Source organism: Oncorhynchus clarkii, chromosome 27 (assembly GCF_045791955.1).
Source record: "Oncorhynchus clarkii lewisi isolate Uvic-CL-2024 chromosome 27, UVic_Ocla_1.0, whole genome shotgun sequence".
Taxonomy (NCBI): domain Eukaryota; kingdom Metazoa; phylum Chordata; class Actinopteri; order Salmoniformes; family Salmonidae; genus Oncorhynchus; species Oncorhynchus clarkii.
The window spans coordinates 8,449,139-8,503,417 of record NC_092173.1 but is presented as its reverse complement, the minus strand read 5'-3'; the positions used below and the strand labels follow the sequence as shown (position 1 = coordinate 8,503,417).

Below are 54,279 nucleotides of genomic sequence, written 5' to 3'. Positions count from 1 at the left end.
CGCTACAATCTAGAAGGAGGAGACAGTACAGATGCATCAAAGCGTGCACAGAGAGCCTGAAAAACAGCTTCTATCTCTAGGCCATCAGACTGTTAAATAGTCACCACAAGCTGGCCTCCACCCAGTACTCTGCCCTGTACTTAGTCACTGTTACTAGCCAGTCTCCGCCCAGTACCCTGCCCTGAACTTAGTCACTGTTACTAGCCAGCCTCCGCCCAGTCCCCTGCCCTGAACTTAGTCAATGTTACGAGTCGGCTACCACCCGACACTTTACTCTGCACCTTAGAGACTGCTGCCCTATATACAGTTGAAGTCGGAAGTTTACATTCACTTAGGTTGGAATCATTAAAACTAATTTTTCATCCACTCCACACATTTCTTGTTAACAAACTATAGCCGGTTAGGACATCTACTTTGTGCATGACACAAGTAATTTTTTTCAACAATTGTTTACAGATTATTTCACCTATAATTCACTGTATCACAATTCCAGTGGGTCAGAAGTTTACATACACTGAGGTGACTGTACCTTTAAACAGCTTGGAAAATTCCAGAAAAGGATGTCATGGCTTTAGAAGCTTCTGATTGACTAATTTACATAATTTGAGTCAATTGGAGGTGTACCTGTGGATGTATTTCAAGGCCTACCTTCAAACTCAGTGCCTCTTTGCTTGACATCATGGGAAAATCAAAAGAAATCAGCCAAGACCTCAGAAAAAGTTGGTAGACCTCCACAAGTCTGGTTCATCCCTGGGAGCAATTTCCAAACGCCTGAAGGTACCACGTTCATCTGTACAAACAATAGTACGCAAGTATAAACACCATGGGACCACGCAGCTGTCATACTGCTCAGGAAGGAGAGGCGTTCTGTCTCCTAGAAATGAACGTACTTTGATGCGAAAAGTGCAAATCAATCCCAAAACAACAGCAAAGGACCTTGTGAAGATGCTGGAGGAAACAGGTACAAAAGTATCTATATCCACAGTAAATCTAGTCTTATATCGACATAACCTGAAAGGCCGTTCAGCAAGGAAGAAGCCACTGCTCCAAAAACGCCATAAAAAAGTCAGACTACGGTTTGCAACTGCACATGGGGACAAAGATTGTACTTTGTGGAGAAATGTCCTCTGGTCTGATGAACAAAAATAGAACTGTTTGGCCATAATGACCATCTTTATGTTTGAAGGGAAAAGGGTGAGGCTTGCAAGCCGAAGAACACCATCCCAACTGTGAAGCACGGGGTTGGCAGCATCATGTTGTGGGGGTGTTTTGCTGCACGAGGGACTGGTGCACTTCACAAAATAGATGGCATCATGAGGCAGGAACATTATGTGGATATATTGAAGCAACATCTCAAGACATCAGTCAGGAAGTTAAAGCTTGGTCGCAAATGGGTCTTCCAAATAAACAATGACCCCAAGCTTCCTTCAAAAGTTGTGGCAAAATGGCTTAAGGACAACAAAGTCAAAGTATTGGAGTGGCCATCACAAAGCCCCGACCTCAATCCTATAGACAATTTGTGGGCAGAACTGAAAAAGCGTGTGCGGGCAAGGAGGCCAACAAACCTGACTCAGTTACACCAGCTCTGTCAGGAGGAATGGGCCAAGATTCACTTATTGTGGGAAGCTTGTGGAAGGCTACCCGAAATGTTTGACCAAGTTAAACAATTTAAAGGCAATGCTACCAAATACTAATTGAGTGTACGTAAACTTCTGACCCACTGGGAATGTGATGAAAGAAATAAAAGCTGAAATAGATCATTCTCTCTGCTATTATTCTGACATTTCACATTCTTAAAAGAAAGTGGGGATCCTAACTGACCTAAGACAGGGAATTTTTACTAGGATTACATTTCAGGAATTGTGAAAAACTGAGTTTAAATGTATTTGGCTAAGCTGTATGTAAATTGCCGACTTCAACTGTACAATAGTCATTTAACACTGGTGACTTTAATAATGTTTACATACTGTTTTACCCACTTCATATGTATATACTGTTGTCTAGGCAAGGCTCATCCTTATAGAACAGGTGCTGTTCACACCTTTTCACACCTTTTCTATTCATATACTGTCCATAATGTCTATACACACCATCATAAACATATATATTTATATTCTGGAGTCTGACGTTGCTCGTTCTGAAATTTCTTAATTGAATTTTTTGGCTTTGTGTGTATTGTCTTGTATTGTTAGGTATTACTGCACTGGTGGAGCTAGAAACAGAAGCATTTCGTTGCACCTGCAATAACATCTGCAACATATGTGTACACAACCAATACATTTTGATTTGAACCAGTCTATTGTGCGGTTTATTTTCTGAACTGATTTTGTCTGCTTAGTGTTTTTACAAATCAGCTATACACGTTGTCGGTTAAAATAGGCTACATACAGTGCAGGAGAGCGTACTCTACATTCCCCAAGGGTGTTGTGAGGAGCCCTTAAAAGAGTCACTATTTTTTTATGACAGTCGTCAGACACATCTTTCTTGTTTATTAGTCATTCACTAAATGATAGTTCCTGTCTACCCTCCAACCACAGCTTACCTGTAACATCTTGCACACAACGTTCCACTTTCTCTCTTTGCCTACAGTACATAGCTAAGAGTTGCCACACTGCTCGGACACATCTTAGTCCTTAAGTGACTTGAACATGGATTTACTACATGTACTGCAGACTAACATTTTGTCCATAATAATGGCTATAGTGGTTATTATTCTACTTTGGAAGTACATGGGGAAACAGAGCAGCTATGGACGTTTGCCTCCGGGTCCTTCACCAATTCCTCTGCTTGGTAACTTGTTACAAGTGGATCTGAAACGACCGGACAAGTCCTACATGAAGGTCAGTTAAAAGCTACAATCTGTTTGACTCTCTTAAAGTCATAGATGTAGCTACGGATGCAAGTACTGCAGTCATAGATCAATATTATAGTTGTAATAATTTGACGCTACAGTATACATTGTTTGCAGTGTTGAGGATTAACTAATTACATGTACTGTGATCAGTTACGTGTAATCTGATTACAAAACTAATCAGTTACGTACCACCAAAAATATTGTAATCAGATTACAGATACTTTTGAAAAATGAGATGATTACTTATTGGATTATTCAGAAAGGATGTTTGCAATAAAAATATATACTTTTTTGTCAATGACATTTAATTCTGCATTTAAAAAAGGCACATGTTGAAGTTTGTTCCACCTGAGCGAGTCTGATCACGAGTCAGAGACCACTATGAAGACACGCCAAATTAGTTTGATGGATCATTTGTGTTTTTTTCTATTGCCTCTTGAGGGGAAACTAATGTTACTGAGTTTGGATATTTCAAAAGTTAACATTACTGATTCTTATTTTGGACAGGTACCTAGCAACTGTAACAGATTATATTTCCAAAGTAATCTACTCAGCCCTGATCGTTTGCTTAAAGACAATGGGATACAATGAAGGGATAAGACAGTTGTACTAAGTTCATGAAGGAGTTATAAGTTATATTCTTCAAGAATCAATGGGTTCCTCTCATCTCTCATCAGCTCAGTAAGACATATGGCTCAGTGTTTACTGTATGGCTGGGCTCCAAACCTGTAGTGGTGATCTCTGGCTATCAGGCTATCAAGGATGCTTTTGTCAACCAAGGAGAAGAGTTCAATGGAAGAGCCAACTCTGCCATTACCCTGAAACTCGTTAACGAACACGGTGAGTAAAATGACTGGAAGAGGGATGTAGTAAGATACACGTGTCATAGTGTCGTAATCTGTGTGGAAATGGACTTTGCTTAGAAAAGGGAAGTACTGTGCATAGTTCATCCTATCTCTCTGTCCTGTTGTACACATCGATCTAGGGGTGGGATTGAGTAATGGGCAGAGGTGGAAAACTCTTCGCAGTTTCTCCTTGATGTCCCTGAAAAACCTTGGAAAAGGATGCAGGAGCCTCGAGGAGAGGGTCCAAGAGGAAGCTAAGAGTCTAGTGAAAGCCTTCAGTGAATATGGAGGTATGTTGTTTTTGTCTGTGACATCTGTCGGTACATAATAATGTCTGGAAAAGAGTGAATGGAATGGCATCAAACACATAGAAACCGGCTGGGATATCCTTGTCCCATCGCGCTCTAGTGACTCCTTGTGGCGGGTCGGGCGCATGCACGCTGACTTCGGTCAAGAAGCAGTAAGGCTGGGCAGGGTCGTGTTTCGGGAGGACGCATGGCTCTCGAACTTCGCCTCCCGATTCCGTACGGGAGTTGCAGCGATGGGACAAGTCTGTAACTACCAATTGGATATCATGAAATTGGAGAGAAAAAGGGGTAAAAAAAAATATATATATATATAGATATATGTATATATATCTATATATATATATAATTTGCCACCAACCTCCTGTGGTGTGCAAGCATGTGTGTTTATGCTTGTCTGCTGTCTCTATTCCAGATTCCACTGTCAACCCCAAAGAACTCCTGTTCCATTCTATTATCAACCTATTCTGGTCCATCGTCTTTGGGCGCAAGTTTGAATACAACGACCCAGAGTTTCAGATCCTCTACAAGCCTGTCTATACATACTTCGACATGCTAAAAAGCAAAATGGCAATGGTATGGTAGCACATACAGTGCATTCAATCACCTGTAAGGTCCCTCAGTCAACCAGTGAATTTCAAATGCAGATTCAAACACAAAGACCAGGGAGGTTTTCCAATGTCTTGAAAAGATGGGCCCCTATTGATAGATGGGAGGGGGGGGGGGAGGGTGTCCTTCCTAACTCAGTTGCCAGAAAGGAAACCGCTCAGTGATTTAACTTTTTTTTAGGATTGGTTGTATTGATACACAATCTAAAGCCTAATTAATAACTTTACCATGCTCAAGGAGTTATTCAGTGTCTGTAAAAAAATAAATAATTTGTATATACCAATTGGTGCCTTTCTTTGCGAGGCATTGGAAAAGCCAATGTGGTTGAATCTGTGCTCAAAAAAACATTACTCAAGGGGACTCCTGAACCTAATAAGGCTTGCCACAACAAAGGCATTTGTTGTAGAAATGTATAGAATGTTATTTTCACTGACATTATTTGGTATTTTGTGTAGATCAGTGACAAAGAAATCATAAACATATACATTTCAAACCCAGTTTGTAATGCAACAAAATGTGAAAAAAAACCAAGGTGGATAAATAATTATGATATGCACTGTATGTCTGTTATTTATCTATACCAGCTCTTCCAAAGCATGACTTGATTGTGTCTTATGAGCTTGCCTGCCGAAATGGATAATGATAACAAAAGTATGTGGGTCACCATTTGAATATAACAACCACCCCTTCCTTCCTTCCCATGTTTCCAATGTTGCGTCTCTTCTAGCTGTACAACATTTCCCCGAGAATTGTTGAGTGCTTTCCAGGAAAACACCATGAGCTGTTTAAGGCCATAGACAAGGCCAAAGCTTACATACGAGAGGAGGCAGATCGTCGCCTTAAAAACCTGGATACCTCTAATCCCCAGGACTACTTCGACGTCTTCCTTGTTAAAATGCTGGAGGTAAAACAGTGATTCCTGGAATTTGATGTTGAACCTCTTACACGGTATCAAAATATTGTAATAGCACCAACAATATATGATCAATGTTTACGTGGGTCTGAATCTTTGTCTGAATCTTTGTGCAAAAATCTTACTTTTTCACAAATCTATCAGTATAGGATTTAGAGGTGTCTTCCAACTTTCCTTAGGAGAAGGGACAGCCCGAGACCGAGTTCAACTATGACAACTTGTTTCCGTGTGTGTGGGATCTGTTTGCCGCCGGCACGGAGACCCAGTCCTCCACCCTATCACACGCCTGTCTGATGATGATCAAGTACCCTGATATCCAAGGTATTCTTTCTTCTGTATCACTGTTATTGAAATTATACAAATTTATTGCTAAATAGAAAATAGTACTGGTAAACCAGCCAAATAGCTGCAACAGAGAGTTTACATTACACACCATGTAAGCAGCACACACATGCGGGCATTTCTTAATTCCCAACAGACTATAAACACTGTATATTAACCCAAATGCTATGAAGGCCTATGACTGTCTCTCTCCCTCAGAGAAAGTTCAGAAGGAGATAGACGAGGTGATTGGCTCAAACAGAGTCCCCACAGTTGACGACAGACATAAGATGCCCTACACGGACGCTGTCATCCACGAAATACAGAGAAGTATGAGTCTTGCTCCCATTGCTTTCCCTCACCAAATGACCCGAGACACAACGTTCCACAGCTACCGCATCCCAAAGGTGACCACCATTTCCGCAAACCTATCCTACACGTCTATTATTTTTTACTTGTTAAACTGTCAATTGTTTTATGTAAGTACTCTTTTGTAATTCTTCCAGGGAACCACAGTGTTTCCACTGTTGTCATCTGTGCTGTTTGACCCCAAACTGTTCAAGAACCCGGATCAGTTTGACCCAGAGAACTTCCTGGATGACAATGGAGTCTTTAAGGAAAACAACGGATTTCTTGTTTTTGGACTGGGTAAAATTATGTTACAATTGTCTAATAGAATAATATGAGAATGTGAAAAACAATAACCACTCTGTAGTAGCTCTCAGAAAAAAAAGACTCAACATCATCACACAATGTACATACACATGGCTAGCATCTTGTTTGATAGGTTTTGCATATATCAATCCAGGCCAATGTGTAGGTTTCAGTCTTAGGATTGTAGGTTGACCGCTGAAGGTAACTTCTCTCCTCTCTCACTGTCCATCAGGGAAGCGGTGCTGCCTGGGAGATGAGATGGGGATTCCCAGGACGGTGCTCTTCCTATTCTTTACTTCTCTTCTTCAGCGCTTCACCTTCAGGGGCACCAAACCTCCAGAGGAAATTGACGCCAGTGTAGTGTCCTACTTTCATGGTCGCCTGGCGCGCCCCTACACCTGCTATGTCAAACTCAGGACACCAAATATTTAATTGCTCAAACAGCTTTTAATCTGGATGAAATTCAATGTGATTTACTTTTTGAATAAAGGAAGCTCAACAGCAAAGTTGTCATGTCATTATTAATGTCCCATTTTTTGTTAGATACAAAAAAACAATAGACAAACACTGTCAGATTAAGAATAATTTAATTTAAATAACAAACATGTAAATAAAAAGTGAGTAAAAATAGTGTCCATTCATGTCACATAGTCTTATATGTGAGATTTAGTGCTGCTCTTTGTACAGTAATCTCCCTGTGATGATAACCTACTCACACAGAGTTAAATATCATTTGAGTGTCAGTGCGCCAAGTTTACCTGTTGACAGGTATACAGAACATGTGGAGTCACGTCAGAAGGTCATGTCCGTTTATGTAACACGTTCCACCTCTGCCACAATGGACCCAATGTATTGTGGGTCCAGGGTGACAGTACAGTCCTAACCCACTGCACGGTTCTAACATAAGCATCCACTGAATCTACCTCCCTTTGACCTCGGTTTACTGGGTCCACTCTCTAGATCCAGGTCACGGCACCACTGTGACACATACTAGCAATGCTAACTAACTATATGCTACATCTGGTCATTTTTTAATTGAAAGGTCAATGTCTGACATAAGCTGTTTGACAAACATTTGTAATGTTTGCCAAAGAAATTCCAAAGGCTACGCGTGCATGTTGCCAAAGGTATATTATACTAGAAGATATTTGTGAAGTGCAATGCTCAGTTTGTGAATGCTATTTCAGTTGTGAGGATCAGCCAAGCCACTTTGGAAATTAAGATAATAGCGCGCGCGCACACACACACACACACACACACACACACACACACACACACACACACACACACACACACACACACACACACACACACACACACACACACACACACACACACACACACACACACACACACACACACACTAGGGTAATGATCTATGCCACCAGAGGCGTTAAGTCCCCTCTGTCAAGCACCAGTAATGACCCTAGTAGGAATACTCCTGGTGATAAAATGAATGTTCATTAGTATGACATGCTACATTTTGATGACACTGAGAGATGGTGGACATGTTTGGGTAACGGGTTAGCCCCATTTGCTGTGAATGGGAAGACAGAAAAACAAGGCTACCTCATTACTCCATTGGCATGTGTGAAGATGGGGCCTCTGTGTATGCGGGTTAGAGGAGCTATTTCAAAAGGGAAGTTGGAAATTGTCTGGTTTAATTGCCTACATTTATACAGAACCCCTGTTCAACCGGTGGGGAGCCTTTAGGTGCAATGTGACCCTCAAGAAGAGACTAATTACAAACAGTAAAATGAGTTGAGGGCTCTGGAAGCTCAGACAGATCCATACACACCGAGTAGTCAAGCTATATATGGAGAAGTTAGCATTGTGCTGTACTAGTTTTAGATTGAAACCAGTCTTTAAATAGGAGTGGGGGATTATTAGCTGGGTTCTGGGTTAAAATAAAGCACCTTTAGCTAAACTCATATTGGGTAATTGGTATTTCAAAACTTCACTGAGGGTGAGATCAGTGCAAAATATTTTGTTTCTCACAGATTCCGGCATGGAGAACCGAGTTTTTGGCAACCTTACATAGATGTATGTAACGTACCAGACATCTTCACAGAGGACATGTAGACCTACAGCATACCATCGACACGCACGCAGCAGAATACTACATGTGTATTTTGTGGCTGTGGTCTATCGTGTAGAGAGCCATTTCCTATTGCCCCATTTTGATTTAAGCTACATGGCAGCAAGGGTGCTGGGACCTTAATCCCCAGACGCAGAGGAGAGATGCCATCTTGGCATGTTACGACCTGTGCTCAGCGGGATGTAAAGCCTTCAGCTGGGTGGTAAGTGGTTGTGGTTAGTCTGGAAAAGCTACAAGAAAAAAACTATTTGTGGTGAGTAACAGGCTACCATAACTATGACTATAAGGTTGCCATAAATGTATGACTAGAGAGCAAGGGGAATGACAGGTTTTCAACGGTTGGGTGAGAGGAATTCAAAACACAGAGTTGCCTAGGGAAACCATAGTGTGTGTGTGTGTGTGTGTGTGTGTGTGTGTGTGTGTGTGTGTGTGTGTGTGTGTGTGTCTAACTTACTGGGGAAGACAATATTGGTTTGCTCACCTCTTGCCTTCTCTAAGTCCCTCACAGAGACATTTTCCAATACCAACATATAAAACAAACTATTGTTATAATATCCATTGCACATGAAAAGACGGTCCACGGTTGGTACGTAACCTTTTCATTTTGTCCACAAGTAGAGCGAGAGGTAGAGAACAAAGAGGCAAACCCCCCAAAACAGTCAAAGCTGAGCAGATAAAGGTTGGACGGTGATCATTTCCTAATTTAAGTAGTAGCTTTCCTCAACATCTGGGTCGATTGCGGCGATATTGCACTTGGGATGGGTCATCTTATCTCCCACTGGAAGCCTATGGGAGTCACAACACATAGCCTGATTGGCCAGGGCAGAAAAGGCATTCTGGCAATCATCCAAAGAGTCCCGGATCATGTTCACACAATTATTAAGACATGGGTTCCACGAAACACCAAGTAGGCCACATAGATCTGGAAGTACACAACTGAATTGGAAGCAGGTGATTGTCTGGTTCGGATTCTTTCCACTAGAAATGACAAAGGTAGTCAGCTACTCGTTAGCCCTCATTAGACCCCAACAGGGCCACTCAGCAGTAGCTCTCAGAGTATTTGATGACTCCTTCTCCTCCCCCGTTGCCCAGCGGAGTTCCATCAAGGCCGTTCAGCACCTGCTTGCGGGCGGAAATGTAGCAGTAGGCCTTGCCCTTCTTGGCCCCTGGGTGGTGGTGTGGGCGCGGGTGGGCATGCGGCCCTGAAGCGGAGGCGTCTGAGGAGAGGTTGTGGGTATCCTCCTGTGGACAGTCAGGCTGGCAGGGCGGGTCGTGGTGGCACTGCCCTCCGCTGGTGCCCCCCTGTAGCGTGTTGCTGCCGGTGTTGCGAAGGTCGTCCAGGACGTTCATGCCCAGCTTCCATCGCTGCCACTTCTTCTTTATCTCTGACTGCACCTGGAACAGATGGACAAAGGGAGAGATGGAGAGAGGGAGAGAGAGGGATGAACGAGGGAAAGTAATGAGTTTTCCCTGACCTTTTGATCTGGTCAGACCAAAAGACAAATTATATCAAATTGTATCATTATTCTCTTTACTCACTACTCTGTAGGCTACCTCAACCAAACTAGCCCATATCTCCACAGGAGATACATTGGACCCTTCATGTCACAGTGGCCTATACACTTCTTGACTCTACACATGGCTGGGCCCCTCACTGACATCCCGTTTCCCCATTGACGTAGGTAGTGAGCTTCTCTGTGTGACAGCTAACCCACAGTGACAAGGTGACATACCCAGCAGGTCACAGTAAGCGCTGGCTTCTCATAGGAACAAACAGAGATGAATGTGCCATCACCTCAGGTGTTTAGTACTGATGTTCAAGTGCACTTGTTTTGACCTGGGCTTGGTTGAGAGCACACTTCACTTTGTTACTACTCACCTCTTTATTGACGAAGCAGTACAGGATGGCAACCAGGAAACCCTGCGGGAAGAGAGAGAGACAGGTATCAGAAGAAGAGTGCTCTCCATTTTCTAACACACACATCTAACACACACCTAACAGAAGCACCACTGAGAGAAATAACATGCAGTAACAAGAAAGAATGCCTGCACGCACGCACACACGCACACACACACAGACATAACCTTTGTACCTTATCATATTACCTGGAAAGAATTGAAGAAAAGTTCAAAGAAGAGGTTGATATTTCGGAGGATGCCCTCTGTCTGTTCCTCTGACATCACGGCAAAGACAACCTCATGGATGCCCAGGAGAGGGATGAGGGTCAAAGTGGACTTTGCCAACCTGCACACACAGAGCATCCTTTACAGAGCCAAGCAAGGGCAACTATTAGATAGGTCTGTTTGGTCCTATATGGTGAATCTCTTTCATCAATGACATCAATGGATGGTTCACGTTTCACACAAACACAAACACATAAAACGCCAAACAAGGAAAGCCACAACTTCCACACCTGGACTCAGAGTCAGGGATGGTAAGTAACGGCTTCAAACAAAGCATCTTGGGAAATCAAAAAAAGCCTCCTCTTCCCGTGACTCTTTTGGTGGATCAGAATCTTGTGTATCAGCTGCATTTGTGCTTAGATTCCAATCAGACTCATGTTGTCCAGCGTGCCTCGAGGCCAGGCTTAGTTCAGAGGATTAGGTATGCGACTAGTTTCCTGGATGTGGCTGGTTCCATAAAAAAAAAAAAGTACATGCCGTCTCAAAGGACCACGGCTCACAATCAAAGGACGGGAAGGCCCCTTCGGATACCACAGAAACATCAAAGGGATTCCGCAGCTCCCTTTACTCTGCATGCAACAAAGGGTTGGTAGAAGTGCAAGTCAACTTAGTGATGGATTATTGAGGTAATGGATGTCAACGGAGTTTGAAGCAAATGTCTTTAGTGTGGATATTGTTAGGTCATCACAATGTCTTCTGGCTCGCACAAGAGCAGAGTCCTTGCGTGTTCACGCCAGACGATAGTTGACAGCATCGTACAGCAATGTTCCGTGAATGGAAGGGCGTTTAACAAGGCATACGACAGAGACAAAAGTTACGTGGCAAGAAACACATAGACATGTGTAAGCAATGAGTTGACCAAATCAGTTTCAGAAGCTACAATACGGTGTTTGTTTTGTGTTTTTATTCTGGTTTGCTGTTACGTAATTTATGGATTAGAAGGTGCTGTATCTTTCTTACCTGAATTTATAATCTGTGTACCTCATTTGGCGTGCCTTTAATTTGGAGACAAGGATCTGTATGATCCGAATAAATATGAAAAAGTTGACCTGGAATAAAAAAAAAAAATAACATCAAACCACCCAATATTAGCTATATTGACGCCAACAAGAAAATGTAACAATCTGACATCTAAAAAGGATATATATCCTAATAGGTCTGTTCTGCGGCATTTCAGTATTATATGAGAAAGTGAAACAAGGATAACTGCTACTGTTGAAGTAGGGTGAGTATGTGAGAATTATGTAATAATGTGAAAAGCTAAAGTTTGAGTTCCAAAGTCAGACTGCAGCATGTTAGGGGTATTAACTGCAAAGTCCAGGTGACAGAGTGCAGCTGCACGCCATATTACGTATGAATTACTCCTTTTATTTATTTAACCTTTATCTTGACAGGGAGTCATGCTGAGACCAAGGCCTCTTTTACAGATGAGCCGTGTAATTACAAAAATATACACATTAGTACAATACGGAAGGTGAAACAGAAATGCAAAACACAGTAATTGTCTAACATTAGTGATTATGTCAAACCATGTTAGTCATTTTGTCCTGAGGGGAAATGCGAGAGTTGTGGGACAAATGGCAAGTCATATGTGAATCCTCATCTCTTCTGGCATGTTGCTTCTGATGCAAAATACCACAGAAAAAAAGTATATTCTCTTCCTCGCGGAGTTTCACTGAGAGATGCTAATTAAACACTCTTAAGATAAGGTGGATTCAAGCTTCAAGAACGTGTTAAGCATAAATACTAAAAGTCTAGGTCCTTATTCCTAAGTGTTACTAAGAAACGAAAAGAAACCAGGTGACATTCATTTTTATCTCTTCTGGGTTTATGAGTCATCCATTCATTTTAAGGCACAGTGCATTCCGGAAACCAAAACATGCACCAGTCAGCTTTCACGTTCGCACAATTTCCCCAGGTTTGTCACGGTCTGCTAACTTCAAAGAGACAAAACTGCAGGGGGGGGGGGGGGGGGGAGCGGGGCGTTGACGAATGACTCACCCATAGGCCCCCTTTGCTTTAGGGTCGCACAACACAGTCGACACGCACATCAACACACACTCACCAGAATGGCCAGGAGGATGGGTGTGCGGATGATCCACCAGTGTGCCATGTTCTCGTTGATCTCCCAGCACCTGGGAGGAGGTGAGTCACAATCTCTTAGTTGTAATTTTGTTTTTAGTAACAGATGAGTAGGAAATAAAACGGAATGGAAATGAGAGTGACTCACCGTGTGTTTTCGTACAGGTACCGAACTATAATCCAGGGGACCACAAATAACACTGGGGTTCCTACACACAGTGTCATAAACCCATACATTACTGTCAGGAAACAGCATTTATTTCATTTATCATATGTGTGTGTGTGTGTGTGTCTCCATCTGTATGTGTGAGTGTGTGTATGTATCTACCCCAGCCGATGAAGAGGTATCCACAGAAGTAGCTGTTCTCAGAGAAGACCATGAGCACCAGCAGGTTGTGAAGGTACAGTCCTTCCACCAGCAGCCAGTAGTAGTTAGCCCCCACACAGTACTGCATCAGCACCTGGGCCACACGGCAGCCAGAGAGAGCCTGGGGGCAAAGGTCAGGGGCGGAGGTCAAGGATGGCTGTCCAAAGTACGAGTGATGAATTGAGTCTGTAAACTGTTTGTTTGTGTGAGTGTGTGTTTCTATAACCTGCATTAGTGTGTATAGCCTTTAGTTCCCGACCTGATCACTGAGGACATTGGACACATCTCTGTTGTCTCTGAACTCGGGGGTGTCCCTGGTGAGAACAGCATCTCTGGTGAGGATGGATATGGCTCGCAGGATGAAGGACGCAAACAGATTGGTGTGGATATAGTTCCTGGTGCACCTTAGTTTCCTAGGGTACAACACTTGACATTGAGATTACTGTATCACAAAATTCTTTCCAGCATCATGTATATGTCATATACAGATGTAGGATCTTAATTTGATCACTCTTGTGTTACTGAGAATTTTCCTGTACAGCAGGAAATGCAAACTTGTAGTGTATCCAAGGTTCTAAAGTTTGTAATTTACACTTTAAAATGTCAGAATTTGTAGTAACAAAAAATATCAATTTTTCATCCAATATCCATAATCCACATAATAATTCAAATTTCCTGTTGCTGCAGGGTTATTTCCCTACTACTGTATGATTTACATTTTCCTAATTCACATCAGAATACTAGAAGTGAAGCCATTGCCTTGTCCAAACAGTCCCATAGAGTCAAATCCTGACATATAAAGATGTACTGTATGCTGTTTACAACTGTGGTCAGAGCCAGTATTTACCTGAAGATGAGCAGTATGACAAGAGCCAGGGAAAGGCTGGCCAGGGACAGAGAGTAGCCCACAGTGTACATCACCCGGAAGTAGGCCAAGATCACCATCTGGTTCTCCTGTGGACACACAAAGACCTGCACTCAAATCCCAAGTAGACGAGGGAACAACATGACCCTGTTTTCACCTATAACTCTCTGACTCTCTTATGGATGTGCTGTACTGAATGAATGTCCTGTCCTTTTAGTAGAGTGCAAACAGGGACACAGATACAGACGAAGCAGATGCACTGACTGCAAGAAGTCCTCTTGTCTTGATGCCTATTATGCCTCGGAAAATGCTCATGAACGCTTTAATGACGCTCAGTACACTAATAAGCTCCTGTTGAAAATATGTGACACTACATTATTGTATACTCTAGGTTTATGAATCTCACAGATTAGAACATGTGAGTGTAACTGGTGTCAAACAATGGTGAAGTGGAGCGTAAAACGCACATTTACCCACCTATCATGGAAAAATGCATTGGAAACATAGAGAGCGTTGTTTTATTCACTACGAATGGCCGTGAACGGTGATAAACGTTTGCCCACCTATTTTTCTTATCATCAGAAAGTCTGGCAGCAGACTGGAGTACATTTCAGTTGTGGGGCCAATGAGGCAAAGCAGCGTTGCATCATCGGTTGCCAGCAACAACATAACCCCTAGGTGACGGCTGTCTCCCTCTTCATAAAGAAAGGACTGCGTGTCTTTCAGAGCTCACCCCCGTAGCCCTGGCAGATCTATAACCCTGTATGTAATACCGACTAAGTAATGAGATCTTTTATATTTACGTAGTAAACGGGCCATTCATTACTGAGCTCGTAATGGAGTGCGGCACTAGATGTGAAATTAAGAGAGGGTAAGGAGGACGCGAGTTGAGCATGCTGATAGGGATGAGTGGACGTCAACATTAGGGCACAGCGACGGCTGCTGCTGCTGCTAGCCCACCTCAACATTCATAAGCAATCAGAGCACTCTGGCATTATCGTAAAAGAATGGCCATTCTGGTAATTGCGTTTCTATGTCCCCTACAGGTGGAATCCCAATGGAGTACCTACTCTATTAATCCTTGCTTTTTGAATGGCTATTAATTAGTTTACCTCTCAAAACATCTGTCAGTACTTGGTGGGTCTCCTAAGACTACTGGTGTAGTTTTCTAAAAGTCACATTCAGTCATTAAAAGCATGAATCATTTGAAAGTCTACTGTCCTACTCTTAGCCATGCATGTTATTATGTGCTCTGAGAGGAGGGTCTACTTCAGGAATGGTGCATGATGGGTATTACCTGTGCCACCTGCTGGTTATTGTCTGCGTTGCACTGGGAGTGGTCCCTCCAGGTGCTACTGGTGTTGTTAACGGCCCACTGGCCATCAGGCCCACACTCCCGCAACACATATCCATTACGAACTGCACAGACACGGGGAGGGAGAGATAAAGAAAGAAGGCAAACAGATGAGACAAATTCAATTCTGCACATAGACATTAAAACCAGCAGATAGTGATAGCGCTGACGTCATACACGTATTCCCAATGGCGCATGAAGCCGGAACTATTTGAATTTTAAGCACGCCATATCGCTGAATGGGTCTGAATGGCACCACAAAATTGTTAAGGATCATGTTGAAAGTGGCAATAACTAGCAAAGGATCATGGTTAATGTAGTCGCTTTCATCCTAGCCTCCCGGCCCGTGATAGGTCTGTGTCAGCACACGGTCCTGTGTGACGACAAATGTAGTAGTCAGAATGGATCACAATTTAATTTAATATCTCGATTTGTAGTGGACTTTAAAATGATTCACAGTGGGGATCGAACATAATCATAATAAACCAATTTTAGAGGCCAAAATAGTTTTTTGCTGGGTCCGTTCTGTCGATCGTAATTTACATAGGCTTTTTAGGGCAGACCAGGGGCCTCATTTATAAACCGTGTGTATGTACAAAATATAGCCCAAAATGTGTGTGCGCCAGTTTTCACGCAAAAGTAGGTATTTACTTCAAAAAAATACTTGATATGAGAATGTGTTCACTTTCCCGCAAACTTTAGACCATGCACAAGCACATCTGCTAGTGGTTGAGATATTGTATGGCAAGCTGGTAAGTAAGTGTTTTGTGCAAATGGGGGATATGATGAAAAGCTTACTCATAAAAAACTAAAAACAGGAAAACGTATTAATAAGAATGCAACATTTTCCATTAGTTAGAAGGGCGAAAATCTATGTTAGATTCGTTTGGTCAAAAACAATTTGACATGGGAATCTTATCATTAGACGTAGAAACGTCTTTCCTATTTCCATAACTATTGCAGAATATATTCCTCACTTTTCCGTCCGTGACGGGTTCATATTCCCGAAGGAGCCATACAACAATTGCCATGTGCATCTCTCGTTTAATGGGACCTAGTAGCCATGTAAAGAGGCTATATGTATTTCAGGATTAGCAATAGCATAGGCAGCGCAGTTTATAATACAAAATGTAGGCTACAGTCGAATGTAACAGCCGATCGTTTGCATTGAAGTAGGTCTACAGTATGAATCAAGTTTCACATTTTAATTGTCACTTTCACAAATACAGTGAAATGTCTTTCTTGCACGCTCTTTCCCAACAAGACAGTCATGAAAATCAGTAGTACTATAATAAATTAAAAAAAAGCCAAATAGAACAAAAGTACACGAGAAATAGAACTGTAATGACTGTCATTTAAAAAATGTAGCAGCCCTACAATGTTTCAGAATGCGCGGGCAGTCCATCGTATTTAGGTTGGGGGAAAAGTCGATATAAAATTGAATTCAAACGTTCTGCTGGCAGGCCCATGACAATTTGCCATTGTTTTTTACGTTCAGAAACGAACACTGTCCTGTTCCAGACACATCATAAATCACTGCTAAAGATGAAAACATTTTGCCAACACAGTAAATAGGCTGGTAGCTTATGTAAAATATTTGACAGGGTAAGGTTACAGTATTGCTGTGCGATAGGAGCGCGACATCATTGCTTATTTAATCCCAGAGTCTATACCAAGGCAGGACAACCAAAAACCCAATAATCTTTTGATAAACTATTAAACAACAACGTGTCTCTTGTATGCCATGGCGTAATTCCAATAGTTCCAAATTATACAGCAAATAAAGGGCGTTATTGTCACCATAAAAGGTGAAGCGTTTTCCAGGCTTTAATGCTCGTTCACGTATCCAGAGTTTTACGACAGGGCTGATTTATAATGGGAAATATGCATACACATATGGCGTGCGTCAAGTTTATAAATCTCAATATTTTTGTAAGTGCGCAGACTTCCAGAAATGGAGCACGGTTATAAATAAGGCCCCAGGGCTTTTCCCCCCCTCTAGGTTTCTACGCAGTAGCCGACGAGCAGAGCTTGTGATTTCACGCACCAGACCAGACACCGGGGGCCTGATTCTGCACGGCTTTAGATAGAAACGGTGTTAGCATTAACCTCCTAGCTAGAAGTTGGATGAAACAGAATCTCATTTCTTCTACCAAACCATAAAGCACTAACCAATGCCACACCAGTACCTTGGTTGTACCAGGGAAGGTACCACGGGCAGGGCACTTTAACGGTGGTGTTGGGGATGCCCTCCGGCCAGCAGGCGTACATGTCAAACATGCGGCTGCAGAATAAGCCTGGGGGTAGAAGTAAGTATATAAGCAGTAAGCAGACCCTGAATCCCTAAGATTTTGTCTTAAACTAAGCAGGATAGAGACTGTTTAGTGTTTGGAGGAAGACCTCCTGGGAAAACAGTAGTAATGATGAGGATACTGCCCTGCAATGGATCCAGTCCTTTGGGTAAGACATTAAGTTGAAGCCTGACTCATGGTACTTATCCTAAGAATTGGGTAGATTCTGTGGATGAAGCTCCTGGTGTTTTTTTATAACTGTGAAGCCAAAGGCATATTTCCACTGTCTACCCAATAACGTTTTATATGTTATTCTATTCTATTAGTTAACCCACAAGGGTGTGCCTGATTAGGACATAGGACAGGTCTTTGAGTCTTACCTGGGGGTGTGGGGTCCGTGCTCATTCTCAGCAGGCACTCGCTCCTGTATTTGTTCCATTCCTCCACTGTGTGCTTCACCGACTTCGTTGACACAAGCTGCCAGACACAAATCACAGGATGGAGGGTCAGGGGTCAACCCCAGCGGGCTCACCTGGGTAAGCCCCACAATATCTAACTGTAGTGGGCCTGACTGGGTGTAAAATCTGACTGGATATAAAACACAAATTCCTTGGCTTACTCTAGTGGTGTAACTTAAGTTCTCCATAAAAGCTGACACATCCACTAAACCAGCTGCATCGATTGAGGATGCAAAGCACATTACACTGGCACTGCTGTTCGGATCAGCTTCCCAGCACTCTGATTGTGTTCTATAAAGCACACAGACCATTATTATTTGCAGTGATTCAGAACGGTGAATCATCTTCACATGACTTACATTTCATAACGGCTCCTAAGGATAATCCAACAAACTAACGACGACAGCGTCTAATGACCTGACACACTTCTATGGATGGATTGAAGTTGAAAAGTGATGTTAAGTACAATCACTACTGCCGTAATGAGCAGAAACAAAGTTAAAAGTGCCTACCACAGTTCTGCACAGGACAGACAGGATGAGGAGGAGGATGGCAGGGGTCTTCATCACTTAGAAGAGTGCCAGGGCGGAGGGCCACTCATCATCTCAGGGCTACTGGGTGTTGTTCACCCAGGGGGCCCAGAACCAGGCCATGCCTCAGACCTCCACCCCATAGCCCGCACCCTGCAAAACAACACACACAATCAGTTAGACCTACGGCATACAGTACAGAGCAATCACATAATATGGGTTTGGGTTACAATCCTTATCACCGATTACGCTAAAACAAGCTTGTGGTCCACAATGGGCATAGGATTTGGCATTTGATTTGTGGAAAGGAAGTCAAAACGTTGGCCAATTAGACCATGTAGCTGATTAGAGCACTAGAGGTTTCAGCCCACTATTTCCCAATGGCACTGGGTGTGTCAGCACTTCGTTACTTGGTACTGGATTGGAGACAATGGCATGCGTTACTAGACACATGGCAGCACAATTTGAGCATCGACGTCGTGTCCACACCCACGTCTCCCAAAAACTTCTCAATGAAATCTAACCAGAGTGCTATCTGACAATCTGATGGGAGAGCCAATCGTTGTAATGTTGTGGACATCTACATAAAGAAGCCCAGAGACATGTACTGTATTTAGAGAGGACATTGAGGTTTCTGCATTGTGATTCATTTGCATGACACAACAACATTCTATGGCAGCCATGTTTGCCAACCATTGACAATACATGGGGAATATTTAAACAAGTAATGGATAATTTACACGGGGCTACTGAAGTAGCTAACAAGTTTAATAGATACTGTATCTACAGTAAGTGCCTTGGTAACCATACATAAAGACTTGCTAGTTTCGCTAACCAAACCATCAGTCCTAGCTTGCTATTATACACCGTATACTGTGCGTTATAGGAAGATAATCCACACTCTGGAATGCCCTTCAAGCTAATCAGAAACGAGTATTCAACAATGCCATGGTATAATGCTATATAACTGAATATCTCAAATGAAAACAATATTCAAAATTCAAAAAGTTGGCCTAACTCTCTAAATATAGCTCTGAAGAAGCCTGAATCCAGAGACAAAGTGTTCTGTTAAATCATGTATGACCGGGTTGCAGTCATTTATTAATAGTTTTGTGTGTGTGTGGGAGGGGGGGGGGGGGGGGGGGGTTGTGCTAAACAGTGTAGACAACTGCGTGATTTCTCTTTAAAAAAAAATACAAACGCTGAACATAACATATTGTTCCCATTGCCCCTGCTATGTTACTTATAGAGCTGGAACACATTGGTCTATACAGCAACTCCCTCAATGTACATACTGTACTGTGATAGCATCATTGTTTGTGCTTTTGGGGCCTTGCTTCATGCACGCAGAGGATCCAATTAAAGTGCTGTAATCTAATCAACTAATCTAATCAATTTATTTTCCTTTATGACGGGTCATTTTTTTCTGCACAAGTCATTTGGAAATTTGTATGCATTAACATCAGTCACATTGACAAGATGTATTTTTCTCTGAATTCTATTTTTTCTTGTGCTAATGCTCTCATGATTTGAAAAACGTTCTAAGCCTACAAAAATAACCCCAAATGTGTACATTTATCGAACATGACATGTTAAGTTTTAGGCCAGAAAAGAGTTGAGGGGGGAGTTGCACTGTATCCTGCTTTCAATCTCAATAGCTTATTTTTCTTTTCAGGGGCCAATTTCCAGCAGGTGTCTCTATTTTTTTCCTCTATACAAAATAATCCAGTAGGTCTGCAGTCAAACACTGTAGCATACACACAACATCAAGAGTAGCTACTCAAAAGACAGATTGTGATCCAAAGTACACTGCCTGGACTTTATTCCTTCGCAAACTATGAGCAGCCATTTCAAAACACCCTGAAAAGCTTTGACTTCACTCCAGAAAAACGCTCTGAAAATAACAATTAAGGTCCAAAGCTGGAGATGCCATTGGATTAACTTGTTTAGTAACTCCTGAACAAGCACACTAACTGTGGGGGTTTCCTTGACCCATGAAGGTATTAGACTAAAACCAAGAAGCCACATATAACAACAACCTGATAGGCCATAATTACCATGTCATCTCATCATGATAAACACCTCTTCGTTTAAGTCAACATGTCAGCCAAGCTACTGAACCCTAATCCAACCCTTACAGGTACTATGGCCGCACAAAACAGAAAAGGAAGTTCCACATTATCCAACAGACAATATTTTACATCGTAACATACAGTGGCGACCCGGCAGAGCCCCACATTTTTTGCTAAATAAATAAATAATATATTTTTGGGGGGGCAGCTCCAAAATGCAGGTGTTTCAGCCTAGCTCAGTGCTTTCTGTGATGGTGGGGCAGGCCAGCAGAAAATAGGAGCATTGCACCGTGATTGGCTCAGTGTTCTGTCACTCATGGGGACACTACATCACCCTCCTTTAGTACAGGTACACATCAAGAATGTGAGCCATTTGGTTCCTGTCATAGACAGATTAGAAGTTCCCTTCCAAGAAGGCTCAAGGTCATTGGCCACAGATAAAATGATGAAATGAAATCAAGTTATATCTACAGCAGCTTTGATTGGACTGATCATGTCAACATATTACTTTCAAAATCTTAGCTAGCAGTCATCACCATGAATCAAGTAGACAATCTACTGGCAAATCCTTTCTAATCATTCTCATATGAAGAGAAATAATGAAGATAAATTATAGATAAAACATATCGGTGCTTATCGGCCATTGGATATAAACATTACACAACAAGTTGTATAGCGCAAATTCAACAATGAGTTGTTTGGAAGGAATCGGTGACAATGGCTAACCGCAAGCATTGCAACTGGGAAGTCGGGAATAAACCCGCTCAAACTGGGAAAATACGTTTTGAACGGTCATCCAACTCGGAATTGTAAATCTTTCTCTTTCTTTGATGACAATATTTACCCATGAAGGACCGCCGTGCCACCTTCCTGTTCAAGTGAGCACATCACAACAAGGGGAGTCCAAAAATGTATTATACTGTATGTTGCTGCATAAATGATGTAATTTGCCAGGGAGATATGTATATTGTACCTAAGAAAGTAATATTAAGTGTATGTTGTGTAGTAAGCTGTTAGTAGCCCATGTGCCTCACCCTAATAATTTGGTCTATTTTCACCTCTTAATTTCGCCTAATGTTCGCCTAATGTTACTCTTCTGACTCGGCGGTGCACATGTAACCTGTTTTTGAGAAATGTCATCATCTAATATTGTAAGAGCTTTCATTGTCTGCTTAAATGCCCCCTTTATTTATCCTACGGTTCTCACTTGGTGTACAGGGAAAATACTGTAAAAGCAGGCCATGTTCTGCATTCTGTTGCTGTACATTTCAAAAGTGCTGAACACACAGTTATATTGACTATGTCCGTCTTAGCTCGCTCATTAATATCTTAATCGAAATTACGGAATGTCTCTTATCCGCTCATCGTTCCCTTATGCCATAGTTTGCACATCTCAAATGTCAGTATAAACCACATTTGTTTAAGCAAGTCAGCCATATCAGCTATGTTTTAAAAAAAGGCAGTAAACAAGGCTGAAAGAATTGTTTCGCTGCCAGACAAGGCTCCGCTGATTACCAGGTGAAGCGATGGGAAGGATTCACTCCATGGTGCTGAAAAGAAAGCTCTACTGTTGGGATAGCTTTATGTAGGAGGTAACAGTTTGTGGGCACCACTTGTCGCCGTTATAGTGCAATTAATGTATTGTTTAGTGTTGTGTTGTGGCTTTGCTGGCAAGCATTTAAAACATTTATTTTGAGTTTGCCCCACCAAGATTTACATGATAAAATTTCCACTAACATATGAGGAAATTATCGCACATCTGCTTGGTGACAGCCTGCTCGTTATGTGGTGGGGGATATTTGCACGTTAATGAATCCTAATTAAAAACCCAACTTGCTAGTGAGGCCTCAGGCAATTCCAGTGTACCACGGTAACCAAAACATGACTTTTTATGAGAGTTTACATTCTGCCAGAATATTCCGGATTGAATTATCTCATTATTGGAATTGGTCTCACAAAACATCCAGAGGATTCTACCGTTGAAGCTGCTGAGGTTTTAGGCAAACAATTACAGCATTATCATCTCAAAAATACATATTTTCTGTAGGGTCTCAGTGGAGTGTACAGCTACCGTATGCACCTAGACAGTAGCTATACAAAGAGCTAGCCTACACATGTACACTCTGCAAAGAAAGTGAAAAGATAATTGAAATCCAGGCATGAGATGGGAGTGATGATAACCTGCCTCAATGCCAGTCATACCTGGCAGGAAACCACTCAAACTCGAACCCATCTGACGCCAGAGTGTAGACGGGTAAGAGGCAGCATCATGAGACAACCTGGGCTGCCATAACAGGTTTGGACAACGTTTGTGAGACGTGAGCAATAGGGAGAAAGCCAACATAGCAAGGATGACTTACTCTATGTCAAGAAAGGAATTACTTCTCAAAAACCAAGCTACGGTACAGACACTCATGGTAACATGTGCTTTTCAAAAAGTGATAGAATCTAGAGAATTTTATATCATTAGTGGCATGATTATCATGTGTCTTTTCATGAGGTGTTATACGCTTGCAATGTTTTGACATATCTGGGTAGTTTTAATCCATCCCTGTACTGTGTCGGAAGTGACAAGACTGGCCTATTGAAGGAACACATATACGCTTCCATCCACCAGATGAAGTGATGAGTGAAATGTCCTCCGTTTAAGGTTCCTTCAAACATTGGCTCAGGTTTTCCCTGACGACACGCTTTGAAGGAGACAACGGATCCTATTCCTGTGTCTTTGGCAAACCTCTGTCAACCCTGCTTTAGCCAGGTGTAATGCTAAAAGGCTTAGACTACAACGCAACAAAAATAATCTGCAAAGGCTGTTTTGAAGAATCTGACTTACCTTTAAATAGATCCAAAGCTCTGACTGACAGTTCACTGCAAAGAGTGAATCATGCACTCAGTGATTTGGAATCTGGTGAGAAATATTACATCAGAATTGAGCAATTTTCAGGGATAGTTGTTACAAATGTTATTTTTAATCCCAACTGACATCTTCATGACATATTTGAGGGAAAACACACAGGGCGTCTATGACTAGATCCATTAGAGGAAAATTGAAAAAAGAATATTGCTTTGGGGTAGAATGGCGCTTCGCCTGGAATCAAATAGACACAAGCAGGTGAAGAGATGTTGAAGAAAGCCATAAAATGGGACTGTCAGGTGGAGTAATAGTCACCAATGACAGCCTGGAGATTTGGCTGATATAGTGTCTATAGTGCACAAATCTAGACGGTTATTTATTTATTGTATTTCAGGTCTACTTACCATGGCAATGACCTCATGTATCAATGCCAACCTGGTGATATAGAGTAGAGTCACAGTCTTTTGACAATGAAAACAAGGGAAACCCAAGGTATAAGGATATCTGGTCAGTTGTGTTATCTAAACTGCGCTATAGTTTTTCTTTTTTTTTTTTTCCTATTTCCCAAAGTTTCTACAATAGAGTTAATCATGTGTCCATGGAAGCTGGCATCTTTCCCCGACAGTAAAAGGAAGCACATGAACCTGGGGTTGGTTGCGTATAACTTGCAGTAGAGGGACTGTCTCTTACCAGTGCTGTCACAGTTTTTTTGTCCTCAAAGGCAGATATGCTTTTAAAACAGAGTGGATGGCGTGTGACCCTCTCCATCATGGTCAAACGGGAAACGGTTTGGGCAGGAGGTGTAAGAGGATCAGAGCTAGGCTACTGGGTCTCCTTAACACCAGGGCTATTTCAGGCCAGTCCAGTGGCCCTTGTGGCCCCTCCAACTCATTGTCTGTGACTAAGGTAATAACACTAACTAAGGTCTGGAAGCACGGTAGCTTCAAACGGGGGAAAGATTAGAACTGGAGATTTGAGCTTGTGTGCATAACTAGGGGAAAGATGGGTGGGACCTGATCCGATCGGTTTCAGACACACAGAGGCCGTCTAGCTACAGCAAGCTGGTGCAAGCCAGCACAACCCACTGCTCCCTTTACACTGCTGTAGACACAGGAAGCGGGGAATAATCAAACCTTCTCTATGCATTAGCACTTTGACATGTAGCCAGCATATTTCAAAAATGAAATGTGTGGTGCATGGATGATGGAATCTACAGCGATAAAACGGATGAATGCCTTTTCAAATTCAGATTCAGTACTATAGCCTGCAAGGGCAGAGGAGAGGAATTGTTGTTGAATTCCTGCTGCTGTAGTATAACTGAGGCAGATCAGAGGTCTGATGAGCAGTGGAAGGTTACAAGAAGCTGCGGACACGTTGGCCCCTCTCCCTGTGTGACATCCATTTTCCAATCATCTTGTTGTGTAGAAGAGGGGAGGGAGGGCTTGGGGGGATCCACATAGTAACCACTGAATGATTTTTACTTCAGAGAGAGAGCTGTCATTTCCACATGGCACTGTTTATGCACAGATACTGGTATACTGTATGGCAAAGCACACAAATATGGGCAAAGACATGCATGCAGATATGCACAGGCACGCCAGCCAGCACACGCACGCACCCACCCACACAATAAAGATAAAACACAATGTCTGACACCTCATAATTTGGGCCAGGTGTTTTGGGGCACTTTTGAATCATTGTGCTTTTATTTGGTATTTCCAGCATTGTCCACTAGTGTTGCTGCAGGTAGGAAATGCTAGGAAACATTCAGTAACGGTTAAAGTGTTGGCATGATAGTTACTGGACCTGGGTTCGAGTCCCGGTCGAGGGCTACCCATGGAATTTGCTACTTTCATGGTTGGTTTCATTGACTCTCCACTTTAACTGCCCCAAATTGACCTATTTTTTAGCAACATCTTCTGAGTCCATTGGAGAGGATCAGCTTGAGCAAATTAAGAAGTAGAATCACTGATCTACAAATAGTATTCCCTGCAAAATAATAGGTTACGTGTGATTAAGATTCGCAGAGCTACGCCTCCCCTGGCTTAGGCAATCCCCCCAACAGACACGCACAACCAGACATTGATTAACTGATTGTGTCAATTACAGAACGTTTCCTAGGATTTCTTACCTGCAGCAACACTAGTGTGTCAAGAAGCAGTGCAGTTTGGCAGGGTTGTGTTTCGGAGGATGCATGGCTCTTGACCATCGCCTCTCCTGAGTCCGTACGGGAGTTGCAGTGATTGGACAAGACTGTAATTACCAATTGGATATCGCAAAAGGGCTAAATAAACATATTGGCCCTAATTATGAGATGTCAAATATTGTGTTTTATCATTATTGTGTGTATGCATACATAATAGATTGAAGCTACTTCATATTATTTTCCTGATAAATCATGATACAACCCAATGCCAAAGAGGAAAGGGTGATTAAATTACAATTCCAACCACACAGGAGGAGCATTGATGGCAAGACACCAGAGGTTGTAGGTCTACAGAGCACCAGACACAGGTTCCTCTCTGTCTTCTTTTATAAAACATATCTCCACACAAAGTTCCCCAGGGCTGATAACATTCCAAGAGAATGTATACAAAGAATTGTGGAGGACTGGCTCATGGTAACTACCGGAGCAGAATTAGTGGGACGGTATCAAATAGATCAAACACATGGTTTCCATTCCATTCCATTCCATTTTCTCCATTCCAGACATTATTATGAGCCATCCTCCCCTCAGCAGCCTACACTGGTATGGATGAAAGAGAACTTCCTCCAGATGAACAGTAACAAGACTGAGGTTATGCTTATTGGGACACCCAAGCAGGTCACCAGTGCTGGAAACATCTGCCCTACAATCAACAGCCAGGCTAGCCACCTGTCCTCTGTCATCTCCAACTTAGAAGTCAAGTTTGATCCTTCTCTGTCTCTGCTGACATAAAACAAATAGGTAAACCATAATTTTTCCATCTTAAAAATATTGCCTGGGTTATACCATCACTCTTCCAGCCATATGCAGAGAAACTCTTCACAACCTCATCTTCGCTCGGATCGACTACGTCAATGTGCGGTTTGGGGGCCTCCAAGCCAAATCACTACAGAGGCTCCAACTAATCCAGATGAGTACTGCCACGGTCCTGACCAGGACCAAGAAGTCAGACCACATCACCCCAATCCTAGCCCAACTCCACCGGTTACCGGTCAACTGCAGGACCAACTATAAAATCCTCATGCTTGCATTTAAAGCCTTGTTGGATTGAGCCCCATCTACATCAGCGACCTCATCTCAATCAGCGAAACACCTCGTACTCTTCACTCCAGCCACTTTCAAGTCCCCAAGACACGTCTCCAAACTATTGGGGATCAAGACTTCTGCTCCCTTGCCCCTTTTAAAACAGGCCTTAAACACACTTTAAAACTCACTTCTACAGACTATCACTAGCACACTCTCTATTTAACCTGCCTTGATTCTAAATGTGTTGAGATCATTTTGTAATTAAAAGCGCTATACAAATTAAATGTATTATTATTATGCACGCACGCACGATGATGATCCCCTGTGTATGATGATCCCCTGTGTATTTATACCTGTGTTCTCTGTTTGTCTGTTACCAGTTCGTTTTGTTCGTAGAACCTACCAGCATTTTTACCCTTGCTCCTGTTTTCTGGTTTTTCCCAGCTTTAACCCTTCTGCCTGTCCTGACCCTGATCCTGCCTGCTTGCCGACCTGTACCTTTGCCCCATTACTCTGCCTGACCTGACCCTGAGCCTGCCTGCCGTCCTGTACCTTTGCCCCTGTTGTTGTAATAAACATTGTTACTTTGACACAGTCTGCATCTGGGTCTTACCTTGAAATGTGATAATGATAAAACAAACAATAGCAATGTCTGACATCTCATAACAGATAGGTTACATTAGGATCTTTCCCTGATAAATCATGAGGCAACCACAATGACAAAAGAGGAAGGTATCATTAAATTCCCATGTTTATTTTTCTCTGTCCTGAAGGCTTGATGATAGGCAGATGTTTCCTCATAAGTGGGCCTTAGTCCTTTTAATTAGTACTCAAACACATGACGTGACAGCCATGACTTGGCAAGACAGTTAATCAATCATTAAGCAGACATTCCCTGGGAGTAACTTAGGCTGTAGAAACCATAGATCAGTAAATTCAAAGGTGAAATATGGAGGACTGAGTAAACATAAGAAATGTTTCCCTATAAATGCAATAGCCTACCTACTGTAAACAGAACAAACAGGACTTCACCTACTCTGTCAAGACCAAAGAAGAATCTAACATCAACAATTCGTGCGGCAAGGTAGTGAGAGAAACAGTACATTCATGCGAACTCTATAGCTTCTTAACACAAGCTTGGACTTCTGGAGCTTTGTGTGTTGCTTCACATCCCAATATCATCCTTAATAGGGTAAAGAGATTCAGATCTCATATTTGCACTAATACCTCAGATTCCCTCTCTACACGACACAGATAAGAAAATATCACGGCTGTTGAAGGAAGAACTGGACCAAGGTGCAGCGTTGTTAGCGTACATACTTTTAATAGTAGATGCCGCCAACAATAAACAATACCAAAACAAACCATGATGCCTAAGGCAATGTGCCATTAACTTCCCACAAACACAGGTGGGGAAAAAAGGGTACCTAAGTGTGGTTCCCAATCAGAGACAACGATAGACAGCTGTCCCTGATTGAGAACCATACCCGGCCAAAACATAGAAATAGAAAACCATAGAAACACAAAACATAGAATGCCCACCCCAACTCACGCCCTGACCAAACCAAAATAGAGACATAAAAAGGATCTAAGGTCAGGGCGTGACAGAAAAGCTTTATGCGCTGTTTGCCTTCAGCCCGGCTGCAGCAGGGCTATGCCTTGGCACATCCTCAATATTTATTTATTTCACCTTTATTTAACCAGGTAGGCAAGTTGAGAACAAGTTCTCATTTACAATTGCGACCTGGCCAAGATAAAGCAAAGCAGTTCGACACATACAACAACACAGAGTTACACATGGAGTAAAACAAACATACAGTCAATAATACAATAGAAAAATAAGTCTATATACAATGTGAGCAAGTGAGGTGAGATAAGGGAGGTAAAGACAAAAAAAGGTAATGGTGGCAAAGTAAATACAATATTTATTTTTTTTTTATTTTTATTTCACCTTTATTTAACCAGGTAGGCTAGTTGAGAACAAGTTCTCATTTGCAACTGCGACCTGGCCAAGATAAGGCATAGCAGTGTGAACAGACAACACAGAGTTACACATGGAGTAAACAATTAACAAGTCAATAACACAGTAGAAAAAAGGGGAGTCTATATACATTGTGTGCAAAAGGCATGAGAAGGTAGGCGAATAATTACAATTATGCAGATTAACACTGGAGTGATAAATGATCAGATGGTTATGTACAGGTAGAGAAAGATATTGGTGTGCAAAAGAGCAGAAAAATAAATAAATAAAAACAGTATGGGGATGAGGTAGGTGAAAATGGGTGGGCTATTTACCAATAGACTATGTACAGCTGCAGCGATCGGTTAGCTGCTCAGATAGCAGATGTTTGAAGTTGGTGAGGGAGATAAAAGTCTCCAACTTCAGCGATTTTTGCAATTCGTTCCAGTCACAGGCAGCAGAGAACTGGAACGAAAGGCGGCCAAATGAGGGGTTGGCTTTAGGGATGATCAGTGAGATACACCTGCTGGAGCGCGTGCTACGGATGGGTGTTGCCATCGTAACCAGTGAACTGAGATAAGGCGGAGCTTTACCTAGCATGGACTTGTAGATGACCTGGAGCCAGTGGGTCTGGCGACGAATATGTAGCGAGGGCCAGCCGACTAGAGCATACAAGTCGCAGTGGTGGGTGGTATAAGTAAAACACTGGAATGGTTGATTTGCAGTGGAAGAATGTGCAAAGTAGAGATAGAAATAATGCAAAGGAACAAAATAAATAAATACAGTAGGGAAAGAGGTAGTTGTTTGGGCTAAATTATAGGTGGGCTATGTACAGGTGCAGTAATCTGTGAGCTGCTCTGACAGCTGGTGCTTAAAGCTAGTGAGGGAGATAAGTGTTTCCAGTTTCAGAGATTTTTGTAGTTCGTTCCAGTCATTGGCAGCAGAGAACTAGAAGGAGAGGCGGCCAAAGGAAGAATTGGTTTTGGGGGTGACCAGGGAGATATACCTGCTGGAGCATGTGCTACAGGTGTGGGTGCTGCTATTGTGATCAGCGAGCTGAGATAAGGGGGGACTTTACCTAGCAGGGTCTTGTAGATGACCTGGTGACAGTGGGTTTGGCAATGAGTATGAAGCTGCATCCAATTTGTTGAGTAGGGTATTGGAGGCTATTTTGTAAATTACATCGCCGAAGTCGAGGATTGGTAGGATGGTCAGTTTTACAAGGGTATGTTTGGCAGCATGAGTGAAGGATGCTTTGTTGCGAAATAGGAAGCCAATTCTAGATTTAACGGAGAGTTTACAGTCTAACCACACACCTAGGTATTTGTAGTTGTCAACATATTCTAAGTCAGAGCCGTCCAGAGTAGTGATGTTGGACAGGCGGGCAGGTGCAGGCAGCGATCGGTTGAAGAGCATGCATTTAGTTTTACTTATATTTAAGAGCAATTGGAGGCCACGGAAGGAGAGTTGTATGGCATTGAAGCTCGCCTGGAGGGTTGTTATTAACACAGTGTCCAAAGAAGGGCCAGAAGTATACAGAATGGTGTCGTCTGCGTAGAGGTGGATCAGAGACTCACCAGCAGCAAGAGCGACATCATTGACATATACAGAGAAAAGAGTCGGTCCAAGAATTGAACCCTGTGGCACTCCCATAGAGACTGCAAGAGGCCCAGACAACAGACCCTCCGATTTGATACACTGAACTCTATCAGAGAAGTATTTGGTGAACCAGGCGAGGTAATCATTCGAGAAACCAAGGCTGTCGAGTCTGTCGATGAGGATGTGGTGATTGACAGAGTCGAAAGCCTTGGCCAGGTTAATGAATACGGCTGCAGCTGCACAGTATTGTTTCTTATCGATGGCGGTTAAGATATCGTTTAGGACCTTGAGCGTGGCTGAGGTGCACCCATGACCAGCTCTGAAACCAGATTGCATAGCGGAGAAGGTATGGTGGGATTCGAAATGGTCGGTAATCTGTTTGTTGACTTGGCTTTCGAAGACCTTAGAAAGGCAGGGTAGGATAGATATAGGTCTGTAGCAGTTTGGGTCAAGAGTGTCCCCCCCCTTTGAAGAGGGGGGTGACCGCAGCTGCTTTCCAATCTTTGGGAATCTCAGACGACATGAAAGAGAGGTTGAACAGGCTAGTAATAGGGGTGGCAACAATTTCGGCAGATAATTTTTTGGAAAGAAAGGGTCCAGATTGTCTAGCCCGGCTGATTTGTAGGGGTCCAGATTTTGCAGCTCTTTCAGAACATCAGCTGACTGGATTTGGGAGAAGGAGAAATGGGGAAGGCTTGGGCGAGTTGCTGTGGGGGGTGCAGTGCTGTTGATCGGGGTAGGGGTAGCCAGGTGGAAAGCATGGCCAGTCGTAGAAAAATGCTTATTGAAATTCTCAATTATAGTGGATTTATCGGTGGTGACAGTGTTTCCTATCTTCAGTGCAGTGGGCAGCTGGGAGGAGGTGTTCTTATTCTCCATGGACTTTACAGTGTCCCAGAACTTGTTTGAGTTTGTGTTGCAGGAAGCAAATTTCTGCTTGAAAAAGCTAGCACTGGCTTTTCTAACTGCCTGTGTATATTGGTTTCTAGCTTCCCTGAAAAGTTGCATATCACGGGGGCTGTTCGATGCTAATGCAGAACGCCATAGGATGTTTTTGTGTTGGTTAAGGGCAGTCAGGTCTGGAGAGAACCAAGAGCTATATCTGTTCCTGGTTCTAAATTTCTTGAATGGGGCATGCTTATTTAAGATGGTGAGGAAGGCTTTTTTTAAATAACCAGGCATCCTCTACTGACGGGATGAGATCAATATCCTTCCAGGATACCCCGGCCAGGTCGATTAGAAAGGCCTGCTCGCTGAAGTGTTTCACGGAGCGTTTGAAATTGATGAGTGGAGGTCGTTTGACCGCTGAACAATTACGGATGCAGGCAATGAGGCAGTGATCGCTGAGATCTTGGTTGAAAACAGCAGAGGTGTATTTAGAGGGCAAGTTGGTTAGGATGATATCTATGAGGGTGCCCGTGTTTACGACTTTGGGGTGGTACCTGGTAGGTTCATTTATAATTTGTGTGAGATTGAGGGCATCAAGCTTAGATTGTAGGATTGCTGGGGTGCTAAGCATGTTCCAGTTTAGGTCGCCTAGCAGCACGAGCTCTGAAGATAGATGGGGGGAAATCAGTTCACCTATGGTGTCCAGCGCACAGCTGGGGGCAGAGGGTGGTCTATAGCAGGCGGCAACGGTGAGAGACTTGTATATAGAGAGGTGGATTTTTAAAAGTAGAAGTTCAAATTGTTTGGGTACAGAACTGATAGTAGGACAGAACTCTGCAGGCTATCTTTGCAGTAGATTGCAACTCCGCCCCCTTTGGCCGTTCTATCTTGTCTGAAAATGTTGTAGTTAGGGATTAAAATTTCAGAATTTTTGGTGGTCTTCCTAAGCCAGGATTCAGACACGGCTAGAACATCCGGGTTGGCAGAGTGTGCTAAAGCAGTGAATAAAACCAACTTAGGGAGGAGGCTTCTAATGTTAACATGCATGAAACCAAGGCTATTACGGTTACAGAAGTCATCAAAAGAGAGCGCCTGGGGAATAGGAGTGGAGCTAGGCACTGCAGGGCCCGGATTCACCTCTACATCACCAGAGGAACAGAGGAGGAGTAGGATAAGGGTACGGGTAAAAGCTAAGATAATTGGTGGTCTAGAACGTCTGGAACAGAGAGTAAAAGGAGGTTTCTGGGGGTGATAAAATAGCTTCAAGGTATAATGTACAGACAAATGTATGGTAGGATGTGAATACAGTGGAAGTAAACCTAGGTATTGAGTGATAATGAGAGAGATATTGTCTCTAGAAACATCATTGAAACCAGATGATGTCATCGCATGTGTGGGTGGTGGAACTGAAAGGTTGGATAAGGTATAGTGAACAGGGCTAGAGGCTCTGCAGTGAAATAATCCAGAACAGCAATGGGCAGAACATAGAAACATAAATAGAGGAGGATTAGAAACAAACGAAACCCCTCGGGCCATTTAGAATTCTACCTAAGTTATAGGGTGAAGAAAAAGCGGGGATAACTGAGACGCGAAATCGAGAAGCAAACTTTCCATAGTGAATAACAGGATTGGGTGTTTAAAGCGAGCTTTTCATTTTTTGTTGTTGTCTGTTGTCTTATTGTTTTTGTTGATGTCTATGCCGGGTGTTGCCTCAAAAGATGGTCATAGATGCTTTATGTATGCTTATCTGACTGGAAGTTGGTGTTACTGGCATTTATCCTGCCATGATCAACTTTCTGTACAACTTAGGGACTCCATAGACTTCAGCCAATTGATGCTGACCTCATTGACCAAATTGGATTTATTGGACCTGAGGGCTTGATCAGATCATGGGTATGACTGAATGAAAGGTTATACTGCATGCGTAATTTAAATTAGGAAAGTAATCAACTAACCACCCACAACATGCTTGTGTTGTTTACTTGTATTTTCAAGACGGCAAACAAGATAAAAAAGGAAATCTCCCTTTGAGACTTTTCCCCGTCTTGATGTCGGTACATAAACACTATTCATGTCGGGAAATTACAAACAGAATCATTGAAAAAAAGTATGGAAGATCATTGATAATATTCAAGGACAGATACATTTTATAATCTTCAAAAGTAGATTACCTTGAACAAGCAAGCATTGACCATTCTCCCTAGATTTTATGTGTACATATTTTTAATACAATCTATTAAATGAAATAAGAAATATTGGTATTTTGGCTCACTGTTAGCACAAATAGGTCAGGACTCAGGACACAACAAGGCAGTGGAATAATGAAAATCTATTTCTTCCAGGTGCCATAGGGCAATGCCACACACACACTTACACACACTTTACTTTGTACTTCAGATAACACTATTTTATTTGCTCAAAACATCCATTTTGTGTCCGTCTACAATTAATCCGGGGGATTCTCTTTAAAGAAGTTGCAAGCCACTGATGTTTATTTACTTTTATTTTATTTATTTTCCACCACTTTTTCTCCTCAATTTCGTGATATCCAATTGGTAGTTACAGTCTTGTCCCATCGCTGCAACTCCCGTACGGACTCGGGAGAGACAAAGGTCGAGAGCCATGCGTCCTCCGAAACACGACCCCGCCAAGCTGCACTGCTTCTTGACACACTGCTTGGTTAACCCAGAAGCCAGCCGCACCAATGTGTCATCGGGAAACATCTTACAGCTGGCGACCAAAGTCAGCGTGCATGCGCTTGGCCGCCACAAGGAGTCGCTAGAGGGCGATGGGACAAGGACATCCCAATCGGCCAAACCCTCCCCTAAACCGGACGATGCTAGGCCTGTTGTGCGCCGCATCATGATCAAATCCGGATCGGTAGTGACGCCTCTAGCACTTGGGAGGCCCCAAGCCACTGATGTTTACCAAGCCAACCAAAGCATTACAGTAATGTACTCATGGACTCCTTGTAAAGTATAGGAGCTGTGGCATATCCCAGCAACCAGATGCCCTTGCTGGTATGAAATTCCTTTGCTCTCTAAACCGTGAACCCCTTGGCACCACATTCATGGAGCGCCTGATGTCACAACCCTGTCATTCTGAGTGGTGTCAGGTGCGTGGACCAGTATTTTGACAGACACACTACACAACAGAGGAGCACACAGAGCCATTAGGTGCCAGACCAATTAACACTGACACCCCTGACAGAAAGAGTTCTCATTTTACATAACATGACTCTTACTACAACTGGCGCCCGTGATCCTCTCTCTCAAAGAGAGAAAGACAGAGAGTGTGTTTGAGAGAGACAGGTATGGAGAGTCAGTATATGTGCATGTGATTTGCTCAGTTTTTGTGTGTCTGTGTAGCCTGTGGTGATCTCTGTGAATATGAATGCATCAAGATGTCCAAGTTCCGTAAAAAATATGTGTATATGCACTGCATGTAACAACTTTCTGACAGCACCTGCTACCAAAGAAGAAGCAATGAGCCATGCTGAACTGTTACCCAGGGCTTTCTTCTCACATGTTCAAAAAGTAAAAGTACTATCATCTTGCTTGCATGTTTTACCAGTAAGAGGCATTGGTAGTGAGGTGATTGTGTTTGGGGATGATGTTGAGGAGACAGCACTGGTCTAAAAAATGATGAACCGTACTCTATGTTACAGCATGACAATGGAAGCCAAGGTTTGTGTTGCATAAACCCCCTACCACTAACAGGAGGGTGGAGAGCGCAGGGTGAAGGAAAACATATGTAACCCTCCATCAATACTGTCATTCAGACAAATCTGTGATTGCCTATCAGCAATGTACTGTACGGACACTTTACTCTGAACTAACATCTCTAAACATAAATCATAGGGATCATAACAACTAATCTAATCAAAATGATGCAAGTCAGTGCACAGTTCTCTTTTGTCAGGAATTCATCATTGCCTCTTGAAGAAGAATTCACCTGTAGATATGACTTCTTGCAGCTACTTGCTATAACAACTTTGATACCCAGTTTCGAACACATCACAACAAAATCAGTAATTAACTCACCTCTTTTTTTTATGAGGTCATGTGTTCAATAACCCCTGAACTCACCTCAAACCTCAACAAAAGAGCAATAATGTTTTATATGCTTTCTCGTAAAACGCCCCGGAGGTTTCCGTTCTTTGTTGGTTCAAAGATCTTCTCCATATTCAACGCTTGTTCACCACGCCACACAAATAATTGTACAGTCTATGACAGCAAATAGGTAAAACCACACGCGGGCCTCAAACCAAATACATTTCAGCTTTTTGTCCAACCAATACATTTAAAACGGTTGACCAAGTGATAAAATGATACCAGACTAGCGCCTTCCAATCATTCTGCACTAGAGCTGTCAAGAGCAAGGGTCATGGGTAGAGAGCGCTAGTTGTGCGCAAGGCACTGAGATGAAGCCTACCCGCAGCCGGCATGCAAAACCATGATTTGTTATCGCCGACGTATCAACTTTCGACCACTTATCATAATCTTGATGTAACAACAAGCTTACTGGCGTTTGAAAACGTGTCATTTTGAAAATGAAACAAAAATGTAACCATCCCATATCAGATAAATAGGCCTAATGGAAAGGAAAACGAAAAACCCTAATAAGAAAACGAATAACATGTAGCAATATAAAATATTAAGTGCAACATATACAATATAAAGTCTACTCTAATATTATACATATCACTAGGCCTACTACTACTAATAATAATAAGAATGATATAGCCTACAATTTGTAATACATTTTCACTGTGATAATGATCCATATATTTTGTAATTAGGTCGAGTATCAATTCCTCCAGGCAAGTCTCCTTTCTGATCATGTTAAATAGTATTGCATATGCCTGGACGCCTGAATTCCCCGAATTGTAATCATGTTACACATAATTGGGCAAATGATGCACAATTATTTGTAAGTGGCTTATGTGCCTCACACTGAGCTAAACCACTTAAAAAATAACATTTTTAGATAACTCGTGCTCAAAAAGTATCTCATGCATTTCTTTATCAATGCAGACTACAAAATTGCCAATGCAATAGAGACCATTAATAAATACTATCACTGAGATTAATACTGAAAGCAGAATCCTACCGTTCGGGGAATCATGTTTTTCCAGTTAATTGTCTAGATCCCGTGCGCATGTGAAATGGCTTTAAACGCCAAATGCAGAGCGAATTTCAAAATTACAGGGTTGTAGCGGAATCCATAAAGTTTATAGGACAGAGGCGCCTCCACTGAGATACATGTGAAGCATAAAACCGCTCTGCAAGGAATTGAACCAAATTATCATCCGGTTCGCCCACTGTCTGTCGACTGCGCTGTGAGCTCGGAAACACCAGTGAATCACTAAACACTTGGAAAACTATGTCTGTCGCTGACGCAGTCGAAACATTAACAAAGCATTTCCCATTCCCTGCCACTGTTCCGGTAAGAGATTAAGCGATTTGTCTGTATAAATTTAAACACACTCAAATGCATAGACCGAGCTATGGATGCAAGGACTGACCATCCATGATATCAAAATGATAGTTTTTAACCATGTTTTGAGGCCATACAGTGTTTGTTGACATATACTTTGTTTACAAACATTGAACAAACAAGCTTATAGTTTGGCTTCTGATGGGTTGCAACAGTTGAAGTAAACTAGTCTATATCATTCACTTATAATACCATTAGTGGATGTAGTAACAGCAGATTGCCCCTTTAAACGTACAGCGATGGGTCTAAGAGTATTCATTTTAAAAGCAAAACCATTTGGAAACGCCCAAAGATTCACGTGAAGTATTTTTTTTTAATTCAACGTTTATCCGAGAATGACCCTGGATAAAGGATATTTCGAGGTCAAAAGAGAAGAACACTGGACTATTTACTGCTTTGCTAAACCAACAATAATTCAATGAATATTAACTGTGTAAAACGTGCGTGCCAGAATCACACTGTTTGTTGAGCAACCTATTGTTTCGATGTTTGTTCTGCTCTCATGCACACTTGTCCACACAAAGGTACTGTGATTGTTGATCCATCAAAACCTATATCTCTCCAATCCCACATGACTGCCCAAACTAGACCCAACACACCAGCAACAAGCAACCAGCAAACTGGATCAGGGTTACAATGGACAAGAGTGCAGGGTTCAATGTCAACCAGTTGGGAGACTTTCCTCACACTCCACCCTCACATTCTGGGACATACAGGGAGACCTTGGTGTACTGCTAAGGTATTGTATTTATTCTGAAGTTGGACCTCCACCCCTAATGGTAAAGAAGTGTGACTAATTTATCCATGAACCTGGATTGTGAGCATGTTATACTAGCACACAATTGTTGCCATAACACTCCCAACTAGCAAAAGCTACCAATGTGTACTCTGAGTAATATGAGTGACACCCTCTCTTTATCAATGACATCATTCTCTATCCATCTGACTTATTGCCCTGTGTTCTGTCTAAAGCACTCTACTAGGAAACATGCTTTGTGTGTGACCACCATTATCTCTGACAGCCATTATGTGTCTCAGCACACCTCTGGGAGGACACTGGCTGATTCCCTGATACGCCGTATCTGCTGTTGTTTTTGAAGTGTGCTTCATTAAGTGATGGATTGCAGCTGCAGGTTCCAGCACCGCTTTGGGGCTTCAACGCTGATTGGGATGTATGGGAGAGAAGAAACCCCCAGGCAATTACGGTTAACCACCCTGCTTGCTTAGCCCACTGTTGATTCAATGGTTTGTTTTTCCTCATGGTGAAGAATGAAAGACTGAGCTTTGTTTCATAAGCCATCATTCACCCTGAGCACGAGCCCATTCATCGTCAATAAACAGAACTGATGGGGACTCTCACTCACTCCCAAACAGATCATCCCCAGGGTCATCCCTAGAGGTGGGTTTGGGGGGGGGGGGGGGGGGGGGGGGGCTGTGAAGTGGTAACTGCACTGTTTAATCTCCAGGCATATCGATCAAGGACTGTGTATGTGAAAATGTTCCAAGGAAGTTGTTGTAAACATGCTACAGTATATGTGTAAAACCATATATTTAAAATATGAGAAATAAGAGCAGCATGGCTATATTGGGAGAGGAAAGGAGAGAGAAAACATTATCAAAAAAACATTTTCATTGGTGGGGTGTCGGAATCAATGTTATGGATGGTACAACAGCAGCATGGCTTACTTTCCAAATCCTCGTTTAGCCACCATCTCTAGTTTCAAACAATAGCAACCTTGGGGTGTATCAGGGTAAATAGAAACAAACCATTCTAGCAATCCTCAGCACCATGACCATCACAAGGCAAACAGATACTACAGTACCACATCCTGCAGCAGTACAAGGGAAAAGCCAGTCAACAGGAGTCAGACCTGATTTACAGAGCCTCATAAACATCTGAACATCACTCCAAGGGAACCGATGCATCACAATTTAGAAGGTTCACCCAGGTCAGAAGAGAGCTGTCAAATTCTTACTTTACAGATTTAAGGAGAAAGGGAATGGGGAAAAGAAGGCGGGGGCAAGGAAGGGAATATTGGTAGGTAGCTCGAGAGAAATAATGAGAGGATTACGATATTATGCACAGAGAGAGTTGGATACTGTGACATCGAGTGGGTTATGCATGTAGAAGGAACAAGACCTGCAACAGCAGTCGGAGAGACTATGGTGGCAAAGTCTCTGTCACGTTCTGACCATCGTTCGTGTGTGTTTTCCTTGTTTTAGTGTTGGTCAGGACGTGAACTGGGTGGGCATTCTATGTTGGATGTCTTGTTTGTCTATTTCTATGTCTGGCCTGATATGGTTCTCAATCAGAGGCAGGTGTTAGTCATTGTCTCTGATTGGGAACCATATTTAGGTAGCCTGGGTTTCACTGTGTGTTTGTGGGTGATTGTCCTTAGTGTTAGTTTGCACCAGTTTAGGCTGTTTCGGTTTTCATTACGTTTATTATTTTGCACTGTTTGTATTTAGATTCGTGTTGCTATAGTCACAATAAACATGGATCGCAATCTACACGCCGCATTTTGGTCCGACTCTCCTTCTCATATAGAAAACCGTTACAGAATCACCCACCACAAAAGGACCAAGCAGCGTGTCAACAGGCAGGAGCAGCGCGAGGAGACGCGCAATAAGGATTTCTGGACATGGGAGGAAATCCTCGACGGGAGAGGACCCTGGGCTAAACCAGGGGAGTGTAGCCGCCCAAAGGTGCAGCAGGAGAAGAGGCAACAGGAGCAGCCCAAAGAGGAGGTATGGACATGGGAGGACGAATTAGAAGGAAGAGGACCCTGGGCTCAGCCAGGAGAATATCGCCGCCCCAAAGAAGAACTGGAGGCGGCGAAAGCTGAGAGGCGCAGATATGAGGAGGCAGCACGACGTAGCGGATGGAAGCCTGAGAGGCAGCCCCAAAAATTTCTTGGGGGGGGGCTAACAGGGAGTATGGCTACGTCAGGTAGGAGACCTGGGCAGACTCCCTGTGCTTACCGGGGGGCTAGAGAGACCGGACAGGCACCGTGTTATGCAGTGGTGCGCACTGTGTCTCCAGTGCGGGTGCATAGCCCGGTGCGGTATATTCCAGCTCCGCGTGTCGGCGGGGCTAGATTGAGCGTCGAGCCTAATGCCATGAAGCCGGCTCTACGCAGCTGGTCCCCAGTGCGTCTCCTTGGGCCGGCTTACATGGCACCAGCCTTGTGCTCGGTGTCTCCGGTTCGCCTGCATAGCCCAGTGCGGGCTATTCCACCTCGCCGCACTGGCAGGGCGACCGTGAGCATTCAACCAGGTAAGGTTGGGCAGGCTCGGTGCTCAAGAGCTCCAGTGCGCCTGCACGGTCCGGTTTTTCCAGTACCACCTCCACACCCCAGCCCTCCGGTAGCAGCTCCCCGCACCAGGCTTCCTGTGCGTGTCCTCGGCCCAGTACCACCAGTGCCAGCACCACGCATCAGGCCTACAGTGCGCCTCGCCTGTCCAGCGCTGCCAGAGCCTTCATCCTCTCCAGCGCTGTCGGAGTCTCCCGCCTGTTTAGCGCTGTTAGAGCCTTCCTTCTCTACAGCGCTGCCGGAGTCTCCCGCCTGCTCAGAGCTGCCAGTCTGCATGGAGCTGCCAGTCTGCATGGAGCTGCCAGTCTGCAAGGAGCTGCCAGTCTGCAAGGAGCTGCCAGTCTGCAGGGAGCTGCCAGTCTGCAGGGAGCTGCCAGTCTGCAAGGAGCTGCCAGTCTGCATAGAGCTGCCAGTCTGCAAGGAGCTGCCAGTCTGCAAGGAGCCGCCAGAGCTGCCTTTCTGCAGGATGCCGCCAAAGCTGCCAGTCTGCAAGGAGCCGCCAGAGCTGCCAGTCTGCAAGGAGCCGCCAGAGCTGCCAGTTAGCATGGAGCAGCCAGGGCCGCCAGTCAGTATGGAGCAGCCAGGGCCGCCAGTCAGCATGGAGCAGCCAGGGCCGCCAGTCAGCATGGAGCAGCCAGGGCCGCCAGTCAGCATGGAGCAGCCAGGGCCGCCAGTCAGCATGGAGCAGCCAGTCAGCATGGAGCAGCCAGAGCAGCCAGTCAGCATGGAGCAGCCAGAGCTGCCAGTCAGCATGGAGCAGCCAGTCAGCATGGAGCAGCCAGAGCTGCCAGTCATCATGGAGCAGCCAGTCAGCATGGAGCAGCCAGAGCAGCCAGTCGACCAGACTCTTCCAGATCTGCCAGTCGACCAGACTCTTCCAGATCTGCCAGTCGACCAGACTCTTCCAGATCTGCCAGTCGACCAGACTCTTCCAGATCTGCCAGTCGACCAGACTCTTCCAGATCTGCCAGTCGACCAGAATCTTCCAGATCTGCCAGTCGACCAGACTCTTCCAGATCTGCCAGTCGACCAGACTCTTCCAGATCCGCCAGTCGACCAGACTCTTCCAGATCCGCCAGTCGACCAGACTCTTCCAGATCCGCCAGTCGACCAGACTCTTCCAGATCCGCCAGTCGACCAGACTCTTCCGGATCCGCCAGTCAGCCAGGATCTTCCAGAACCGCCAGCCAGCCAGGATCTGCCGGATCCAACCACCTGCCTGAGCTTCCTCTCAGTGCTGAGCTTCCTCTCAGTGCTGAGCTTCCTCTCAGTGCTGAGCTACCCATCAGTCCCGAGCTACCTCTGTCCCGAGCTGCCCCTCTGTCCCGAGCGGTCTTTAAGGAGGGTAACCTATCTAGGGACGCTAAGGAGGTGGACTAAAACTGTTATGGAGTGGGGTCCACGTCCAGCGCCAGAGCCGCCACCGCGGACAGATGCCCACCCACACCCTCCCCCATAGGTTTAAGTTGTGCGTCCGGAGTCCGCACCTTGGAGGGGGGGGTACTGTCACGTTCTGACCATCGTTCGTGTGTGTTTTCCTTGTTTTAGTGTTGGTCAGGACGTGAACTGGGTGGGCATTCTATGTTGGATGTCTTGTTTGTCTATTTCTATGTCTGGCCTGATATGGTTCTCAATCAGAGGCAGGTGTTAGTCATTGTCTCTGATTGGGAACCATATTTAGGTAGCCTGGGTTTCACTGTGTGTTTGTGGGTGATTGTCCTTAGTGTTAGTTTGCACCAGTTTAGGCTGTTTCGGTTTTCATTACGTTTATTATTTTGCACTGTTTGTATTTAGATTCGTGTTGCTATAGTCACAATAAACATGGATCGCAATCTACACGCCGCATTTTGGTCCGACTCTCCTTCTCATATAGAAAACCGTTACAGTCTCTGCCTAAACACACTGTAACAATGGCAGCCCACAGAAGCCCTCTAAGCACAATGCTCAAGTTCAAGCATTTCACAAGATCAAATCAAATCAAATTCTATTGGTCACATACACATGGTTAGCAGATGTTAATGCGAGTGTAGCGAAATGCTTGTGCTTCTAGTTCCGACAGTGCAGTAATATCTAACAAGTAATCTAACAAATTCACAATGACTACCTTATACACACAAATGTAAAGGGATGAATAAGAATATGTACATATGGATGAGCGATGGCCTTGTGGCATAGGCAAGATGCAGTAGATGGTGTAGAATACAGTATATACATATGAGATGAGTAATGTAGGATATGTAGACATGATCAAAGTGCTGTTATTTAAAGTGACTAGTGATACCTTTATTAAATACATTCATTACATTTATTAAAGTGGCAAGATATTTGAGTCTGTATGTTGGCAGCAGCCACTCTATGTTAGTGATGGCTGTTTAACAGTCTGATGGCCTTGAGATAGAAGCTGTTTTTCACTCTCTCGGTCACAGCTTTGATGCACCTGTACTGACCTCGCCTTCTGGATGATATCGGTGTGAACAGGCAGTGGCTCGGGTGGTTGTTGTCCTTGATGATCTTTTTGGCCTTCCTGTGACATCAGGTGAAGTAGGTGTCCTGGAGGGCAGGTAGTTTGCCCCCTATTGATGCATTGTGCAGACCGCACTACCCTCTGGAGAGCCTTGCGGTTGTGGGAGAAGCAGTTACCATACAGCCTGACAGGATGCTCTCGATTGTGCATGTGTAAAAGTTTGTGAGTGTTTTAAGTGACAAGCCAAATGTCTTCAGCCTCCTGAGGTTGAAGAGGTGCTGTTGCGCCTTCTTCACATCGCTGACTGTGTGGGTGGACCAGGAGGGTGCTATGGTGTTGAATTCTGAGCTGTATTAACAGCATTCTTACAGTACATAGGTATTCCTCTTGTCCAGATGGGATAGGGCAGTGTGCAATGTGATGGTGATTGCGTCGTATGTGGACCTATTGGGGCGGTCAGCCATTTGGAGTGGGTCTAGGGTATCAGGTAGGGTGGAGGTGATATGATCCTTGACTCAAAGCACTTCATGATGACAGTGAGTGCTATGCTTCATGATGCTTCATGATGACAGTGCTTCATGATGACAGTGAGTGCTATGCTTCATGATGCTTCATGATGACAGTGCTTCATGATGACAGTGAGTGCTATGGGGCGATAGTCATTTCGTTCAGTTACCTTAGCTTTCTTGGGAACATGAACAATGGGGGCCATCTTGAAGCATGTGGGGACAGCAGACTTGGATAGGGAATGATTGAATATGTCCGTAAACACACCAGCCAGCTGGTCTGCGCATGCTCTGAGGACGCGGCTAGGGATGTCGTCTGGGCTGGCAGCCTTGCGAGGGTTAACATGTTTAAATGTTTTACTCACGTTGGCCATGGTAAAGGAGAGCCCACAGGCTTTGGTAGTGGGCCGTGTCAGTGGCACTGTATTGTCCTCAAAGCGAGCAAAGAAGTTGTTTAATTTGTCTGGGAGCAAGACGTCAGTGTTTGCGACGGGGCTGTTTTTTTTTGTACTCCTTGATTGACTGTAGACCCTGCCACATACGTCTTGTGTTTGATCCATTGAATTGCGACTACTTTGTCTCTATACTGACGCTTTGCTTGTTTGATTGCCTTGAAGAGGGAATAGCTACACTGTTTGTATTTGGTCATGTTTCCAGTCGCCTTGCCATGATTAGAAGCGGTGGTCACACTTTCAGTTTTGCGCGAATCCTGCCATCAATCCACGATTTCTGGTTAGGGAAGGTTTTAATAGTCACAGTGGGTACATCACCGATGAACTTGCTAATAAACTCGCTCACAGAGTCAGCGTATATGTTATTGTCTGAGGCTACCCGGAACATAACCCAGTCCATGTGATCGAAGCAATCTTGAAGCCTGGAATCCTATTGGTCAGACCAGCGTTGGATAGACCTGAGCATGGGTTTCCTGTTTTAGTTTCTGTCTATAGGCTGGGAAAAACAAAATGAAGTCATGGTCAGATTTGCTGAAGGGAGGGCAGGGGAGGGCTTTGTATGATTTGCGGAAGTTAGAGTAGCAATGGCCCAGAATGCTACCAGCCCGTGTCGTGCATTCGATATACTGATAGAATTTGGAAAGTCTTGTTCTCAGATTAGCTTTGTTAAAATCCCCATGCAGCCTCAGGATATGTGGTTTCCAGTTTACCTAGAGTCCAGTGAAGTTCTTTCAGGGCCATCGAGGTGTCTGCTTGGGGGGGATATACACGGCTGTGACTATATTCGAAGAGAATTCTCTTGGTAGATAATGCGGTCGGCATTTGATTGTAAGGAATTCTAGGTCAGGTGAACAAAAGGACATGAGTTCCTGTATGTTGTTATGATCACACCATTGGCCGTTAATCATAAGGCATACACCCCCGCCCTTCTTATCAGAGAGTTGTTTGTTTCTGTCGGTGTGATGTGTGACTAAACCTGGTGGCTGTACCGACTCTGACAACATATCCTGAGTGAGCCAATTTTCCATGAAACAGAGAATGTTACAATCTCTGATGTCTCTCTGGAAGGCAACTCGTGCCCTAATTTCGTCCACCTTGTTGTCTAGAGATTTGACATTGGCGAGTAATATGCTCGGAATCGGAGGATGGTGTTCTCGTCTTCTAAGTCTGACCAGTAGGCCGCTCCGTCTGCCTCTCCTGCGGCGACCGCATTGTTTTGGATCGGCCTCTGAGATAAGATCCCATATCCAGGGTGGAGTTCCGAACAAAGGATCTGCTTCTGGAAAGTCGTATTCCTGGTCGTAATGTTGGTAAATTGACGTCGCTTTTATATCCAATAGTTCTTCCCGGCTGTATGTAATAACACTTGAGATTTTTTGGGCTAACAATGTAAGAAATAACACATTAAAAAACAATATACTGCATAGTTTCCTAAGGACCATCTCATCACAAAAATATTAGTTTTGTTACTCGTGCAGCTGAGGCTGGTGCTGCTGACAGCTGATATGACTCCAGTCATAGTGTTTGTCCAGGGAGCACATTATATATTAGCATAGGAGAGAGTTGAATAACTCACTAAGCTTTAATAAATGTTGCTCTAAGGGTGATACAGTATTAAAATCTAAGAGACATAAACTCAGCAAAAAAAGAAACGTCCACTCACTGTCAACTGCGTTTATTTTCAGCAAACTTAACATGTGTAAATATTTGTATGAACATAACAAGATTCAACAACTGAGACATAAACTGAACAAGTTCCACATACATGACTAACAGAAATTGAATAATGTGTCCCTGAACAAAGGGGGTTGGAAATCAAGCACTTAAGTACTGCAGTGCATCTCCTCCTCATGGACTGCACCAGATTTACCCGTTCTTACGGTGAGATGTTATCCCACTCTTCCACCAAGGCACCTGCAAGTTCCCGGACATTTCTTAGGCGAATGGCCTTAGTCCTCACCCTCCGATCCAACAGGTCCCAGACGTGCTCAATGGGATTGAGATCCGGGCTCTTCCCTGGTCATGGCAGAACCCTGACATTCCTGTCTTGCAGGAAATCACGCACAGAACAAGCAGTATGGCTGGCGGCATTGTCATGCTGGAGGGTCATGTCAGGATGAGCCTGCAGTAAGGGTACCACATGAGGGAGGAGGATGTATTCCCTGTAACGCACAGCGTTGAGATTGCCTGCAATGACAACAAGCTCAGTCCGATGATGCTGTGACACACCGCCACAGACCATGACGGACCCTCCACCTCCAAATCGATCCCGCTCCAGAGTACAGGCCTCGGTGTAACGCTCATTCCTTCAATGACAAACATGAATCTGACCATCACCCCTGGTGAGACAAAACCGCGACTCGTCATTGAAGAGCACTTTTTGCCAATCCTGTCTGGTCCAGCAACGGTGGGTTTGTTCCCATAGTCAACGTTTTTGCCGATGATGTCTGGTGAGGACCTGCCTTACAACAGGCCTATAAGGCCTCAGTCCAGCCTCTCTCAGCCTATTGCTGACAGTCTGAGCACTGATGGAGAGATTGTGCGTTCCTGGTGTAACTCGGACAGTTGTTGTTGCCATCCTGTACCTGCAGGTGTGATGTTCGGATGTACCGATCCTGTGCAGGGGTTGTTACACGTGGTCTGCCACTGCGAGGACGATCAGCTGTCCGTCCTGTCTCCCTGTAGTCTTAGGCGTCTCACAGTACGGACATTGCAATTTATTGCCCTGGCCACATCTGCAGCCCTCATGCCTCCTTGCAGCATGCCTAAGGCACGTTCACACAGATGAGCAGGGACCCTGGGCATCTTTCTGTATGTGTTTTTCAGAGTCAGTAGAACGGCCTCATTAGTGTCCTAAGTTTTCATACTTGTGACCTTAATTGCCTACCGTCTGTAAGCTGTTAGTGTCTTAACGACCGTTCCACAGGTGCATGTTGATTAATTGTTTATGGTTCATTGAACACGCAGGGGAAACAGTGTTTAAACCCTTGACAATGAAGATCTGTGAAGTTGTTTGGATTTTTACAAATTATCTTTGAAAGACAGGGTCCTGAAAAAGGGCTGTTTATTTATTTTTGCTGAGTTTAGTAATAGAAGGATATAATCTCCCCTGGCTGGAGAGATGACAAGATCTGGATATGCAGGGAAACACATGAGAAACATAGAACCATATCAGGCATCAGAAGTGGAAACTTCCCATTGCTGGGCGGTGGTTGTTTCACGCGCTTGTCAGGGATCATTTGGGATGCTGTCTGAATGTCGTTGTATGGCTGCAGGCCAAAGTGTTCCAGCCGGTAAGTGGCAGTCTGGCAGCTGCTTAATGCGCAAGCTTCATCACAGCTGATATCTTTTAGCTCTGCTCCCCATCTCAGGTCCTGGAGGACCAAACTGTATGTCAGATTCACACCTCTACTCCCAGTACGAGAAAGGAAGCTGATCTGGCCCACTCCAACCATCATTAAACAAATTATTCATTGAGTGATTGGAATGAAAGCATTGAGTCTTGTATAGCATGTGTTTTTCTCTTGTCTCCAGGAACTCACACCCTCCTCCTGACTGAGATGAACTTGATCCATTCCTGATAACCCTAAAACCATCCATCCTTTTTCTCGAGCACTTTCTGACCTAAAACCAGCTTGAGTCATAACCTTAAGTCAATACATTGACTCTACTAATGTACTGACATCTGTGTTGGGGAAATTATATTGAGTTGTATTGTCACGCCCTGACCATAGTTTGCTTTGTATGTTTATATGTTTTGATTGGTCAGGGTGTGATCTGAGTGGGCATTCTATGTTGTATGTCTAGTTTGTCTGTTTCTGTGTTTGGCCTAATATGGTTCTCAATCAGAGGCAGGTGCTAGTCATTGTCTCTGATTGGGAACCATATTTAGGTAGCCTGTTTTGTCATTGTGGGTGATTGTCTATGTTATGTTGCTTGTTAGCATAGTGTTTCATTAGCGTCACGGTGTTGTTTTGTAGTGTTCAGTTTTTCCATTAAAATGATGAACACTTACCACGCCGTATCTTGGTCCAATCCTTACTCCTCTTCAGACGAAGAGGAGGAAATCTGCCGTGACATGTATCAGGAAAAGCAGTCAGGTAATTATCAGAAATGTTGTAAAAATCAGCACTTTCTCGATAGTGCTGATTTGGATGGTAGTCAACACAATTATATTGAACTGTGGATGGTCTGAATATTTACATGTAAAGTGCTTATACAATAACACCTGTCAGGAATTTTTTTTTAACTTGCGGGAGACTGGAATTCTTTACCATTGATTGCTGTGTGAGCAAATGCCGTGCTCACAGGTCAATGTGGTGCACAGTACATTAGATATTTCATAAATAGGGCTCATACATTAAAGAATGGTCCATCACTTTCTGTCTTGTTATTTGTGTGGGAAAAAATTAGCATCATGTGGAGAGTTTCATGGGGGAACAGGTAGACTGATCAAAAACCATGCCTATGTGTGAAGACCAATTTATTTTCATGTTTCGCGCAAATCCAAAAAAGGGCTTGGCACAGCACTCGTGTTAGGCATTATGAAATCACAATGATGGTTATTCCCCTAGCTTTCCAAACTCTGTCGTCCAAAAGTGTGTCCAAATTGCCAAATACGTGTCAATACACAAGATTGAAATAAATATTCTCACTGAATGTTATGAGTGTGGTCACATACAGCAGCATAGCTATAGTACTGGCACGGGGTAACGTGGCATTTGTCATTGATTGCAATCTTAAATAAATGCCCTGTTTGACTTTTTCTGCATTGACCCCTGCTGCAGGGGAGAAATGCTCAAGGAAAAGACAGTAGGATAGTTGTGTTGATCAGAGGTTTTAAAAGCAACTGTTAACATGAACATTTAACACTTTCTTTTCAATATTTTCTTAATGAGGCAACTGCATCGCTTAAGAAGTTGCCGTCAACAGTGCCTCTTGGGAAAATAGGTCAACACTATTTAAAGGGCCAGTTAAGTCACTGTGCTAAGTCATTTGATGCACCACACAGAGGGATATTCAGCTCAGTAATTATACGTGTCACTGGGTCACCAACTTTTGTGTGTTTGGTTATGGTTCTTCTGGTGTTTTCTTTGAGAAATGTTCCACTTGATTCTTCCACTGGCCCATGAGACATCCAGGGAATATCTATTTATCATATCTAATGAATAAATTGCATTCTGTCTGACAAGGCTACATGACTAATTGTCTCACACCCTGATCTGTTTCACATGTGCTTGTCTCCACCCCCCCCTCCCCCCCTCCAGGTGTCGCCCTTCTTCCCCACTTATCCCCTTGGTATTTATACCCGTGTTTTCTGTCTGTTCCAGTTTCTCTCAGCGCTGGGTTTTCCCAGTTGCTCTTTTTCTGGTACTCCTGGTTTTGACCCTTGCCTGTCCTGACTCTGAGCCAGCCTGACCACTCTGCCTGACCTCAAGCCTGCCTGACCACTCTGCCTGACCTCGAGCCTGCCTGCCGCCTTGTACCGTTTTGGACTCTGCCCTGGCTATGAAAGCTTGCCTGTCCCCGACCTGCCTTTTGTCCATCCCTTGGTTTGAGCTCTGGTATTTATTATAATCCGTCTGCCTCCTGTGTCTGCATCTGGGGCTTGTGTCGTGGTCGTTTTTTATTCTCACTGACTCTATTCAAGGTTCTACAATGTCATTGTCTCATAAGTGTCCCCAAAACGAAGTACAGGAGTGATTACGCTTCAAGGTAGGGCAATTGCCTCCTGTTATTATTCCCACTGCTGGCTGTGCAGAGTTTGGGCACTGAGAAAAGTGCAAGGGCACATAGCAGCAACCGCTCCAATTTATGCCTAATTTGAAATTAGATTGAGTGCCATACATTCAATACAGACTCTAGATATGCTAGATTCAGATCCATTCAAAGAAATTGGATAGGAAATGTTCCTCTCAGGGTCTCTTAAAGTGCTGACCGTTCCCATCTGAAACATAATGGATGGTGACAATGACCTCATTAGCAAACAGTCACTCGTGTCTATCTGACGCCCCGGGTAAGAACACAGCAGGGGAGGCATTTTTCTAATGAGTCTCGTTGCAACATGAGAATGGCAATCCAGTGTAGTGCATCATTATGAGGGCATACATGAGCCCTAATGTCAGACTAAGCGCAATCTATGAATTAGCCATGAGAACATAGTCGCTCTCTGCTGTTTGTTCAAAATCATAACCATGTGTCGAACTCAGACAAACCAATTCTACTCCAATTACAGACTGTACAGTACTTCTCTAGTTTGGAGCCTTAGAACTACTAAAGCATCTTCCTCTTAAATGTGGAAGGCACATTTCAGTTGAATGCATTCAGTTGTACAACTGACTTGGTATCCCCTTTCCTTTCTCTCTCACTGAGGTTTCCATTATAGGAACCAACCAGTGAGCAGAGTAAAACAGTGATACATCGTAAGCAGGGGGAAACAACACATGAAACAAATGAAGTGGCACTGATGTGTGTCTACCCTTCATGCCTCATATTCAAAGAAATTGAACTGTAGCACCTTCCTAGACCCTGAATCTTGAGTGTCATGGTGATTAAGCTCTGTAGAGTAAAGAACCGTTTACATTTTGCATGTCGACCCCTGGAAGAAACCCTGTATAAAGCAAATAAACACCAGTAAATAATACCTGCAAATGGAAACAAAGATTTGGTTGTTCTTTTGATGGTGTTGGTTGTTGATGGTGTTGGTATGTCCATGATTTTATGTTAGAAGCTATAGCTGTGTACAGTATATTAGGAATACAACACATTGGGCTCTCCAGTTCATGTGACGAGTTGTTCATGTGACGAGTTGTCTAAGGTGTCATGTCATTTGGATGTCAAATTTGTTGACACTTCAAGTGATGTGCCTGCAAGGGCTCAGGGCTAGACCCAAATGCAGACACGGGAGGCAGATGCTTTGGGTGTTTGATATTTATTAGTTCCCGAAAGGGCTAGGCAAGAGAATGGCCGTGGACAGGCAAAAGGTCAAAACCAGATCAGAGTACAGGAGGTACAGAGTGGTGTCAGGACGTTGGCCTCTTTGGGCATAGCAAGCCCATCCCCCTCTCCCTGCCTCCTTCAACTAGACTGCTGTGGTCAGAGGTCGTAAATTCCTGAGAAGACCTCATGGACACACAGTTATAGAGAGTCGTTTTTCATGGAGACAAAGGAAATCCTTCCACCTCACAGAACTTGAGGTACGAACAAATTTCATGTTCCGGAGAAAGTGTAAAAGATCGGTGAAGAATCCAGCTACGAACTGGTCTGTTTCTCACAACTTTGGGAAGCTCATGGGAGACGGTGTGGCCACATTACCATAACGCTGTTTATATAATAGCCTCAGATATAAGGTTTACATCTAATTGTTGTTTAAGATGAATGAGTGAGTATGATACTGTTTACACAATTTTACAATGTGATTTTGGACTGTTTAATGAAGGAAAACTCAAAAAGGGAATTGGATTTGAACTAAATCAGAGGACCGCCCCTGAGCCCAGTTAGGGTCAGACATCCTGGGACAGCCCTTTTCTGCCATTCCAAATAAAACCCAACTTTGAAAAATTATCACTAGACCGAGCTTACCTCAATTACGAGATGACTAAAGGTTGCAGAATCTTTAAAACCATACCTCGTGGTTAAACTCTTAGACTATCGATACCGACAGAATGAGAACAAGTCTTTGATATTAATTACTAGTCTGCAGCTGGAATTCGGTATCATTGAACGTGACGAACGACAACTTCCGAAACATCCATTCTATAATGAATGTCACTTTGAACTAACCCCTCTAACCAAGACAGAGAGGGAGCGAGACGGACAATTCTACAAAATAAAGACTTTTCACCAGCGATCAAGACGACACACTGAGCGTAAATATATATATATATATATATTCATTGCAATTGTTCCCAAATGAGTGAGCGTTCATGTGTAAAGGATTAGCATTTCAATTGTTATAATTAACTCTGTAGTGACTTCTTAGTCGACCCCCACTTCTCCTTTGTCTAACAAGCCGCCATGCCGGTTCAGCCCACTAGGGCACATTTTCCTATCATTTCATGTAACCACATTTACCATGTTTGTTTGTTTTATGCATTTCTGTGAGTTACTTAGTTATTAATAAATAAATGATTTAAGACAATTGATGCATGGATGACTCCGTGAAGACTGGGTTCGTGCAGATAACCAACAATTTACGACGCTTGGAATGAGACTAATGTGAGGTAAAATAAATGAATCATTAATCAGAAGACTATTGATCAGATATGAAAATATCTGAAAGGTTATATTGGGAAATTATAACTTTGTAATCTGAATACTTTCCTTGGTGCACCGACTTCCTAGTTCATTACAGTTACATGATTATTCAGTTTAATCGAGTAACTAATTACAGAGAATCTTTGATAAAACGAAGTCTTCAGTTTAATGACAGTAAAGACACGACAGTGGCAGGCAGGCTCGAGGTCAGGGCAAGCAGGCAGACTGGTCAGGCAGGAGGGTACAGAGTTCAGAAAACAGTAAGGGTCAAAACTGGGAGGACTAGCAAAAGCAGGAGCACAGGAAAAACACAAAAAAAGCACAGGAAAAACACACTGGTTGACTTGAAACAGAACAAGATGAACTGTACAGAGAGACAGGAAACACAGGGATAAATAAACTGGGGAAAATAAACGACACCTGGAGGGGGTGGAGACAATCACAAGGACAGGTGAAACAGATCAGGGCATGACAGTGCCATATCTATTGGTCTTTAAACTTGTTGGATTTATCCAACAACAGTGTTTAAGACAACAATAAAACATACACATGGAAATCCCACTGGGAAAAGTAACACACATAGAGAAAGAACAAACAGAAGGACTAAATCCAGGAAATTCATCTATCTAGTCCAAAGGGTTCTGCACTGATGACATTCCAGATTGGTAAACCAAAGCCACTGGTCGTGTCCGAATACCCATACTTGCATCCTACATAGTAGGCCGTTTGAGTATGAGGAAAAAATAACATTTTATAGTATATACACTTTTGAAATCACAATCCCCATTAGCTGACAACAATGGTAACAGCTAGTGTTACTGGGGTCTGAAAAATAACGAAAAATGTACATGTAGTGTGCGTGTTTGTGCATCAGTTACACATACAGTACATGTCAGTACATACACACAGATAGGCGCCGGAGGAGATGGCTGCCATTTTATGGGCTCCTAACCAATTCTGCCATTTTGTGTGTTTTTTCGCATTGTTTGTAACTTATTTTGTACATAATGTTTCTGCCACTGTCTCTTATGACCGAAAAGAGCTTCTGGATATCAGAACTGGATGAAGATTGTTTTCTTTAACGAGGCGGGCGGGAAGGATTTACACCAGATACCGACCAGGCCCAAATCCCTGTCATTCAAACGAAGAGAAGACGCTGATACAGGGGACATAGGTCTGGGTACCTTGTCAGAATTCGTCAGCGAGTGGGTAACCCGCCTCTACCATTTGTCCTATTGGCCAACGTGCAATCACTGGAGAATAAACTGGATGATCTCAGTTCAAGACTATCCTACCATCGGGACATTAAAAACTGTAGCCAGGGACGTTAAAGCAGGGAAACATAAATTAATTTTACCTCATTTCTACCAGAATGTTACAAGAGGGAAAAAACTCTAGACCACCTTTACTCCACACACAGAGACGTGTACAAAGCTCTCCCTCGCTCTCCATTTGGCAAATCTGACTTAATAAGTGCATTGATGACGTTGTTCCCACAGTGACCGTACGTACATATCCCAACCAGAAGCCATTGATTACAGGCAACATCCACACTGAGCTAAAGGGTAGAGCTGCCGCTTTCACGGAGCGGGACTCTAGAAATCCCATTATGCCCTCAATCGAACCTTCAAACAGGCAAAGCGTAAATACAGGACTTAAATTGAATCCTACTACACCGGATCCGACGCTCGTCGGATGTGGCAAGGCTTGCAAACTATTACAGACTACAAAGGGAAGCCCAGTCGCGAGCTTCCCGGTGACACAAGCCTACCAGACGAGCTAAATTAATTCTATGTGGGCTTCGAGGCAAGTAACACTGAAGCATGCATGAGAGCACCAGCTGTTCCAGACGACTGTGTGATCACGCTCGCCGTAGCCGATGTTAGTAATCCCTTTAAACAGGTCAACATTCACAAAGCCGCAGGGCCAGATAGATTAGCAGGACGTGTACTCCAAGCATGCGCTGACCAACTGGCAAGTGTCTTCACTGAAATGTTCAACCTGTCCCTGACCGAGTCTGTAATGCCTGTATGTTTCAAGCAGAACACCATAGTCCCAGTGCTCAAGAACACCAAGGTAACCTGCCTAAATGACTACCGACCCGTAGCACTCACGTAAGTAGCCATGAAGTGCTTTGAAAGGTTGGTCATGGCTCACATAATGGCATCCCCCGCTGGACGGGTTGAGCTAATGTAGGCTAATGCGATTAGTATGAGGTTGTAAGTAACAAGAACTTTTCCCAGGACATAGACGTATCTGATATTGGTAGGAATCTTAAATTATTGTTAATCTTACTGCACTGTCCATTTTACAGTAGGTATTACATTGAAAGAATACCATGTTTGTGGAGAGTGCACATACTATTGTTTGAGGACTGTGCACAGTTATGAACTTAAAGTTATTAATAAACAAATTAGGCACATTTGGACAGTCTTGATACAACATTTTGAACA

At 43.6% G+C, this 54,279-nt stretch overlaps 2 protein-coding genes across 4 annotated transcripts; one reads left to right on the top strand and one right to left on the bottom strand.

Moving 5' to 3' along the window:
* Positions 1–2,401: 2,401 nt before the first annotated feature.
* Positions 2,402–7,007, top strand: LOC139385634 (cytochrome P450 2M1-like). 3 transcript variants are annotated; one of them, XM_071130864.1, is made up of 9 exons: positions 2,402–2,840; positions 3,532–3,694; positions 3,840–3,989; positions 4,420–4,580; positions 5,341–5,517; positions 5,706–5,847; positions 6,067–6,254; positions 6,354–6,495; positions 6,734–7,007. In XM_071130864.1, exons 1-9 carry the CDS (start codon positions 2,649–2,651, stop codon positions 6,931–6,933), a joined length of 1,515 nt encoding a protein of 504 aa, XP_070986965.1. In that variant the 5' UTR covers positions 2,402–2,648; the 3' UTR covers positions 6,934–7,007. The 3 variants fall into 3 exon arrangements, with proteins under 3 accessions (XP_070986965.1, XP_070986966.1, XP_070986967.1); XM_071130865.1 differs by having other exon boundaries at positions 2,403–2,840; positions 5,709–5,847; XM_071130866.1 differs by lacking the exons at positions 2,402–2,840; positions 3,532–3,694 and adding an exon at positions 4,108–4,295.
* A 150-nt stretch (positions 7,008–7,157) lies between these two features.
* Positions 7,158–18,806, bottom strand: LOC139385707 (gastric inhibitory polypeptide receptor-like). The gene is made up of 13 exons (XM_071130983.1): positions 18,713–18,806; positions 18,123–18,219; positions 17,641–17,748; positions 15,395–15,516; positions 14,080–14,186; positions 13,492–13,645; positions 13,194–13,353; positions 13,014–13,074; positions 12,849–12,918; positions 11,744–11,832; positions 10,706–10,844; positions 10,479–10,520; positions 7,158–9,994 (listed from the first exon to the last, which is right to left on the bottom strand). Exons 1-13 carry the CDS (start codon positions 18,764–18,766, stop codon positions 9,638–9,640), a joined length of 1,560 nt encoding a protein of 519 aa, XP_070987084.1. The 5' UTR covers positions 18,767–18,806; the 3' UTR covers positions 7,158–9,637.
* Between the last annotated feature and the right edge of the window lie 35,473 nt (positions 18,807–54,279).

What these genes read in the sequence shown, in the direction of transcription:
- LOC139385634 (XM_071130864.1), top strand. Translation starts at nt 2,649, where the DNA reads ATGGATTTACTACATGTACTGCAGACTAACATTTTGTCCATAATAATG. An exon ending in AGCCTTCAGTGAATATGGAG is followed by an intron (nt 3,990 to 4,419) that starts GTATGTTGTTTT and finishes TCTCTATTCCAG; the next exon opens with ATTCCACTGTCAACCCCAAA. An exon ending in CAAGTACCCTGATATCCAAG is followed by an intron (nt 5,848 to 6,066) that starts GTATTCTTTCTT and finishes TCTCTCCCTCAG; the next exon opens with AGAAAGTTCAGAAGGAGATA.
- LOC139385707 (XM_071130983.1), bottom strand. Translation starts at nt 18,766, where the DNA reads ATGAAGACCCCTGCCATCCTCCTCCTCATCCTGTCTGTCCTGTGCAGA. An exon ending in CTGTCCTGTGCAGAACTGTG is followed by an intron (nt 18,220 to 18,712) that starts GTAGGCACTTTT and finishes TGTGTCTGGCAG; the next exon opens with CTTGTGTCAACGAAGTCGGT. An exon ending in CCATCCTCCTGGCCATTCTG is followed by an intron (nt 11,833 to 12,848) that starts GTGAGTGTGTGT and finishes TTTTTATTCCAG; the next exon opens with GTCAACTTTTTCATATTTAT.